Below are 69,991 nucleotides of genomic sequence, written 5' to 3'. Positions count from 1 at the left end.
TGTCGTCTATACTATTTGACAGTATCTATAATCTCTCGATTAACCGTCCGTGAAGCGACTTCTACTAGCGTACTTTCATCTCGTTGGCGACATCTTTATGCCTACATCACTCATCTCAATTTCACAAAATATGCACTAAGTAACATAGATGAAATCATTTACAGGGATCGATGTTACATAGATATAGTCAATCATGTCTTGAATTCACATAGAGGCAGTCGATAAAAGAGTTAAGGTTGGACTTTTTATAGATGTGACATGTCTTGGTTTCTTTGACATGCTTTGAATGCAGAAGTGATTGTAGTGCGCAGCTTAGTAATATTCCAAAGCTTACGAAACTCGATCTTAGAGATTGTAGTAATAGTCGAACTCAAGTTTAGTCCCTTTCCCAAATGCCATTTTGCATAGCGACCAGCTTCAACTATTGCGCCTCTCATTTGACTACTATTCAGCTTCCCATATGTATAAGGTAATGATTCATTTTTTTCTTTTTTTGATGTTTCTTTAGCACTTATCAAATATCAATTCACGTGATTTTAATTTGTAGGTGAATCTTGAGTTGTTGAATAATTCGTGGCTTCAATTCATTAATATAAAATATCTAGAATTGGTGCTTGATACGACGACCATTCGTGACTGCTATTATGTTTCACGATATGTTTGTCGTTTGGTTGAAGCGTGTGATTCATTAGAAAAACTTGTGATAAAGGTAAGCATTAATTTAGGTATATACTATATGCTATTGCTAATGCAATAGTCATTATATTTGACCATGTTATAATATTCCTTTGTAGTTTGTACCCTGGAAGATGTTGGACAATACTGGGGAGTTTCAATTCAATGCAATAACATATGACCTTCGTCCTAGGTGTGATTTGTCTCAAAAGTATTTGGAAATTTCGGGATATTAGGGTTCTTCGTCGGAGAAGGAATTGATATTTTACGTCATCAATAATGCTACATGTCTTACTCAGATTTGAATTGTATGATAAAATATACGTTTATCTCTTTTAATTTTTATATTATTTTTTATTTTAATTGAGATAGGAACTCTAATATATTTTATATAAAGAAAAAGAAAAGAAAAAGTATAAATATATACTTTTAAAATACTTAATAAATAGATGAGTTAAGAATATACAATTATTTTTTATTTGAGATTCGAGTGTATTTTTTCAAAAATTAAAAATCAAACAAATTATTATTTAATATGAAAACAATTGAATGAATCCACTTTTCTAATTTTATATTGTTTTAATATATCATATGCCAACGAATTGATTAAGAAAAATATAAAGAATCATAAACTACTATACGATATCAAATACTAGTGTTAAATATGTAGCTTTAAAATGTTAAAAATAAGAGTTAAGGACATGTAATTATATTTTGATTGCACTGGCATAAAATTTTAGAGCGAAAAAAATTAGTATCAAACTTATAACTCTGATCATTTAAAGTTAAATAAATATTAGATCAACAAATTTTTAATACTTCTAATGATTTGTTATTAAATTATTTAAACTAAAATTTATAAAACTAATTTGTAAAGAAATTCAATATTATTTATTTGCTAATAAAATTATACTACTCCATATTTTAAAATTTTCTTTAAATAAATGCAATAAAAGGGCAATAGATAAAAAAAATTATCCAGTCATATTTTAAAAGATTGTATATATGATTCACGTGTTTATTAAATGCATGCATAATCTACATTTATATCCTTAAATACTAGGTTATAGGTGTAATAAATAAACAAATTAATATAGGGGTAGTAAAGTAAACACATAAAATAAAATTTTAATTAAAAATACCATATAATATACAATTCCCATTTTAACCTTATGGCATTGCCATTATGTCTCAAAATCATTTTCCATAAGATAAGGGTAAGATAATTAGTTAGGATTTCTCCGTACTTAGTGGAATTGATTTGTGATTAATAGCAATAATGATATTGGTTGCTTATTAATGAGATTAATGTGGCTATTCTGTTAAAGTGTTTTTTTTAAAGACTAAATCTTAACATGTAGTAGAATATTATTTTGTTTATCCATTCGCAAAGTTATTTAACAGTATTATATAATATTAAAAAAATAAAATGAGCAGTGTATATAATTAATGGGACATTTAGATTATAAATTATTTACTAATTATTTTTGGTGAGTCACATTACAACATGATTTGAATGGTTGCAAGATATGTGAGATATTTGTTATTGATTTAATATCTAAAATGGTGTAATTTCCTCACTTAAGATAAGAAAATATCATTGGTGAGATAGAATGATTGCGCAATGTGGTCGAGTCCTTGCCGAAATTAAAGCAATAAGAGAATATTTTAAGAATTTTGTAATAAAATATAAACTACAAATAAAAAAGTGAATCAAGATTCTAATTTTGTAAGATTGACGAAAATATTTCTGGAAAATGAATGAATTATTGAAGCATTGGATTGATTTGATTTCAAGTGAATGAATATTGACATATATCTTTACAGAATATAGCATCCACTTTGTAATAATAGCTTGGATTGAAATGTTTAAAATGTGTGTTAGGCTTGAGCTATTTTTATTTTAGTTTTGGATATGAATCTTTGTTGGGTACTTGGGTTTGTGGGCTTAGAAATTTAACCATGTTTCGACCCCTTACTTGAATTTATTATATTTATATATTTTGTTGAACATGTGGGGTGGTGGCGCAGTTGGCTTGCGCGTAGGTCTCATAGCTGTGTTTGAGTGATCCTGAACTCGAGAGTTCGAGCCTCTCTCACCCCATTTTTATCGTCATCCAAAACAAAAAAATTCTCCGGATTCGAAAATCCTAGATTCCTTAATTGAAAGTTGAGATAGAGAATAAATAGAAACTGTGAATTAAAGGGGAGGAAACGGAAAGAGGTCTGAGAGCATAGAGAGGGAGTGATACTGATCTACTGTTGCAGATCGGAGAGGAAGGTCGACGATGAGGATGGGTTGCATGAAACGCAACTTATTTGATAATGTATTTCTCCTAAATTTAATAGATCTATTTGTTCGATTCAATCATGCGAATAAAATATTGATTTAAAAAAAGATGAAGATGATTAGAAGATAATTGCGTTAAAATATAGGATTTCAATTAGAAACAAATGTAACCAGCGGTGCAATTAGTAATGTCTAATTTGTTTAAAATTTCAAATTTTTGCTAAAAAGAAGAAAAGGGATATTTTTGTTTTGGATAGACCAAAGGAAAACCGTATTAATCTTAAATGGGATGGAATATAAAAATATTATAAATTTATCTACATATCCAAACAAAATTCAAATAGCTAATCAAATTGTGACAAATGTCTCCTAATCATTGGTAGACAGTAGTGAAGAGAGGAACAACCTCAATCTCCAATAGACATGGTCGACCAACTCTAGCTATCAAGTATCAGGTCATTTACAAAAATATTTAATTCACATTTCGTCGTTTTTTATGATTAATCGGTTTAACTGATTAGTTTTAACCGTTGATTGGAGTTATACGTAGCTCAATGATAGTAAATGTTTTTAATTTTTAACTTTATTATTATTTCATTTGTCCCACCATAAGAATTACACTTTGTTGTTTTGGTTCGTCCCATAATAAGAGTCACATTTCGTTTTTACCATAAATGTAAGTAGGTCACACATTCCACTACATCACTTCACTCATATTTTATTATAAAAAATGAGTTTATTCATATAACATCGTTTAATATTAAGTAGTTTGTGTGAATCGTTTTGCAAAAAAATATCATCACAATGAGATAGAGGAAAATTATCCTTTCTCAAACTCGAAATTGATCAAATATAGCTCATATATCCCAAAACAAATTTCTGATTACATCTTGCCTAAAACTCAATAACATACTCTAGTCAATAATTGTCTTACTTTGACTCAATTTGTATTTAAAGAAATGTAAAAAAAGTGTGTAATAAAATAATGGAACTCATGAAGTGAATCATATTTTAGTTTTAGAAAAATATGAGTGAATTGAATTAGTGAATTACGGTATCCATTTATCAAAATTACTAAAAGCTTAATGAGACAATTAATTTCAAATAGATGGAAAATAAAATATGAGACAATTATTGTAAACGGAGTGAGAAATAAATAATTTTGAAAGAATGAATCCATTCCTTAGGTGACAAATAAAATCACCTAAGACATATTAGCATGTGTCTCTCCATTAGTGAAGAGTGAGAAGGTATAATGCGACATTTTCAAACAAGAATTTATGCCAAAATATGGTATATGTGATGAAGTGGCATCCCATGATGGGTGGATGGGCATGCCTTGGCCATGACAATGATGATGACAACACGATGGCGTAGGAGCAAAGAGGCAACATGATTATAGCATCATAATGTGGAAGATGATATGCAATTGTGATTATGACAATTTCCCAACAAAACCTAATGTATGTCATATCATTTTTGTTAATGTTCAAGGGCAGCATCACGCATGCAAGCTATGATGACCGATTCATGTACATAAATGACCGATTTTGTTGCTCAACTTTTTATGTCAAGGGATTATATGAGTTTTAACTAGGCATGTTGTAAAAGATTTTGAACTTGTCTTGGATTACTAGCTTTTGTTTCCACGGATCCCTCCAAATTATATCGAATGCATATACCGTTATTTACATGTTCACTAGAAACAATGTTAGATAAAAAAAAACTCATGAGTTGAATGTAATACCAAATGCTGTCATCAGCATTAGAAGGTAGAGGCGATGCAACAATGATAGTTGGGTTCCTAATTTTGATATGAATGTGCCCTTAATAGTTAAACATATAAAAATATAAAAGAACACATGAAAGCTTTTTTGATATAATAAAGAAACGCTTAAATTACAAAGATAATGAGCAAGAGTTCAACAAACTAACCAATAAGCTCTAGCAAAAAAAAAAATACAAACCACACCTAAAAACATAGGCAAAAACAACATTCTATAAGCCCTTAAAATATTGGGGACATCACAATCAAACCAAAAGCACTAGAGAAAAATTAGCAAAAACACAATAACAAAGTAACACCATAAACTGCAAAACCATGCATGCAAAACCCAAACTAAAAGTTGGACTTTTTTCCTTTTATTTTCTATTACTATGTTTGACATTTTTTTTTCAAATAAATCTTTTTGCAAGAATTTTTCTTTAGTTATTTTTCTAATCTCAGCTGCCTACTAATCCTCTTCGCTAATAATTGCTCTTCATTCACGTCAATAAGGTAAGAGCCAAAAATGATTTCGGACAAATTCAACAAAAATAACAAAAGAGATGAATAAAAAAAATATTATGTGGGGCTTAAGTACCTCCACCAATTAGGGTGCGCCCGCCCCATGGGTGCAGGACTGCAGGTAGTTCGAGTTTGATATGTGCACTTCCTAGTGCGATGTGCATGACACCGGCCTCTAGCTCACATACTCGCGCGGACTCCCCATTGGGATCTGGGTCAGGGCCAATTACCTCCAAATTTGTTTCCAACAAATATTAGCTATAACTATATTTAATACTCCATCCGTCCCACAAGAATATGTACTCTTTCATTTTTAGTCTATCTCATAAGAATATGCACTTTCTAATTTTGGAAACTATTTTCTCTATAATAAGATGAGACACATTCTCCACTAATAATACTTTATTTACTTTTTCTCTCTGCTTCTTTCTTACTTTACTAATTTTGTATTAAAACTCGTGCTGATCGTGCATATTCTCTGAGGACGGAGGGAGTAGAAGCATAGTAACTTTTTATGTCAACGATATTTAGATGTCGCAAACAGAATGCGGCAAAGAGGTTGGAAAAGTAGGTTTATTGTCTCCCAAATTGAGCCGACGACTTCCAACTTTGTCTCCTCTTTGCATATTTCCAATCTCCCACACACATTCACCCATCTCTTTTGATTAACATTTCCATTGTCTCATTATTTATGATACTTATTATTGTGTAACTTATGTTAAACCTAACTTACAAATTACTTGTAACATAAATTGTTTTCATTTTTAAGATGTACGCATAATTTATTTTTCTTAAGTCCCAACGGATATTTGTAGTAATACCTACGGATTAGAAATTATTGGACTTAAAAAAAAGAAAAAAAATAAACATCAAACAAGGACATATGTTCCATAACTGAAAAATGCTATGACAATAATTTCTAAACAATGAGAGAAATATATCTAGAATCGAAATTTTATGGAGTGGGTATAGTTCAAGTTATAATTAATTAAATTTGGTACATACATGCCACGACTCAAGGTGAAGAGACGTGTATGCTATTTTTCCATGTAACGTTATGCTTTAAAATGATTAGTCCTTTAATAATCAAAAGTCTCAAATGCAATAAAAATATCTAATGTTTTTAGCAAAGGTGGCATCAATTATTATTCACCCGAAGAAAAAATTTCTCACTCTTCTAGACTTCTTCAACAAGTTTATATCATTTTATATATGCTCTTATACAAAATAACTCATTCGATGAATAAAAGTTAAAAAATTTGTAATCATCGCTCTCATTTACGTCACATGTTATTATGTTAACCTATTTTATTTTGTAGTATATTAATATCTTACGTACATCATTAATTGTACAAATTATATCAATTTTAATGTGCTAAAATTAAACTGATAGTATAAAACAAAATAAACTTATTTTGAGTCATAAATATAATAAGAATGATATTCATTGACGATATATAGGCACATACAATATACATGTAACATATTATTCGTGCTCATTAATTATTTTGTTCGAACTAAGGCCACCCGCAATGCGTTACGCGGGTGGCCCGTGTCTCGTTACGTCGTGACGGAACCGGGGCGGGACGCGTTGCAGCGTCTCGTCCCGTCCCCAGCCCACCGGATCGCCCGTCCCGCAGTGACCAATCGCGTGACGTCTCGCCACGCTCCGAGGCGACGTGGCGAGCTCCCAGGAGCTGCGTGACGCCCACTCGCCTGCCCGCGAGTGGGATACGTCACGCTGACGCAATAATTCGTTTTTTAAAAAAAATTCGAAATAAAAAAAAAATTAATTGTGAAAACGGTAATGTTACCGTTTTTATAGCCGTTTCTATTTTTTTTACTCTATAAATGCTCCTAATTCATCCTCATTTCACACACAACTACACATCTATTCTTCCCAAATCATCTCCATTTCCTCTCCAATTTTCATCTCAAATCATCTCTCTTTTATTCTTCCCCCAAATTTAATCGATCTCATGGATCCATATGAGTAAATGCGTCAAATAATGGAAGAATCACTTGAAGAAGATCGACGCCGGGAAGCGGAGGAAGCCGCGCCGCCCCAAAGACGCTCCCGAACTTACATCCATCGTAACCGGGAGGAAGCCGCCGCAAGGTTAGTCCGCGACTACTTCTGCGATAATCCGGTGTGGGGAGATACCTACTTCCGTCGCCGTTTCCGCATGCGGCGACCGTTATTTCTCCACATCGCGAATATATTGGCGGGCCGAGAAGAGTTCTTCCAAGAAAGGTTCGACGCCGTCGGCCGTCCCAGCCACACGACGCTGCAGAAATGTACTGCAGCAATCCGTCAGCTTGCGACTGGACAAACGACAGATGTGTTCGACGAATACCTCCACATTGGAGACAGCACTGGGAGAATGTGCTTGCTACAATTCTGCAAAGGCGTCCGGGCAGCCTTCACCGACGAATTTCTCCGGAAGCCAAGCACGACAGATTGCCAGTTCCTGCTCCGCCTTCACAAACAAGTGCATGGCTTCTCCGGGATGCTTGGCAGCGTCGACTGCATGCATTGGCAATGGAAGAATTACCCGGTGGCGTGGAGGGGGTCGTACACGAGCGGCCACAAAGGCACCCACCCCACCGTTATAGTCGAGGTCGTCGCTGTCTACCGGCTATGGATCTGGCATGCCTACTTCGAGGTCCCCGGCTCGAACAACGACATAAACGTGCTCCAGCAATTCGACCTTTTCGCCGAAGTGGCCAACCTTCGTGAAGACGTGCGCTAGGCCTGTGAACGCAAAGCAGACGCTTTTTGCGCAGAAGCAGGAGGCTGCTCGGAAGGATGTGGAGCGGGCGTTCGGGGTTCTCCAAGCGCGCTTCAACATTATCAAAGTTCTGGCTCGTTCGTTGTTCATGGAGAACATGGTCGACATCATGTATACGTGCATAATCTTGCACAGCATGATTGTCCAAGACGAAGGACCCGAGGCGGGAAATTGGTTCGACCCCGAAGCTCCCGGAAGCTCAACCGCCAGTAGTCCGCCTCGAAGTGGAGTACATCCGTGTATACAAGAATGATTGTCTATTCGGGCAAGGACACATGACTTTTCCGCCCTCGCCCAACTCCAAGATGATCTAATGGAGCACATTTAGGCAAACTTTGGCGGAGGAAATTAAATTATGTATTTTTAATTTTTTTAGGATTTTTAATTATATATATATTTTAATTTTTTACGAATTTTATGTTGTAATGTTATTTTATTTTTAATGAAGTGTGTTTTTATTAATTGAATTTGGTGGAAAAAAATAAAAAAATTAAATTGAATGAATAGTAATTTGAGGGACGATTAAGGGACGGAGGGTTGCAGGTTCCGTCCCTTACTTAAGGGATGGAGTAAAAAAGTACAGTGGGGCCCGCAAATAATGTTTTAAGAGATGGTTAAGGGACGGTATAGTGACAGCGTTGTGGATGACCTAAGTAGTTCAATTCTCATACCATTGTGACCATACGCGATAATTTCTTTCAAAAACAATTTCCCAAAAAGAATTGATATTGGTAACAATAATAAAGCCAGAGATTAAGGACATTAAAATAATTTCTAGAAATAAAAATAATAGTAATAGGGTTTTGGTAGTATTTTTTTGTAGTGGGTTACAGCATCTGACAGCATTTTTGTGGGCTCCATTACAAATCATATTTTGGTAATTATCATATTATACAGTAGATTATACTAATCATTTATAAAAATATAATATGCTATTTTTTGTAGAGTTAGCATATGCTTTTTAAAATGGGGGAATCATCATGTTGATAATTATGTTTTGTTTGGTACAAATATGATGACCGCTTTGAATAAATGTTTTTAAAGATTTTAATAATGTTGAGTGGTTATATCGTTTTAGAGCATCTCCAGTGGTCGGCGGACAAGCAATAGCCCAGCCATAGCCCAACCATGCCACATCAGCTGGACAAGCAACTGGACAAGCAATAGCTCAGCCATAGCCTTGCCACATCATCAGCACTAAAAACAAATAATTAAACAATCATACAAAATACGAAATTAAATTTACGACACATATACGGGAAAATTCTCTAATAATATTAAATTTTTAAAAATACATTAATTAAAAAAAAAAGTAAAAAAAATTACATTACTTAAAAAATTACATTACTTAAAAAAAGTAAAAAGTTGGCTCGTTGTTGAGATCCATTTCGCGTTGTTGATCTTGTACAGAAATTAAGATAGAGAGAGTACTCGTTAAAACAAGTGGTGCGAATGAAAATGTCGTACAAATCGCGTATATATAGTGTTTCGAAAATAAAATAAAAAAATTAGCTCGCCGGTTCCTCGCCGATCGGGAGGCTGCAATAGCGGCGAGCCGATCAGCGAGAGAATCGGCGAGCGCCCGGGAATCGGCGTGCCCTCGCCGAAATTCTCGCCGATTTGGCGCTCGCCGACCACTAGAGATGCTCTTAGTACTATATTTTAGTAGTTATAGCTAGGGATGTCAATCGGGCTGGTCCATCGGGTTTCGGGCCGGTCCTACTCGGGGTGCGGGTTAATCGGGTTGTGAATTCTTTCGGGTTGTAAAAGTTCAACCCTAACCCTAAAAGCTCGGATTTCGGACTAGCCCAACGGGTTAATCGGTTGCTACCGATAAGATTAACATGCGATCAATCCAATAAATAATGATGAAAATTAGTTATATTCATAAAATGTTAAATATTTAATTATGATAAATTTGAGATATATGGTCAAACTCAATCATAAACATGATCAAATACTAATATTTGAGATATTTCGTGAAATTTTAATGCATGTTTTAGAAATTTAAATATTTTTTAAGTGGATTTAAAGTTTTTAATTTATTTATCAATTATTATATTAATAAAAATTAAATATATAATTTATATATTTAATATAAAATTGAAAGTTATTTTTTAGTTATCTATATTATAAAATTAATCAATGAAGTGTCGAATTAGGAGTAAAAAATAGAATAATATAAATTTTATCGAGTTTTCGGACCAGTCCATCGGATTTTTGGGTCTAGCCCTAACGGGTCGCGGGTTAATCGGGTGCGGGCTAATCGAGTTTTAATTTTATCTGGTTAGAAATTTCCGGCCCTAACCCTATAAATTTGGCGGGCTATTCGGGTCAGCCCACAGATTGCGGGCTACATTGACATCCCTAGTTATAGTATTTGTTTTTATCAGTCTTTATATGCTACATATACCATTGAGCAAAGTGAATGATAAAAACTTTATTTGAACTAAAAAATGGGTAGTCCTAAATTATTATGAATGTTGTGTGGTAATTTTTCTAAGATAATTGAAACATTTTATTTCAGCATCATATTTACGAAAAGTGTATAGCAATTTAATTAAAAAGAGAAAGAAGATAAAGAATAAAAAATAATGTAGGAGAGATTAAAAAAGTCCAAGAATTATTCATAACATCTTTAAGTTCAGAGACCATTTATGTGCAATTCAAACCTCAAAGTTCAGCTACCATTAATATATTTCATTTTTTTATCATTTGAATATAATTGAATCATTTCACCTATAATAAAAATCAATATATTTAAATGATTTATTTTAATTTGTCAATTATTTTAACTTTTCTTCAGTTATCTACTTTCACTAACTTACTTTTTCATATTTTCTTTAATTCACTAAATAATAATTTCTTAAATTAAGTATGTCACAAGGTAAATGTTTTAGTTAAATATATGAAAGCGGATAGACATTTCACTTTCGAAGCACATATTTCTTTCTTCACATTATCTAAATATGCATGGAATCAAAACGAGACTTTATATTAATATTACGATTAAATTAGGTTATGCAATTATGAAAGGTGGTTATTATTTACTATGTTAAAGTTTGTGTTTTCCATAGTTGGGAAAATTGTATAATTTCACCTTTCCCTCAATTCCCACTTTTTTTTTCGAAATACACTTGTTAATTTATTAAAGCAAAGAGTCTAATTCTGTCTCCCACACCAAAATCAACTTTTCTCTCTCTATCAACCATGGAAGAACCATAGTTTTTCTCCCAATTTCTTCTGCAAATCTCAACTTCGAGCCTCTCTTCCGCTAATTTTCTGGTAAATTTCTTCCTTTCGAAGCGACGGAGTATACGAGCTGCTTGAATTTCTGGTGGGTTTTATCTTCTGCTAGCTATGGAACTATGTTACTACTTACTACACCACTATTTCTGGAGAAATTTTCTGGATTTTGTGTTATAGCGTGTCGCTAAATATGCTAATTTCCCCAATTTCGTGTCTATGTTGTGATTTTTTATTTTTTGCGGTTAGTTCATTTCCATGGAATGAGCTCTTAAATATATTTGAATCGTTTAATTGTGAAACTAGTAGTAAAATTTATTGTTAACAGTTGATAAGATAGCCTCTACCAGCTTTCGTTTTTCGATCTCTTTAAAGTGTTCAGTTTCATGCTTAATCTATGTTATGCATGAGGGTGTTGGCATGATTGTGGAGCTAAAATTTTCTTTAACGGTTTCATAGATTGAATTTTTAGAATGAGACTGTGAAAATACTACTATCATTTTAAGTAAATCCGAGCTTAGGTTATGCCAGGGTAGGATTTTGAGGTTTTGTGTTGCCTAATTGCAGTGTCCATTTGAGCTTGAATGAAACTAATTTTGATAAAGGCTTGCATTTAGTTTGGTTGCTGGATCCGTGTGATGCCTACCTAAACAATTTTGTTCTACAAGTTTTCAGATTATCTTTAAGCAGTTTGGTTTTCATAGCTTACCTGAGTTAAGAACTGGACAATAACCTAAATCTTGATGTCTGCACCTCTTCTCGGTGTTGGTGGGGACGAGTACCAAAGCAAAATTACCCTGATGGCTTCTCCAACCTCCTTAGAAAGTGTCTGCCAAAATGGATCAGAACTCAAGGAGCGTAACTACATGGGGATATCTGACTGTTCATCTGTTGATAGCTCGGCTATATCCAGCTCCAAAGACTACAGTTGCCGTGGTCTGAACTTAAAGGCCACAGAACTAAGGCTTGGCCCCCCGGGATCCCTGTCTCTGGGGAGGGGTTCAGAGGGTTGTCCTGAGAGTTCCACATCAGTCGATGAGAAGCTGCTGTTTCCTCTTCATCCCTCGAAGGCACTGGTTACAGGCAATAAACGAGTGTTTTCTGATGCTATGAATGGAACCTCGGAGGTAAATGGTGAAGCGTGATTCGACCTTTTTTTTTCTTTTCTCTTATTAGTATTGTAAATCCGAAACATGTCATGTAGGGGAAACATGTCCTCGCTTTGGAAGTTGATACTATGCTCTCTCCTAGACCTTCCTCGAACCCAAGTATCAAAGCCTCGGATGAAGTCTCTGCAGCCCAACAAACTAAGGTGAAAGAAGCAGTTTACAAAGCTGCTACAAATAACGATGCTAGTGCCCCTGCTACCAAGTAAGTCTTAATTATAAGCAATTAATGGTTCGTCTCTAATGGTATTTAGTGTCAAGTCACAGCTATTCACTAGATGCCTAACAGATGTTAGGAAAAGTACTGGATAATTTGGCTTTAAGATGATGAAATTTGTGATTTCATTTTCGCGATCTTACACTTGTCTCATGCCAGGGCACAAGTTGTTGGCTGGCCACCTGTCAGACAATTCAGAAAGAATACTCTGGCAACTACCTCAAAGAACAATGAAGAGGTAGATGGTAAGGCACCAAATGGTGCATCCTTTGTGAAAGTGAGTATGGATGGTGCTCCTTACCTAAGGAAGGTCGACCTCAGAACTTACTCTGCCTACCAGGGACTCTCATCTGCTCTGGAGAAGATGTTCAGCTGCTTTAGGATAGGTGAGTTATGTTGCTGCATCGGTCGATTCTTTACTAGTTAAAGATTTAAGTTCTTTCTAGAAGCAAAAGTCACTGCCATTGTATGATGCAGGACAGTATGGTTCCCATGGTGCTCCTGGGGCGGAGATGATGAGTGAGAGCAAAATGAAGGACTTGCTAAACGGATCTGAATATGTTCTAACTTACGAGGATAAAGATGGCGATTGGATGCTTGTTGGTGATGTTCCATGGGAGTAAGATCCAATGGCCTTGTTTCTATTCGTTTAATTGGCATTGATCTGCTAGTTTGATTAATACTTATATATTGATGATTATAATTTGATAGTCTGAACATTATTTCAAGACTGATTACCTTTAAATTAATTGCACAAGATGCATATTTGAAGTTGGCAAGTTATTTTGAATGAATTTCTGAAGTTTGCACTATGATGTTTTTTACTGCTTATACTCATTGCTGTCATAATCATAAATTGATAAAAATTGCAATGCCGACGTCATTTAAAGAAAAAATAAGAGTTGTGGTAATAAACTACCATTAGGACTTTAGTTTAGTACAATTGCTATAGAAGATACTGCAGAAAGTAGGTCTGAAATGCATTTTCCTTTTCGTTTTGTTTCTTATTGGAGCACTGCAGAGTTTAATTACTGGGTTTTCCTACAACCACGGTCAGGTAGGTTCAGCTAAGTAAGATTAGCTGAACATCGTTGATAGTTTTTCCATCAGGAGAGTGAAAACCTGTGATGTGATGTGGTGAACTTAACGAAGCTTAGGGAGTCATACCATGGATACTGTTCTTGATCATTGATTGGAGAAGCCTAATACATGATTCTGGTTGTTAGATTGTCTAGACCTAAGATACTGTTCTGGTTTTTTTTGCCTTAAGTTTCATGCTTTCCTTATTAATGACATGAAATATGTTTCCAAATATACTTACTAGTATCTTTTACTAATTTGTGTAATATGGCATCACTCTGCTTTGCTTACAGGATGTTTATTGACACATCTAAGAGGCTGAGGATCATGAAGAGTTCAGATGCAATTGGGCTAGGTGAGTTCATTTCTTGTTCATAGTTTGATAGAATCTTGCTCTGTTCTACTTTTCTCATATTCATCGATGTTTTCAAGATCAATTAGCCATCAATCAGAAATCCTGTTGTATTTCTAGATATTCATGCCAATTAGTGTGTATAACTATGAAAATCGGTAGTGGATGGTCCCTCGTGATGAAATTTTAAATATCCGTCAGTGTCTTTGACGAATTATTTTTAAATATCTAATGTATGTCCAAATTGTCTGTCAGAAATTTTCTGAGAAATTCACTTTGGGGGTGTCTTTATGTTGAATAGTTTGATCTGGTAGTTAGGTTCGTTTTTATAGGACACATTCGGTTTACTCATTTGCGTAGTGTTGATTGTCGAAGAAAACATAACCCTGTGGAAGAACTAAGTAATGTAATTGAACAAGTAGAAGCATTTTACTTAGTTGATGCTAAACATGATGTTTCAATGACATTGACGAACTTATGTGCAGCTCCAAGATCAAGGCAAGAAATGATGCTTGTCGTGCAATGATCTGTTCTGGTCCAGCAGTATGTGATGATATTCGACAAGTTTGTAACTCGTTGTAGGGTTGTTGTCAATGCACGGTGAGCCATACATATTGTTAGTTTTTGGACAGCAGATCGTCGGCAGGTGCTTTATCTCGTTGTTATGTTGCGTTGCTACAAAATTAAATGTGATGTGATACTTTACTTATTGTGTGGTGTAGAATGTAGATGTTTTCTTGTGTAAACTGCATCTCTTTTTGAACTTAATTATGTGTGCAATTAAAAAACTGTTGGTGTTAGTTAGTTAGTTCAAGATTAACTTATCCCGATATTGAATTGACTCCATATTAAGTTTGTTACAAGGAAAGACTAAGATTCGAAAGCCAAGACTAGTCCAATGTGACCTTTATCAATTCAATCGAAAAATACTAATAAGATTAAATATTAACTGATATGTATTTCAAATTCGGAATGGTGTAGTTATGTACTTATGTAATTTGAACTTGTGTATATTATGGTTAGTTATTGATGTAATTGAATTTTTTGAGATGATGTGAGGTTTCAACCATTTGTCAAGAGCTAAAGTTTTATTAATAGGAAATTAATTAGGGAAAACGGACTTGAAAGCCCACTAAATGCCACTTAATTTCAATATAACTCACTTACGAAACTAAGCAATTTATTACTAATACTAGTAGTGATTAGGCAATGGGAAATGATTTTTTAACATTGTAGTTTAGAGTTGGACCCATCACGCATGTGAGCTAAGGTTTAATTAATCAGGATTGTTTCCACATCAGTTGTACTAGCCATGACTTCTTCATATTCCTATTCTTCATAATATAGTGAACTTATATTTGTAATTCAATGAAAAGAAATACAGTATAAAATACTAAGAAAGTTTAAAACTGATAAGTTCTGACTGCACAGCACGTTGAGACTCCACGTGCCAGCCATTTTAGTTCAAATGAAAATTGAGATATTCAAGCAGCATCCAAAGCCATGCCACATTTCCAACAAATTTGCTCCTTAGAGCATCCACGGTGGGACATCTTTTGTCACGTTATAAGGACATCCCACTGCACTGTCACATTATAAGGATATCTCACTGCACAATGGCGGACATCCACAGTAATAAAAATTCACAAATTTAGCACATTAAACAATTTACGGAATTAAAATTTCGACACGAATACGGACGTAGAAAGTGCAATGATAATTTCATAAAAAAAATTAAAAAAAGTACATTTCAACAAAAAAAAGTCAAAACAAATTACATTCTAAATATCAACGACGACCCCTCCGCGTCCATATCGCTTCAATAATATCATTCTGGAGTCGAATATGGGCTTGTCGTTGGCGCATGTCGGCAAATGCACAGACTCTATCGGCCTCTTCATGGAGTATCCCCATACGTACATTGGAGGTGGCCACGTCGTGGCTTGGACCGGCAGCATCAACATCATCATCGACCCAATCAGTCAGTGCTGGACCTTCATCTTCGACAATCATGTTGTCCATGATAATACATGCGTACATGATATCAGCGATGCTGTCAATATACCACAGCCGTGATGGACCCTTCACTGCCGCCCATCGAGCTTTGAGCACACCAAATGCCCGCTCCACATCCTTGCGCTGCCTCCTGACGACCCGCAAAATAGACCTTCTTTTCTTCTGTGGGGCATTTGATCGTCTTCAAAAAGACGGGCCACATAGGGTATATCTCATCCGCCAAATAATAGCACATGTTGTGCTGGTTACCGTTGGCGACGAAACTGACGGCCGAACCAACACCCATAGACTGGTCGTTGAAAATGGGCGATGACTGGAGGACATTGATGTTGTTGTTCGACCCGGCTACTCCAAAATACGCATGTCAAATTCACAGTCGGTAGTCAGCTACCGCTTCAAGGATCATCGTGGGATTCTTGCCCTTGAAACCGGTAGTGTACACCCCTTTCCAGGCGGCGAGGCAGTTCTTCCACTCCCAATGCATACAATCTATGCTGCCCAACATTCCCGGAAACCCGTGCTGACTCCCGTGCATATCCATCAGAGCTTGGCAATCGTCGGGGGTAGGCTTCCGAAGATACCTATCCCCGAATATCTCCCTAACGCCCCCACAAAAATACTTCAGACAATCGCGGGCAGTCGTCTCGCCGATGTGGAGGTACTAATCGAACATGTCGGCGGCACCTCCGTATGCCAACTGCCTGATTGCGGCAGTGCACTTCTGTATGGGCGTGTGGCCGGGTTTACCAACCGCATCCTCCCTCATCCTGAAATACTCGTATTGACGCTCTAAAGCGCCCACGATACGCAGAAATAGCGGACAATGCATCCTAAAACGTCGCCGGAACATGTTCTCCCCAAACCGTGGCTCCAGAGCGAAGTAGTCCTCATACAACCAACGGTGTGCAGCGATGTGGTCCCGGGGTACTATAGTTCGACGATGGATGGGTCGAGATACCGCCGCTGCTGCTGCTGCTGCTGCAAGGACGCTTGTATCGCGCGATTTATCTCTCTGGACGTAACGGGCCGCATCTATTCTCTAATTCGCCAACGTACGTCATCAGAAATTCCACGACTACCTCCCGCACCACCACCACTACCACTAACCATTCAGGATGTATAAAAGAAACGTAGAGAGAGAAACTCGTTAAAACAAGTGGTGCGAATGAAATGAAGTTCAACGAGCCGTACATATAGAATTTTTTTAAAAATGAAAATTTGGGACGTCCGCCGAGAACCCGCAACGGCGGACGTCGTCGGAATGCCACGGAACTTCAGTGTCCGCGGCGGACGTCCGTATTCGTCTCTTCCAAGCGGACGTCCGCCTTTGTGGATGCTGGTACTAGTAGTACTAATATTTTAATTCACAACTCACAACTAATTAAGGGAAATTGACCATTAATTTGTCTTGACTTTTGTCCTTTTGTTTAACTCTAACTTTCGTTTTTTCTATGAAATTTCTTCTATCTCCCTCTTTATATATTTCGATGAAAGGTTACAGCAATGCTCGCTAGTTTATGTCCAAGAATGTAATAATCTTTAAATCCTATTTTTTTAGATAATTACATCTTAATAAGGTAATTATTGATTTTGTATAATTTTCAATAGATATGACATAAAGTTCTTAATTAATAATTTTATTATGATGTTTTCATATCTCCATTAATCAATAACCTCGTTATACATTATATACACCAACCTATTTCATTACAATAGACGCCTTAATTATAGGAATTTCCATATATATAATTTGACAGATTTTTTTTACTGGACAAATTCACCCATGTAATGCAACACTTTTAATAATATAATGCAAATCGTATTGTAAAAATCTAAGCCATCTAATTGAAGATCCCTTGATATCTTAATGATATGTTATTACTACAAGTGAAGAAAAACACTAGTATTCCACTATCAACAATTCCTTTTTAGTTCCACTCATTTCATATCTACGTTTTTCCAAAAATTTCACCTAAAAAAAAGGAATAGACTTAACTGGATTTTAATTAAATGGAATTTCAAGCTCTAATTAATGACAAAAATACCAACAAAACATGACAAGGGCAAAACCGTTAAATAAGCGGATAAGGGGTAGATTCGTAAATTCACGGTCCGTCAACCTCTCTCCCACTGCCAAAAATTGATGAAATCAAGGCTGTCAACAGCTGTCATCCATACCTCCAACCCCACATCTTAGGTTAGCAAAATCCCTAGCGATGAAGAAGACAGCTACAAACACTTCTTCCTCCTCTGCCGCCATTGCCCTAGCTCCTCCTCCTTGAATCAACTAATTCCACACACATTCGCATCAGCTGGATCCATGGATCCCTGCCCTTTCGTCAGATTGACGGTGGGGCATTTGGCGCTCAAGTTCCCCGTCGCTGCCAAGCCTGCTCGCGCCGCCGTCCACCCCTCCTCCTCGCCGTGTTTCTGCAAAATCAAGCTCAAAAACCTCCCCGTCCAGACCGCCGTCGTCTCCTACATTCCGCCGGAGAACAGCACCTTCCCCGACGCCACCTCTCAGGCTCCGGTGGCCACATTCCATCTCACGAAAGCAGATCTCGACAGGCTTACCGGCAAATCCTCTCTCTTCTCCACCTCGAAGACGCCGCAGCTCAAAATCTCGGTCTACTCCGGCCGCGGCGGCGCCACGTGCGGACTCAGCTCCGGGCGGTTGTTGGGGACAATCTCCGTGCCGCTGGATTTGGTAGCGGCGGAATCTAAGGCGGCGGTCTTCCACAACGGATGGATTAGTATGGGGAAGGAGACGAAGAAGGCTGCGCAGTTTCACCTCGACGTTCGGGCCGAGCCCGATCCGAGATTCGTGTTCCAGTTCGACGGATCTCCAGAATGCAGCCCTCAGGTTTTCCAAATTCGCGGCAATACTCGGCAGCCGGTCTTCACCTGCAAGTTCAGTTTACGCGCAGCTGACCGGAATCAACGCTGCAGGTGAATAATTTGTTCGCGAATATCATTCGAATTTAACTTTTCTCTGCCCTAATTATCGAAATTCTGTGATTGAATTGAATAATTTCAAATCTAGGGTTATGAAAAAGTTGTTTCTGATATTCAAATAGTTAGATTTCCGCCTTTGCCTGTAGAAAATCCCCCAATTCACGCATTCATCTCTAGAAATCCCTAATTCGATATGATTTTAGAATGAATATATGATTAAATTAACAGTAGATTATGGCGTTGATTGATAGGTCATTGCCGTTGGAGGCTAGTTGTAGTGGTGCAAGAGGTTGGTTGAGTTCGTTCGGCAGTGAAAGAGAAAGGCCTGGTAAAGAAAGAAAAGGATGGTCCATCACCGTCCACGATCTATCCGGTTCACCGGTAGCAGTCGCCTCGATGGTGACCCCTTTCGTCGCCTCCCCCGGTTCAGACCGCGTGAGCCGCTCCAACCCTGGCTGCTGGCTCATCCTACGCCCAGGGGACGGGACGCTGAAGCCGTGGGGCCGCCTCGAGGCGTGGCGTGAGCGAGGCTCCGCCGACGGGCTCGGCTACCGGTTCGAGCTGATTCCCGACTCGGCCTCCTCGGGCATCGTCCTAGCCGAGTCCAACCTCAGCTGCAGCAAGGGAGGGAAATTCGTGATAGATTTGAACGGAAACGGTTCCAATGCCTCGACGCCGAAAAGCACCGCGACGTCACCCAGCTGCAGCCCCCGGAGCAGCAGCGACTTCGGTTACGGGCTGTGGCCGTACTGTATGTACCGAGGGTTTGTGATGTCAGCCACCGTGGAAGGGGAGGGGGGAAGCGGGAAGAAGGCGGGGGCGCCTCCGCTGGTGGAGGTGGGGGTGCAGCAAGTGAGCTGCACGGAGGATGCGGCGGCGTTTGTGGCGCTGTCGGCGGCGTTGGACTTGAGCATGGATGCTTGCAGGCTTTTCTCTCAGAAGCTGCGGAAGGAGCTGTGCCCTCCGCCGCCGCAAGATATGCTGTTTTGACTGGTTATGGTGGAATTTGTTTAGGACTAACCAAGAAGAGTAGGAGAAATGTATAGAAAGGGGAGGTAAGGAAAGGAAGGCCCGCTGTGTTTTTTTGTTTAGTGTGAGGCTTTTTTTTTCATAATTTTTACCATTCTTGTTGGTGTTGTTTCTTCAAATTGTATGATAACTCATCATACAATGTTTTGTTAGTTTTAGTTAGGTTTATGATGTTCATCTTTGATGAATCTTGATTGTAGATTTTCATTTGTTGTGGGTCTATTTGGCTATGAGTTTTTGGTAGATGAGTTTATGGGTCTGTATTGTGAAAAACATTTGAGTTGGTTTTACTCAACTTGGGATTTGCAAGATTTCAATTCGATGGAAATCAGGCAAAACATTGTATTTTTGCAAGTTTTCATAAAGTTGGTGTATTTCTATTGTATCGTAGATATGAATGGTTTATAATAAATTTGCTAAAATTATGATATACTACTCCAGATTGTAACTTTTTACTAATTTTAAATGTCAAGCGTTTTGTGACTAAAGTACTCCACTATTCCTGAGCTTTGGATTCTTTTTTTTTTTTTGTATTCTCCGATTAAAATTAAATTACTGATGATGATGTGAGTCTATAGAGACAAAGTACACATGTTTACATAGTAGATATACTGTATTAAGCAACTTATATTGCAAGTGGAGAAGAATGCCCGTATTATTAGGTTTAGTGTGTTGAAAGTGAAAAATGGTGGGTCATGCATAATAAATTTATAAATATCTGCAAAATTTTTATTAGGTATAGTGTGTGAAAGTGAAAAATGGTGGGTCATGCATAACAAATTTGTAAATATCTGGAGTAAATGTAAACAAAAAATTGGTCTCAAACGAGTGTGTATATTAATATCTTTGAATACAACAAACAAAAATTTATGAGAGCAAATCTGGAATCTTACAATATAATTATATAAGGAACAGTGGTAGTATCCTATGTTATCCCGTGTTAGACACGATGATAGAATGGCGTGCATATTTTTGAAAACTGAGACCTTTTAACAATGCAAATAATGAATATACTATTAGAATCTTTTAATCCCAAATGGAAGATAGCTGTAATGCTTTAAACAATTATTAAATCCATACTTATCTGTCAACTATCGTGTTGTCCTTGCTTTACTTGAATCATTTACAAAACAGAATTACGTTGTTTTTTTCTGTCTGATGACTGATGCAAAGTGACATTCTTATTCAAATTGTTGTTGAATGCGGAATGCCATTTGTAGGATCGGAGGAAAATAGAATTCTTGTACAATGATAACACTACAAGGTTATTCGGTGTGCCAAATTATATCTCGTGATTAAATATGTACAGTAGTATGTTTGGGCCATGAGAATGAATCTCACCCCTCAATCTTAAATGAATAATCATGATAATCAGACATAGTCTATCCCTCCAACTAAATTAATTTCATAAATTAATCATAAATTATATCTTGATATTATTTTATTTAGAAAATTGAACCACACCTATATTTTTATGTTATTTTAGGAACTGATACTGAAAAATATAACGCGTAGCCTATTCGAATGATAGTACTATGTTTATATGTTCGAAACTTAAATAGGAGTAGCCAAGTAGTTGTTTGATAAATCTACTCAACCGAAAAAAATTCAAGCATGCATTGCAATAATTTATCCTAAACATTTTTTTTCCAAAAATGGCTTGTGCATTTTTTTTATTTTTCAAATATTTTTGTAAATCTAATCGTTTGCTATACTATCTTCGAACACATTTCAGAAAAAAATTCCAGCTAGTTTTAAGTCCATAAAATTTGGTTGCTTTATGTGACATCAACTCCATGTCTTTTTATGATTGGGCTTAACAAAGCCCAGTGGACACGGATTTTCAATTCAGTCCAGATTCATATTTTTAAAATTCTTTTTTAAGAAAAATTAAGATGTATTAAATGTACAAAAATGCTTAAAAGTTTCAATATTTCGAATCAAATAGGCATATAAGAATTAAGAAGTTTGGAATTTTCAAAGTGAAAACCAAATGCGTGAATGTGTGAGAGGAACAATATATAACGATTGAAGAGAAAAGAGGGCGAAAGAATTAACAAACGGTTAGGGTGGTTATCGGAGTGAAGATTAGGGTTTCGGCTGCTCTTTTTCTTTTCTTATTTACTTTACTTTTCAACCTTTTTTTTATTTCCTTTCTTATTTTTTTAAAACTCTTTTTACCAAACTATTTTATCAATTTGTTAGGCAATCTGCGTCAAAATTCATGACCATTGCCTATTAATTTACAAAATCTAAATACATAAATTTTGAGATTTTGTAGATTTTATTTATATAATCAAATTAAACTGAATGCACGTAGCATATAATCATCTACGTGGCCAAATATTTATGGGGTCGCCTGTAACATATACCGCGATTCACGTACACAAGAAGACAGTTGATGAGTACTTCCTTCGTCCCACTTTAGAAGTCCTGGTTTATTATTTTTGGATATCTCACTTTAGAAATTCCGATTGAAATATTCTATAAATGTTAATACGCGTACATTCCACTAACCTTTTTTCACTCACATTTTATTATAAAACTAACACAGTATATAAAAATAGGATTCACATTACACTATCTTTATCACCAACTTTTCTTTATATATTTCAAAATTTGTATCATACTTAAATGAGAAGCCTAAAATGGGATGATGGAAGTATTTGGTTCTATGGTCATACCCTAAAGGTAACACACAAGGCTTATGATTCCTCATACTCTTTTGGTGTTTCTCTCACCTTGGCATTTTAGCTTATTTTCACGCTTTTGTTAATTTTTCTAGATTTATACTAGAAATTAAGATTTAAACAGTTTTTTTTTATTATTTTGTCTGTTTATTAAAATTAGCACACTTTAAGATTTCTTTAGATAAAGTACTATAAATATCAAAATATTTTTTACTACTTATAAAACATCGGAATATTTTTGCTAGTAAAAAGATGGAGAAAAAGATATTGCAACTCTATTTTTGGGTTGTCATATCTTCCAACAATGTAAGCCGTCACATCTAAACACATGATAATCATAAACTCAAAATAAAATGACGAAAATTTTCATAATTTAAATTCCCATATTACATAAGTCAAAGTCACAAATTACATAATATAACTTCCTAAATTACTTAATTTTTTTTTTCCAAAATTACTGAATAACATCGCAATCTAAATTCCTAAATTTATCTCAAGGAGCTAGATTAGTTAATGACATTGGTGTTCACGGTAGGATATAAATGTCATCGAAGTTTTACCCAACTAATAGGAAAAAATATTTTTTTGATGGCCCGCGACGAGCCTCACACCGTGAAACAACCTTGAATAAGTAAAGCGGTACAACTTTTTGATCTATAGTTGGCGGTAATCGCAACGGGCCTCCCATAGCAATCCTACACTAGGATCGCGATTCCACCTCGCGCCCGGAGGCTCTGCATGTTCTATTGGATCATTATTCTAATTATCAAACAACCTATGAAAACTACACATAAAAATATACTAATAAGTATTTTTTGATTTGATTCTTCTAAATATTTCCTTGATTTTTGGCTCAAAATATATCTTCAAATTTTTAATTCAAATCGTTATAATGTTACCGAAGCTTCTCTATATCTTACATGTACACAATGTTAACGAGGAAGAAATACACACAAAACATGTAAAGACTATAATTGTGGGTGTAGTATTGTAGTTGCCAACTAATTCCTCGTTCATAAATACTTCACGTCTCTCTTTCTTATAAACTCTAACTAAACCAAGAAAACTATAAACTGGGCTTCTTCTTTTGGAAAATAAATTTTCTTATCCATTAATTTGTTAGGATCATTTGTCGGATTAAGTTGAGAAAGATCATATGTTGTAAGCTCAAAATACCATTCGCAAATAACGGTTAGTCCTTTACTTATTCAATAAGTTCATCGTATTTTTTTTCTAACAACTAGCTTAATATGTTTACTTTTTAAGAGTTTTATGGTTTATGCTATAATTAGATGTCTACATATCTTTAACTAATTATATGAATGCTTTTTAAATAAATAACAAACAATTTATCATATTTTATGCTTGTCGAACTCTTTATCGTTCCAAATTTATTCTGAAATTGATAAGTACTATACTAATTCATTCTTGTAGTCCGTAATTTATGTTTTAAATGGAGTATGTATGTATGTATTTAGAACTTTGAAATGTATGGTTTTTTTAGGTTCAAATCGAAAAGAAGAGTATGGAAATAGCTTAACCACAAAGCCAAATGTGAAGGATGAATACAAGGAACTCTTCGGACCAAGTCTTACATAGAAATATCCGACAAAGTCGAGAGCCATCTGATCAAATCAACAACTCATGACGAGGAGAATCTCATCGCCGATTCCACGTCATCAACTCCACCGCCATCAACTCCCATGTGAAGGAGTATGGTTTCCTGATTAATAATTAGTGCTAAAACATTCGTTTTCCATTCAATAATTGGTGCGATTTAGGTGTGTCGTTACTCATATAAGTCGCATAGTTGTTAATATTGATAAAACTGAGATTTTGAGTGGTACTTACCGTCAACATTGAGATTTATTTGGAAATTTCTCTAATAACTAATCATATAGTATCAATTGACCTGCGTGCATATTTGTACTTTTCTTTGGTGCAAAGTTAAATATGTTTTTAACTAAATTTGAATTAATAACTATGGTTTGAACTAAATTTGAATTAATATGTTGCAAAAACAAGAGCAATCTATTGAAAATGCCTTAATATCTGCAGTTGCAAAAGTGGAAATTGAGGTGGGAATGTGTTGAAATTAAAATAAATAAACTTGATTTTTGTAATAGAATTATCTAGATATGATGCAAATATCTAACGTTATAGAATTCTCTAAAATTAAGTAGATACTCCCTCCGTCCAAGAATAGGAGTCCCATTTCTATCCGGCGTGAGTTTTAAGAAATGTTAAAAAAAGTGAGTGAAAGAAAGTTAGTGGAATATGGGTCCCACTTGTATATATTAGTTTTAAATGATATGTGAGTGGAATGAGTTAGTGGAATGCGGGGTCTCTTTACCATTTATGGTAATTATGAACCGGGACTCCTATTCGTGGACGGACCAAAAAGGAAAAACGAGACTCCTATTCCTGGACGGATCCTATTTAATTCTAGAGAATTCTATAATATCTAGATATTTGCATCATATCTAGATAATTCTATTACAAAAATATCTAGATATTTTAGTAGAATTACTAGAATATAATAAAATATCTAGATTTTTATGGAAAAAAATTTAAATATTAAATATTAAATAATCTAGGAGAGAATTGTAGAATACGAAATGAATGTCTATAAATATGAGATATTTGTGCAAAATCTTATTTCAAAAATAAAATTTATCAAATGTAATGAGATTAAGTCATTAAAGGAGTAATAAATTTAATATTCTTGTTCATATTCTTATAATTAGTTAACAGTTCTATATTTGAAGTGTTAGTTTATAACCGAATGAATACTACTCTTAGTATTTTTAAATTCTATAATGAACTACATATTTAGCCCAATTAATAAATAAAGTACAAAAATTATGCAAAATTATTCACGTCTCAAAACAATGATCCTAAATTATTGCTTTAAAAATGAAATCAATAATATATTTTAATACTACATAACCTGGGGTTTTGAGACTTTGCAGAGCCGCTGCAAATCTCCATCTTCCTCGGCTGTAATTTCGCGATTCTTAAACTCCAACGAAGGTCTAATCTTCAGCTAATCTTTCATTTTTCTTATTGTTTTGTGGTGAATCCGGTTAATTGAAATTTGATGTACGATTAAAATGCTTCATATTGTTGCCGATATTGAATCTTTTTTAAATGTAAATCGGAGGGGAAATAGTTATAATTGAACGCAAATAGAAGTGTTTCATATATATTGCGTTAATTAGAAGTGCCACGAATGCTTCATGCTGCTCCTCGTCGTGGTTGAAATGCTTGATTGAGAATATATGCAGCTAAGCTGTTTGTCAAAATGTCAAATTGAATCGTATCATACATATATATAGCGTTAATTAGAAGACATAAATGGTTGATGTTGCTGCATTATGATTGAAGTTTTTGAAATGGTTGATTGTGAAGATATGCCCCTAAGAGCACCCACAACCGTGCTCTTGTCAGCGAGTACGGTTGTGGGCCCGACCCCACTTTTTCTGCCTGCTCTCTGGCAAGAGCACAACACCCACAGCTGTGCTCTTCCGCAAGGACGAGCACAATTCAATTTAAAATTCAATTAAACAAAAACATTTCCATAATATTAAAATTCATTAAAAAAAACCTAAATAATATTACAAATGACAAATAAAATAAAAACGACATAATTAAAATCCTAAAAATAAAAAGTACATAATTAAAATCCTAAAAATTAAAAATTACATAATTAAACTCCTAATAATTAAAAATTACAAAATTAAAAGCTAAAAATACCCCCGTGGAAGACTACTCATCCGGCGACACTACCCCCAATTGTCTTTGGAGGCCCAATATCATGGCCTCATGCGATCGAAGTTGCGAGAGGGTCATAGTTGACCTATCTGCCATATTGAGTTGGGCCAAGAGGGTCCACAACGAGTTGGTGGGGGGTGGAGGTGGCGCATATGGAACGGGAACGAGAGCGGGTTAGGGAGCATTGGCGATTGCAGCCGCGGCGCGACGGCGGTTGGCCGCCGCCTTCTTCTTTCCTTGCGGTCGGCGTTGGGAACCGCTCGGGCCGGCTTCGGGGCTACCTAAGTTAGCTCCGGCGAGTTGGCTAGCTACTTCTTCGGAGCCGGCGTCGGATAGGGATACCGACCTTGACCGTTTGGAGGAACCACTAGAGAAGAATGTTATGCCTCCCCTATACTTCGGGTGCGTCCGCGTCTCCTGCCAAACGTTGAGGTACTTGAACGGCTTGTAGTTCATGGATTGGTAGGTGCTCATTGCGGCAGTGATGATGTCGACCTCGCTCCGGCTGCTCCCCTCCGACCGCTCTTCCTGGAGGAAATAGCCATTGAACTTGCCAATTTCTTCGTTGGCTCGGTAGATGGCGTTGCGCACCATACTCTCGTTGCGCTCGATTGTTCCCGACAGCTGGTTTTCATTGTACTGGCGAGCGATGCGCCACCAAAAGTGATCGTCGGATTGGTTCGTGCCAACCACCGGATCTTCGGAGATTTCCAAGTACGCCGCGAACAATTTATCCATCTCCGCCGGAGTGTACGGTGTGCGGACACCGCGAGTAGGAGGAGTCGAAGTTTAGGAGGGGGCGGTCGGCCTAGGCTCGGGTGTCCACCCGTATTGCCCTTCAGGGGCATCTTGGTAGTCGATTGGGTATGGCCGGTAGCCACCCGGAACGCCCGAACTTTGGGTTTGCGGAGGAGCCGAATATTCCGTTTCCGGACTAGGAAACGGTTGTGAAGAGAACCATTCGGGGTTCCAACCGTGGGAGCCCGGGGGGTTATTGCCTTGGCCGGACATTGTTATGTTGTAGGAGTGGAAGAAAGATTGAGAATGGATATGAGAGAATGAAGATGAGAATGAATATATGAGGATGAAGATGAAAATTGTGTAGTGTGGTGTGAATTTTTGGGTGTGAAAGTGAGGGTATTTATAGATGAAAATGTGTATTTTGGGGGGAAAAATAAAAATAAAAATAAAAAGTGATAAAAAACAGATATATTTTTTTTGGGAAGTGGAAAAATATATATTTTTTATTTTTAATCGATTTTTTTTAATTAAAAGCCGATTTGTAATTAAATTTTTTTTTTCAAAGGCAACGGCTATGCCGTTGCCCAATCGCTACGCGCCACGTCAGCTGCTCGCTGGCACGGACGTGCTCGATGCATCGAGCAGCGCCGTGCCAGCGGCGCGAGCGCAGCGGCACGGACGGATGGACGTCGTCCGTCCACTGTTGCAGGTGCTATAAGATTAGGGGTAAGCAAAAAACCCGAAAACTAAATATCCGAACCGATTCAAACCGAAAATTTAAAATTCGGTTCGGTTTGTTTAATTTTTTTGGTTCGATTTGGTTTAGAATTTTGAAAATTTCAGTTTTTCTGTTCGGACGAAAAAAACGAATAACCAAATTGTATTTTAATATATATATATATATATATATACTAGGAGTATTTAAATATACTTAAAAATAAAACCCTAAAACTAACAAATCAACAATCGTGTTTGTGTTTCTGTGAAACTCCGCCTCCTCTTTCTCTCAAACCCCAAATCTCTCTACCTCTCCATCACCAAGTCGTCACCCCTCCAGCGGCCAGCTCCGGCCTGACGCCCCTCCACGCCGTCAGAGAGAGAGAGCTCCCCGCCCGTCGCCCCTCAGTCCTCACGCTTCACGCCGTCGCCCCCCACAACTTCACGCCTACGTCTTCACGGCTCCAGCTCCAGGTAAAACACTACCCAAACCTTCAATTGCACAATTTTGTGACCAATCTGCCTCTCTCTCTCTCTCTCTACTTTGACACAGATGCAGTTCCAGCTCCCTATCCATCATTTAAAATAACCAATTCTATATGGATTTAGTTTCTCCAAATAGACACCAAAATTTAGTTAGATTTCAGTTTAATCATGAGTTTGTATTGCTTTTTGTTGTAAATTTGTATGATTTTTTCCTGTTTTTCGGTTTAATCGTGAGTTTATATTGCTTTAAAAGTTGTAATTTTGTATGCTTTTTTTTTCTCCTGTTTTCGGTTTTTCGTATAATTTCGTTTTTTTCGATTTAGTTCGGTTTTCGGTTCGGTTTCAATTTTAGCCTAAATTCGGTTTTTTGGGTTCGGTTCGGTTTGGGAAAAAACCGAACTGAAACCCGAATGCTCACGCTAAGATATTTGTTAAAATGTCAAATTGAATATATATATATATATATATATATATATATATATATATATATATATATATATATATATATATATAGCGTTAATTTAAATTGCCAGAAATGCTTCATGTAGCTGCATTATGATTGAAGTTTCTTAATCATGATTGAAATGCTTTATTGTAATGATAGCTGTTTGTCAAAATGTCTGATGATGCCACACCACGAACCACTCACATTTTGTACAAATTTGCGACTACTATGGTTTCAGGAATGGCTGGGAAAGCAGTAAAATCTGTTGCAAAAGCAGTTGGAGAATACCAGTTCCCATGGAGAGAGAAGTTGACAAACTACAGAGATGAGCTGTCAAAGGGTGTGTGGGGTTACTGGGAGCTTGGTGCTTGGAAGCCTCTAGCTATCAGTGCACGCCGCCGAGCTCGGATCCGCAAAGAGGTCCTCCTTGCTGGAGGTGATTGGGAATTTGATCCGGAAAGGAAGGAGATGAAGACGAAGAGGAAAGGGCACAAGGTTGATAGGTTGGCTGCTGAGAAGCGAGCCAATACTGCTCGACTGATGGAAGAGATGCCCAAGATGTTGGATGATTACAAGAAGAGAAGGTGGGAGAAGAAGATGAAAGCAGAAGAGGATGCTGCTAAGAAGGCGTTGAACGAGTAGCTAAAAGCTTATTAGCCCTTTCGATTCATGGTATTAAAAGCTGGATTCCTTCTTGTTCGGTTTCACCTTGATGCTTTGTTAATGATGCCTTGTTGAGCTCTTAGGTCGTGCTTTTTAGATATTTGTTTCCTCTTCGGCCTCTGCTAAAACTGAGATGCTGATGAATTGTTATGTCATATGCGAAAAAGGCGTTGAACTAGTAGCTAACAGCTCCCGCCCTTTCATTTCATGTTATTAAAAACTGGATTCCTTCTTGTTCAGTATCTTCTTGAAATTCATGATTGCTTTGTCAGTTAGTTGCATATGTTGTTGAAGAACTTCCATTTTGAACGTTTTTGTTATGATGCTTCGATGAGCTCTTACATAACTTCTTCCTCTTCGGGAGTGAAATCATTCTTGATATTGAACGTCTTCCTGATCTCCTCCGGAGTCTTTCCCTTAATCATGTCAGCAACTGTTTGGCAAGTCAGATCCAGAAGGCTCTTGATGTTCAGGTAGTTAGCAGACTGTAATTGTTTAAATTAGAAACTGACACACATATGTATAAAGATAATTGTTAATGAACTAATTCAAGATCTGTTCAAGTAATAGAGTAGATCCTATGAAGAGAAAGATACAAACAAAGTTTTGACAGAGCAGAATGTGTAAGCCAAATCAGTCTAGAAACTTGCAAAGACTTTTGTTCATAAATGAACTGAAAGAAAAAAGTGGAGCTAGTATTGTCATCGAACCAACAGTTGGATGAGTGTCTCGCCTTTTTTCGTTCGAGTCTTTGGACAGAGTTTCAAATCAACATCTCTGGTTATATAAATCTCATCTCCGTCTTCATCCATGTATTTCAACTTGAAAGTACCCATCTCCAGATTTAGACTCATCGTCACTTCTTCACTAAGCTTTGCCAATCCTAATAATGATAGAGATGACTCAAATTTTATTGAATCTTCTTTATACTTCACCTTTATAATCACCTTGTCTGCACTTCCTGTGTTTATTTGTGTCATATTATCTACTGTATGAAGATTGTCGATTGATGGCAACATGTCTTGCTCTGAATCTGCAGCACTTTCTTCTTCACAAAGGGAACGATTTGTCTTGTGTTCTATCCTATTTGGCCACCTCCAAATGCCATGTTCCCTGCACGCGCGCTTTATTGTTGACCTTCCAACTGTAAGAACAAGTTAATTCTCATTCGTGTCAGTAGATAATATACATTTAGTTTCAGAGAAGATTGAACCATAGTTTATGTATACTCACCACCGAGCTCTTTTGCAACATCTTTTAGCTTCTTCCCAAAATGTGATTCGAGAACCTCAGCGCTAAGATTGAGGGAGGATTTTCTCTTCTCTCTTTCTCGTGTACTGAAATGTGAGTTATCAACGGGGCATTCTTTGGCGAGTTGTTCTTCTTCGGCATGGTGGTACACATTTTGTTGTTGTTCTTCATTGCATTCTTCTGCGTGTTGTTCTTCTTCGATATGATGATACTCATTCGGTTGTTGTACTTCAGTGTGATGGCACCCCTTTTGATTATACTGCACACTTTTAAATATGACTGGATACACACACGCAGGCTCTAATTCAGAGGAATCAAGTTTGTTTGCATCAGAAAATTCAATAACTTCAACCACCAGTTCTTCTCCAAGTTGCTTTCCACATGCCAGCTTAAATGATCTTAATCCATGCTTTAGTATTGGCAATAGAAGGCTCAAGAAGGACCCAACATACATATGTGTTGCAGGACCTTGGTAGAGAAAGAACTCCATAACATAAACAAGATTACCGCTATCTGAACTTTGCAAACAAATTGCAAAACAAACTTCACGTCGATCCCTCATGTCATAGTGTGACATGGTGTGGTCAACTATGCTAAATTCACTTAAATTTGGACAAAAACATGATTTGTTTTCTGATGCCAATACCATCCCAATCATTCCTTTTCTGGCTTGAACATGAATCCGATGACCTTTTCTGGCTCGAACATGAATCCGGTGAACTGGCTCTGTAACCATAGATTTCATGTAATAATTAGAAGACAATGTCAGCTCCATGCAACTCCTATTACTATTAGTAGTACTACCACAATCTCCCGTAGGGACCCAAACGTTTGCCATATAGAGTTGGGGAATGACGCAGCGGGTTAGGAAAAGGATATTACGGACTTCTCTCAAAGCTTTTTCCCCGCCATTGAAAATCTGATTCAAATAAAACAAATTAACTTGAATAAAGACATGCATACAAGCATGTTGCTGACAGATTTGCAAATTGCAAAGCTAAAATTATATTAAAGCATACATTGACAGGTTCATTTGCTAAGAATCCCGAGTGGTAGTCTATGTGAGTCGAGCATAGTTTGGTTGCCTGCGTTGACAGATACATTGTTTTCACAACAATTTTAGTATATAACAAGTCAAAAATCGCAAGAGATGGTACCTCCATTAGCTTTCTGATGACGGGAAGGTCAGAATGATAAAATCCTAGGAACTCCAGCACACCCACAATCTTGTGATTTCCTATACCTTCATTCTCAAATACGGGTAAAGCCAAGTATCCACGATTGAAAGAAAGCATAGCAAAGTTTCTTATTGGAAATTCTTCTCTAGTGTAGTAGGAGAGATCAGGGCTTATTTCAAGATGTTTGAATCTGAAGACACGTCCAGGGGGTCCGAGTTCATCTTGTTTGGCTTCGTTGTCAACAAAATAGTAATTTTCCATACATTGTTTCCTAAAGGAAGCTACACCCTTTGCAAGACAGCCAACAGCATAAGGTTGATCTGAAGTTTTCAGACAACACCTATCATTCTCCATTTTGGGCACCCAAAATTGGACTATCCAATTATTGTGTTTCCAAGATTTTGTTGCTATTTTCTCCATTAAACCTTCCATCTTCTCCTTGACCACAAACGAGTAACTTTCAACATGTACGCTTTGTTCAGCTGGCAAGGAAAAAACTAATCCTTTGTCGGTACCCGCAGAGGAAGGTTTTAGGCAACATGAGTCGACCGTCTTCAAATATGTTGTCATGTCTAACTCCAAAAGGTTTTGCTTGTAAGACTTGATCAAACTGAAACTATCAATTGACTCGCATTCAATGGCATCAGGGCTTACATATTCCTCTAGAAGTGATTTTCCAGATACAAACACTACACTCACACTCTTGAGATTGATCTCCAGTATCCTTGAGAGCAAGTTTAGAGAATGATCGTCGCGTGTACACTTTGGTCGAAGAAAAAATTGAATGACGTAGTACAAATTATTGTCATTGCTATGATGAGAAACTGTAATACAATGGGACATCCTAGCCCGCTGGACATAGTGAGCCATCGAATTTTCAGATATAGTGAGACCACATACAGTTGAATGGAAACTGTGAAGATCTATTTGAAGCTTGTGAAATTCACAAGCTTCAAGATAATCAAGCATATTACCATCAATATCAAACCACGAATTGAATATCTTAGTTTGAGAATCTATGAAGGATACCATCTCCATGCAGCATAAGTTGGTGGAGATGTTAACACATTGCTTGTTACAAGGGATCCAAACTTGTGCCAGATGTATTCGCGGGATTGTCGCCATTGCCAATTCAAGTACCTCTGATATTTCACTTCCAGGCTGCCTCTGCATATATTAAGGTTACAGTCGCTGAAATAGTTCATTTTTAATTGAACACTATTATGTTTACCATTTCTTTTGTAATAGCAATGGATTTGTGATTGGATCTCAATCCTGCGAACTGATGAATTAAAATGTTATAAATGACAATAAAGCGCAACTCAGTTGGCAAGTAAGAAGATATCATCTTATAATTAAAAGTACCTGCAGTGCTCCATCCAGCAGAGATGGTAAATGATTCATCATTTGAAGAGAATCATATCTTTGAAAGATCTCCAACACACCGTAGTATTGATATGTGTGGGAATCAAATAGAGGCAGTGCCATGTAAGCTCTCACACCGCAGCGAGCAGCTTCATCCCGGATCGGAAATTCATGGGTGGAGTATAGTCTCAGATCAGGTGTGGATTCGGGTAGCATGTTCCGATACACCCGTCCCACACCTCCAAGCTGCTGCTCGTCATCTCCACCGGCGACATACTGCTGATCGATACATAGCTTCCTCAGCCTACATAATCCCTTGTGTAGACTTCCAACATAAAAAGGGAGGTGTGAACAAGAGAGGTAGTGATGGCTCCCTTCCACTTTCACGACTCTCCAAAATTGCATCAAATAATTGGAGTGCACCATCCTATTGCTTGGCGATGCAATGAATCTGAACAGAGATATGATTCTTTTGAATTGGCTTAACATTTTCTCATACAAAACCCATCCTCTTTCATATTCCTCATGAATCAAAGCCTCCTCACCCAAATTCTGCTTGAAATCTGTTATTGAAGAATACTGGCCAATCCATCCGTCTCCCCCGCTTAAGATTGGAAACACACCTCTGCGTTCAGCCTCCATCTCAAACTCAATGATTGAGGGAAATTGTTTTGCTGCGATTAATTCTACCAACGAAGGTGACTTAATTTAACTTTGGTGGTGTCTTTGCAACATCAATAATTCAGACTATAAAGTACTCCTTCTTAAAGATGATAATCGCGAGAAGGTGGATCATATTGGCGAAAAGGTTGTAAGTATGAGTAGGGAAGATGCTTTGTATATTGATTGTGTATTACAGCCCTCAATATATAGAGATGACTTTTCCTGAACTATGGAAAATACAATAAATGTGATCAATCTATTTTAGGCTATTATGTGATTGAATCAATCACTCATTCCCTAATCTTCTCTCTTGGTAGGAATATCTCTGAATATCTTCCTTGATATGTTTGACACTCCCCCTCAAGTTGAGAAACAGTATCCTCGATACTCAACTTGCCCAAAATCTCTTTGAAGGCCTTTGGATGGACTGCTTTGGTCAAGATGTCTGCCAGCTGTTCTTCGGATCGTACAAACGAGAACTCAATGGTGGCAGCCTCGAGATTTTCCTTGATGAAGTGTCGATCGACTTCCACATGTTTAGTTCTATCGTGTTGGACCGGATTCTCTGAGATACTGATCGCTGCTTTATTGTCGCAGAATAATTGGCTCTTCCATGTAGGTGGGTAGCCAATTTCTGTTAACAGCCTCCTTAACCACATGATTTCCATAAGTCCACTCCTAATTCCCCTGAACTCTGCCTCGGCACTTGATAAGGCCACCACTTTCTGCCGCCGCCTCCATTCGCCGCCATCTCCCTGTCGCCAGTGAGGTCTCCCCTTGTTGTATTACCTTCTGACCATACTCTTGCAACCGTCGCCGATGCCGCGGCTTTCTCCTCTGTCGCCGATTGGTCTCTGTCGCCGCCTCCATTCGCCGCAATTGGGCCGATGCCGCCCACCGATTGTCACGGCTGTCGCCGCTCTTCAGCTTCCTCCGCCGTTAATTCGGTGTCCATTCCTTTGTTGGCGGGCCTTCTTCATCTCCTCCCACCACTCCGGGAACCCGTGGAGGTGAAAGCACGTTTCTTTTGTGTGCTTCTTCCCCCACAGTGAGAACACACAAGCTTGCTTTTGTCCTCATCTCGTCGGTAGGGTTTCGATGGTGGCGGCTGGTTCTGGGTGGAATATGTACGGCTTCGGTCGAGGGTTGCTAGTCCGACCCCTACTCCGGAATCCTTGGCTTCTGAGTTCATGAGTTCTTCGTCGACAACCTCTCGTCTGACTATTCCATAGGCTTTTCTAGCGGTTGGGATGAGATCCATATTTAGGATCTCTCGCTTGATCTTGTCATATCTGTCGTCGAGCGCCCATATGAATTGGTACAATCGGTGTCGTTGGATGATCTGGTTGTATTTCTCGATTGAGGACGGGGTGTCCATCGGATTCGGGTCTCTGCTGTCGATAGATATCCACATGTCCTGTAATTTTTGCCATAGATTTTCCAACGATAAATTTCCTTCTCTCATCCGGTATGCTTGTCGGTGCAGGTCTGAGATTTGGAATGGATCGGCGCCGCTTCCGTACGTAACAACCAAGTTTTCCCAGAGATCTTGGGCTGTTTCGTATTGGGAAACCTCGTTTACGAGGCTGGCGTCGATGTTGTTGATGATCCAGTTGCAGTAGCAGTGATCTCTATCTATCCACCTTAAGTAGGTCGGGTCGGTTGGTGAAGGGGGGTCTGACACTCCAGAAATGTGAGACATCAGACCCTTCCCCCGATCGCCCTCTGCATCAATTTCGCCCATAGGGGGTAGTTTTCCCTGTTGAGCTTGGTTTGTATGTGTACATCTCCCAACGACTCTGGTTGGGGTTCAGTTTGAAACGACTGTTTTGGAGATTTTTGAGACATACTTATTCTCATAAATTCTGCAAATTGTTCTGCAGAAAGGGTGATTGGTTGGCTGGTAAGTTGGGAGTTATTAGATTCGGATTTTGACATCCTGTATGTTGGTTGCTTTTGCAGGGTTCAAAAAGGTCGGGAAAGGTACTCGAGACTATGATGAGATTGCTCTGAGTCTCAAGCCCGAATCGTCCTGCTCTGATACCATGATAGAAATCCATGGGTTCCATCCTAAAACCAATTGGTGATAGGAGAAGTGGCCCATGTGATTTATATACTAGTTTCAGTTTTCTTTTAACACAGATGTGAGGCAGTTATATGTTATTTTTCTAGTTTCAATTGCCAACACCCTCCCTCAAACCCTTCAAGGTGAACTTGGAGGTGTTGGACTTTTTTTTCTGATCGATTGGACAACTGGCCTAATTTTTTTCCCGATCGGTTGGACCACTAGCCCAAATTTTAAGCCCAAATATACTGTTGGGTCAGTCATTTTTTCAGTTTTAGCCCAGATATACTGTTGGGTCAGTTAAATTTTACCCACAGTCGGTGACCCGCTCTGATACCATCTTAAAGATGATAATTAAGAGAGGTGGATCATATTGGCTAAAAGGTTGTAAGTATGAGTAGGGAAGATGCTTTGTATATTGATTGAATGATTTACAATGTATTACAACCCTCAATATATAGAGATGACTTTTCCTTAACTATGGAAAATACCATAAATGTGATCAATCTATTTTAGGCTATTATGTGATTGAATCAATCACTCATTCCCTAATCTTCTCTCTTGGTATGAATATCTCCGAATATCTTCCTTGATATGTTTGACACTCCTAGTAAAAGTTTTGAATTGTGGTTTGTATTTTTGCAAGTTTTCATAAAGTTGGTGTATTTCTGTGGTAACGTATAGTATATATCAATAATTTAAAATAAATATGCTAAAATTATGATCTATATAGTGTGTGAAAATTGAAAAATGGTGGGTCATGCATAATAAATGTGTAAATATCTGGAGAAAATGTGAATTAAAAATTAATCTCAAACGAGTGTATGTTATACTACTAATTTATTCGAATACTCCAAACAAAAATTTATTAGAGTAAATCTGAAATAGTAGCAATACAATAGGATTAATAAGGGACCGTAGTAAGTATCCTAGTATGCTAACGTGTCGATGATGGATTGGCGTTCATTTTTTGTTTAAACTGAGCTTGTTTAACTATGCAAATAATGAATCAGACAATTCGACACTGTTAATTACAAATGGAAGATATCTGTAATGCTTTAAATAATTGGGTGGGAGTTGAACTTTTAAATCCATACTTATCAGTCAACTATCATATTGTCCTTGCTTTAATTGAATCATTTACAAAATTGAATTACATTGTTTTTCTTTGTCTGATACAAAGTGACATTCATATTGAATTTGCTGTTAAATACTACTTTGTAGGACCGGAGGAAATTAAATGGTTACCAAATATAATTCATGTATACGTTCATAACACTGTATTGTTATTGTCATTTCAAGAATTGATACTGACAAAATATAATGTGGAGCCTATTCCAATGTTATATACATCTTCCGTCTCACAAGAATATGCATTCTTTTCTTTTTAGTCTGTCCCACAAGAATATATACTTTCTATTTTAGAAACTCTTTTCTTTTTAATGAGATGGAACATATTCCCTACTAACAATACTTTAATTACTTTTTCTCTCTACCTCTCTCTTATTTTACCAATTTTGCATTAAAACCCTTACGAATTCAAAATGCATATCTTTGGGGACGGAGGGAATATATTAATAAATCTACCGACCCGAAAATATTCTTTGCACTAATTTATCCTAGGAAAATTTTCCGGAAATTGGCCTTGTGTATTTTTTTATTTTCTCTAAATATTCTGTAAACCTAAGCTTTTATATTCGTTAATTTTTGGCAGCTATTTATTCCATATAATTTCGTTCCTTTATAGGCCAGACAGAGTACAACAACTCCGTGTCTTTTTAGCATTGGGCTTTATGAAGCCCAATAATTTTTTTTTTTTAAATCATAGTATTATTAAATTTAATACTACTACTATACAAAATGTTTAAAACATTTTATATTTGAAAGTTTATGCAAGATTTGAGAGAGCAATATCTTGTTATTGTGGTCTCCACATCTTGGGAAAATGAGTTGCGGAAAAGACATTGAACCAAACGTGTACACTGCCACAACAAATATTTTACATTTACAAATCAAGAGAGATGATCAAAGTATAACTAATATTAAATGCATAACTAGAGAGCAAATCTTAGCTATTAGATTAAAACGATCTAGCTCACTATATGAGCGTTTTAGGTCACAATATGAATTTGAAAATAAGGAGTGAACCAAAACACAATTATAGTGAAGTATTTACTCCGTGAATGATTTAGTTCATTGTAATAGCGTTTCGGTTCACTCCTTCGTGTAATGAACTAAATCACTCTTATAGTGAATTAAATTCATGTTATCTAATTATACATTTATTAAGCGGTGGTTTCCCTAGATAACTACTCATCAAATCAATACTCATTGAATTTCAATAGTATATATATTCCTATATGTTGTTTGTCAATTTCTTGCATTGAGTATTTATTTGTATGAAAAAATAGTGCTACATATAGAATGCAAATGTTTAAACTGGAAATTTTGTACACGATTAAAAATTCGGAAGAAATTATAATTAAAGAGGACTATGTTGTAAACTGGTGATGGAAACACGAATTAACACAAAGCCATTTAATAGCTCATGAATCTCCTCAGAGAATCTATTCTAAAGTCTACTACTCGACCAGATCTTGAATTAGTTCATTGAAGATTCTCTTCACACATATGTGGATTCCAAAAGTGTTCTCCCTCTGTTGAATTTCAGGATATAAATTGCTATCAACTCAAAAGAAATTGGAAACCACAAAAAAACCAGATATTGCTCTCTCAAATTTTGCATAAACTTTAAAAGGAAAAATTAACAAAACCTTTGTATATCAATACATATAGTCAACTGTAGATCAGATATAGCCAACCGCATATATTTCCAAGTGCAATCCTCAGCTAAAACTCTGAAAACAAAATACTGATAAAACAGACTAACAGAGCAGAATGTGTGAGCCAAATCAGTCTAGAAACTTACAAAGACGTTTGTTCATAAATGAATTGAAAGAAAAAAGTGGAGCTAGTATTGTCATCGAACCAACAGTTGGATGAGTGTCTCGCCTTTTGTTGTTCGAGCTTTTGGACAGAGTTGCAAATCAACATCTCTGGTTATTAAGATCTCATCTCCATCTTCATCCATGTATTTCAACTTGAAACTACCCATCTCCAGATTTAGACTCATCGCCACTTCTTCACTAAGCTTTGCCAATCCTAATGATGATAGAGACAACTCAAATTTTATTAAATCTTCTTTATACTTCACCTTTATAATCACCTTGTCTGCACTTCCTGTGTTTATTTGTGTCATATTATCTACTGTATGAAGATTGTCGGTTGATGGCAACATGTCTTGCTCTGAATCTGCAGCACTTTCTTCTTCAAAAAGGGAACGATTTGTCTTGTGTTCTATCCTATTTGGCCACCTCCGAATGCCATGTTCCCTGCACGCACGCTTTATTGTTGACCTTCCAACTGTAAGATCAAGTTAATTCTCATTCATGTCAGTAGATAATATACATTTAGTTTCAGAGAATACTGAACCATAGTTTATGTATACTCACCACCGAGCTCTTTTGCAACATCTTTTAGCTTCTTCCCAAAATGAGATTCGAGAACCTCAGCGCTAAGATTGAGGGAGGATTTTCTCTTCTCTCTTTCTCGTGTACTGAAATGTGAGTTATCAACGGGGCATTCTTTGGCGAGTTGTTCTTCTTCGGCATGGTGGTACACATTTTGTTGTTGTTCTTCATTGCATTCTTCTGCGTGTTGTTCTTCTTCGATATGATGATACTCATTCGGTTGTTGTACTTCAGTGTGATGGCACCCCTTTTGATTATACTGCACACTTTTAAATATGACTGGATACACACACGCAGGCTCTAATTCAGAGGAATCAAGTTTGTTTGCATCAGAAAATTCAATAACTTCAACCACCAGTTCTTCTCCAAGTTGCTTTCCACATGCCAGCTTAAATGATCTTAATCCATGCTTTAGTATTGGCAATAGAAGGCTCAAGAAGGACCCAACATACATATGTGTTGCAGGACCTTGGTAGAGAAAGAACTCCATAACATAAACAAGATTACCGCTATCTGAACTTTGCAAACAAATTGCAAAACAAACTTCACGTCGATCCCTCATGTCATAGTGTGACATGGTGTGGTCAACTATGCTAAATTCACTTAAATTTGGACAAAAACATGATTTGTTTTCTGATGCCAATACCATCCCAATCATTCCTTTTCTGGCTTGAACATGAATCCGATGACCTTTTCTGGCTCGAACATGAATCCGGTGAACTGGCTCTGTAACCATAGATTTCATGTAATAATTAGAAGACAATGTCAGCTCCATGCAACTCCTATTACTATTAGTAGTACTACCACAATCTCCCGTAGGGACCCAAACGTTTGCCATATAGAGTTGGGGAATGACGCAGCGGGTTAGGAAAAGGATATTACGGACTTCTCTCAAAGCTTTTTCCCCGCCATTGAAAATCTGATTCAAATAAAACAAATTAACTCGAATAAAGACATGCATACAAGAATGTTGCTGACAGATTTGCAAATTGCAAAGCTAATATTATATTAAAGCATACATTGACAGGTTCATTTGCTAAGAATCCCGAGTGGTAGTCTATGTGAGTCGAGCATAGTTTGGTTGCCTGCGTTGGATACATAGTTTTCACAACAATTTTAGTATATAACAAGTCAAAAATGGCAAGAGATGGTACCTCCATTAGCTTTCTGATGACGGGAAGGTCAGAATGATAAAATCGAACTCCAGCACACCCACAATCTTGTGATTTCCTATACCTTCATTCTCAAATACGGGTAAAGCCAAGTATCCACGATTGAAAGAAAGCATAGCAAAGTTTCTTATTGGAAATTCTTCTCTAGTGTAGTAGGAGAGATCAGGGCTTATTTCAAGATGTTTGAATCTGAAGACACGTCCAGGGGGTCCGAGTTCATCTTGTTTGGCTTCGTTGTCAACAAAATAGTAATTTTCCATTCATTGTTTCCTAAAGGAAGCTACACCCTTTGCAAGACAGCCAACAGCATAAGGTTGATCTGAAGTTTTCAGACAACACCTATCATTCTCCATTTTGGGCACCCAAAATTGGACTATCCAATTATTGTGTTTCCAAGATTTTGTTGCTATTTTCTCCATTAAACCTTCCATCTTCTCCTTGACCACAAACGAGTAACTTTCAACATGTACGCTTTGTTCAGCTGGCAAGGAAAAAACTAATCCTTTGTCGGTACCCGCAGAGGAAGGTTTTAGGCAACATGAGTCGACCGTCTTCAAATATGTTGTCATGTCTAACTCCAAAAGGTTTTGCTTGTAAGACTTGATCAAACTGAAACTATCAATTGACTCGCATTCAATTGCATCAGGCCTTACATATTCCTCTAGAAGTGATTTTCCAGATACAAACACTACACTCACACTCTTGAGATTGATCTCCAGTATCCTTGAGAGCAAGTTTAGAGAATGATCGTCGCGTGTACACTTTGGTCGAAGAAAAAATTGAATGACATAGTACAAATTATTGTCATTGCTATGATGAGAAACTGTAATACAATGGGACATCCTAGCCCGCTGGACATAGTGAGCCATCGAATTTTCAGATATAGTGAGACCACATACAGTTGAATGGAAACTGTGAAGATCTATTTGAAGCTTGTGAAATTCACAAGCTTCAAGATAATCAAGCATATTACCATCAATATCAAACCACGAATTGAATATCTTAGTTTGAGAATCTATGAAGGATACCATCTCCATGCAGCATAAGTTGGTGGAGATGTTAACACATTGCTTGTTACAAGGGATCCAAACTTGTGCCAGATGTATTCGCGGGATTGTCGCCATTGCCAATTCAAGTACCTCTGATATTTCACTTCCAGGCTGCCTCTGCATATATTAAGGTTACAGTCGCTGAAATAGTTCATTTTTAATTGAACACTATTATGTTTACCATTTCTTTTGTAATAGCAATGGATTTGTGATTGGATCTCAATCCTGCGAACTGATGAATTAAAATGTTATAAATGACAATAAAGCGCAACTCAGTTGGCAAGTAAGCAGATATCATCTTATAATTAAAAGTACCTGCAGTGCTCCATCCAGCAGAGATAGTAAATCATCCATCTTATGGATATGATTATATCTTTGAAATATCTCCAACACACCGTAGTATTCATATGTGTGGGAATCAAATAGAGGCAGTGCCATGTAAGCTCTGACACCGCAGCTAGCAGCTTCATCCCGCATCGGAAATTCATGGGTGGAGTATAGTCTCAGATCAGGTGTGGATTCGGGTAGCATGTTCCGATACACCCGTCCCACACCTCCAAGCTGCTGCTCGTCATCTCCACCGGCGACATACTGCTGATCGATACATAGCTTCCTCAGCCTACATAATCCCTTGTGTAGACTTCCAACATAAAAAGGGAGGTGTGAACAAGAGAGGTAGTGATGGCTCCCTTCCACTTTCACGACTCTCCAAAATTGCATCAAATAATTGGAGTGCACCATCCTATTGCTTGGCGATGCAATGAATCTGAACAGAGATATGATTCTTTTGAATTGGCTTAACATTTTCTCATACAAAACCCATCCTCTTTCATATTCCTCATGAATCAAAGCCTCCTCACCCAAATTCTGCTTGAAATCTGTTATTGAAGAATACTGGCCAATCCATCCGTCTCCCCCGCTTAAGATTGGAAACACACCTCTGCGTTCAGCCTCCATCTCAAACTCAATGATTGAGGGAAATTGTTTTGCTGCGATTAATTCTACCAACGAAGGTGACTTAATTTAACTTTGGTGGTGTCTTTGCAACATCAATAATTTAGACTATAAAGTACTCCTTCTTAAAGATGATAATCGAGAGAAGGTGGATCTTATTGGCGAAAAGGTTGCAAGTAAGAGTAGGGAAGATGCTTTGTATATTGATCGTGTATTACAGCCCTCAATATATAGAGATGACTTTTCCTTAACTATGTAAAATGCCTGATCAATCTATTTTAGGCTATTATGTGATTGAATCAATCACTCATTCCCTAATCTTCTCTCTTGGTAGGAATATCTCCGAATATCTTCTATGTTTAACACTCCTAGTAAAAGTTTTGAATTGTGGTTTGTATTTTTGCAAGTTTTCAAAAAGTTGGTGTATTTCTGTGGTAACGTATAGTATATATCAATAATTTAAAATAAATATGCTAAAATTATGAGCTATATAGTGTGTGAAAATTGAAAAATGGTGGGTCATGCATAATAAATGTGTAAATATCTGGAGAAAATGTGAATAAAAAATTGATCTCAAACGAGTGTATGTTGGAGTACTAATTTATTCGAATACTCCAAACAAAAATTTATTAGAGTAAATCTGAAATAGTAGCAATACAATAGGATTAATAAGGGACCGTGTTAAGTATCCTAGTATGCTAACGTGTCGATGATGGATTGGCGTTCATATTTTTTTTAAACTGAGCTTGTTTAAATATGCAAATAATGAATCAGACAATTCGACACTGTTAATTACAAATGGAAGATATCTGTAATGCTTTAAATAATTGGGTGGGAGTTGAACTTTTAAATCCATACTTATCAGTCAACTATCATATTGTCCTTGCTTTAATTGAATCATTTACAAAATTGAATTACATTGTTTTTCTTTGTCTGATACAAAGTGACATTCATATTGAATTTGCTGTTAAATACTACTTTGTAGGACCGGAGGAAATTAAATGGTTCCCAAATATAATTCATGTATACGTTCATAACACTGTATTGTTATTGTCATTTCAAGAATTGATACTGACAAAATATAATGTGGAGCCTATTCCAATGTTATATACCTCTTCCGTCCCACAAGAATATGCACTCTTTTCTTTTTAGTCTGTCTCACAAGAATATGCACTTTCTATTTTAGAAACTCTTTTCTTTTTAATAAGGTGGAACATATTCCCTACTAACAATACTTTAATTACTTTTTCTCTCTATCTCTATCTTATTTTACTAATTTTGCATTAAAACCCTTACGAATACAAAATGCATATCTTTGGGGACGGAGGGAATATATTAATAAATCTACCGACCCGAAAATATTCTTTGCACTAATTTATCCTAGGAAAATTTTCCGGAAATTGGCCTTGTGTATTTTTTTATTTTCTCTAAATATTCTGTTAACCTAAGCTTTTATATTCGTTAACTTTTGGCAGTTATTTATTCCATATAATTTCGTTCCTTTATGGGCCAGACAGAGTACAACAACTCCGTGTCTTTTTAGCATTGGGCTTTATGAAGCCCAATAAATTTCTTTTTTTTAAATCATAGTATTAGTAAATTTAATACTACTACTATACAAAATGTTTAAAACATTTTATATTTGAAAGTTTATGCAAGATTTGAGAGAGCAATATCTTGTTATTGTGGTCTCCACATCTTGGGAAAATGAGTTGCGGAAAAGACATTGAACCAAACGTGTACACTGCCACAACAAATATTTTACATTTACAAATTAAGAGAGATGATCAAAGTATAACTAATATTAAGTGCATAACTTGAGAGCAAATCTTAGCTATTAGATTAAAATGATCTAGCTCACTATATGAGCGTTTTAGGTCACAATATGAATTTGAAAATAAGGAGTGAACCAAAACACAATTATAGTGAAGTATTTACTCCGTGAATGATTTAGTTCATTGTAATAGCGTTTCGGTTCACTCGTTCGTGTAATGAACTAAATCACTCTTATAGTATATTAAATTCATGTTATCTAATTATACATTTATTAAGTGGTGGTTTCCCTAGATCACTACTCATCAAATCAATACTCATTGAATTTCAATAGTATATATATTCCTATCTGTTGTTTGTCAATTTCTTGCATTGAGTATTTATTTGTATGAAAAAATAGTGCTACATATAGAATGCAAATGTTTAAACTGGAAATTTTGTACACGATTAAAAATTCGGAAGAAATTATAATTAAAGAGGACTATGTTGTAAACTGGTGATGGAAACACGAATTAACACAAAGCCATTTAATAGCTCATGAATCTCCTCAGAGAATCTATTCTAAAGTCTACTACTCGACCAGATCTTGAATTAGTTCATTGAAGATTCTCTTCACACATATGTGGATTCCAAATCTTCATATAAAGTGTTCTCCCTCTGTTGAATTTCAGGATATAAATTGCTATCAACTCAAAAGAAATTGGAAACCACAAAAAAACCAGATATTGCTCTCTCAAATTTTGCATAAACTTTAAAAGGAAAAATTAACAAAACCTTTGTATATCAATACATATAGTCAACTGTAGATCACATATAGCCAACAGCATATATTTCCAAGTGCAATCCTAAGCTAAAACTCTGAAAACAAAATACTGATAAAACAGACTAACAGAGTCCCAAATCTCCATCATCGTATTTTACACAGATTAATCACAACAAAATCGCAACAAAAAATCATGAAAGTGCGATCTAGAAATAATAAGATCCTTTTAATTATGAACAATGCAGCATGTATATAGCATAGGAGGAAGAACATTAATTTGAACAGAGAAAGAACATTTATTTGAAGATTAGAAACTGACACATATGTATGAAGATAATCGTTAATGAACTAATTCAAGATCTGTTCGAGTAATAGAGTAGATCCTATGAAGAGAAAGATACAAACAAAGGTTTGACAGAGCGGAATGTGTAAGCCAAATCAGTCCAGAAACTTACAAACACGTTTGTTCATAAATGAATTGAAAGAAAAAAGTGGAGCTAGCATTGTCATCGAACCAACAGTTGGATGAGTGTATCGCCTTTTTTCGTTCGAGTCTTTGGACAGAGTTGCAAATCAGCATCTCTGGTTATTAAGATCTCATCTCCATCTTCATCCATGTATTTCAACTTGAAACTACCCATCTCCAGATTTAGACTCGTCGCCACTTCTTCACTAAGATTTGCCAATCCTAATAATGAAAGAGATGACTCTAATCTTATAAAATATTCTTTATACTTCACCTTTACGATCACCCTTCCTGTGTTTATTTGTGTCACGTTATCCAATGAATGAAAGTTATCGGTTGATGGCAACATGTCTTGTTCTAAATCTGCAGCACTTTGTTCTTCAATAATGGATGGATTTTTCTTGTGATCTATCCTATTTGGCCACCTCCGAATGCCATGTTCCCGGCATGCGCGCTTTATTGTTGACCTTCCAGCTGTAAGAACAAGTTGATTCTCATTCATGTCAGTAGATAGTATACATTTAGTTTCAGAGAAGATTAAACCATAGCTTATATATACTCACCATCGAGCTCTTTTGCAACATCTTTTAGCTTCTTCCCAAAATGTGACTTGAGAACCTCAGCGCTAAGATTGAGGGAGGATTTTCTCTTCACTCTTTTTCGTGTACTGGAATGTGAGTTATCAACGGGGGATTCTTTGGCGTGTTGTTCTTCTTCAGCATGATGGTACACATTTTGTTGTTGTTCTTCATTGCATTCTTCTGCGTGTTGTTCTTGATCTTCGATATGATGATACTCATTCAGTTGTTGTACTTCAGTGTGATGGCACCCCTTTCGATTGTACTGCACACTTTTAAATATGACTGGATACACACGTGCAGGCTCTGAGTCAGAGAAATCAAGTTTGTTTGCATCAGAAAATTCAATAACTTCAACCACCAGTTCTTCTCCTAGTTGCTTTCCACATGCCAGCTTAAATGATCTTAATTTCTGCTTTAGTATTGGCAATAGAAGGCTCAAGAAGGACCCAACAGACATATGTGTTGCAGGACTTTGGTAGAGAAAGAACTCCATAACATAAACAAGGTTACCGCTATCTGAACTTTGCAAACAAATTGCAAAACAAACTTCATGTCGATCCCTCATGTCATAGTGTGACATGGGGTGGTCAACTATGCTAAACTCACTTAAATTTGGACAAAAACATGATTTGTTTTCAGATGCCAATACCACCCCAATCATCCCTTTTCTGGCTTCAACATGAATCCGGTGAACTGAATCTGAATCTGAATCTGAATCTGGATCTGAATCAGTAGAGAATGTCAGCTCCATGCAATTCTTGTTACTAGTAGTACTACCACAATCTCCCGTAGAGACCCAAACGTTTGTCATATAGAGTTGGGGAAAGATGTTGTTTAGGAAAAGCATATTACGGATTTCTCCCAAAGCTTTTTCCACGCCATTGAAAATCTGATTCAAATAAAACAAATTAACTCGAATAAAGACATGCATACAAGCATGTTGGTGACAGATTTGCAAAACTATATTAAAGCATACATTGACAGGTTTATTTGCTAAGAATCCCGAGTGGTAGTCTATGTGAGTCGAGCATAGGTCGGTATCCTGCATTGACAGGTACATTGTTTTCACAACGATTTTATATAATAACAAGTCAAAAATGGCAAGAGATTGTACCTTCAATAGTTCTTCGATGATTGGAAGGTCAGAATGATAAAATCCTAGGAACTCTAGCACGCCCACAATCTTGTGATCTCCTATACATTCGTTCTCAAATACGGGCAAAACCAAGTATCCACGATTGCAACAAAGCATAGCAAAGTTCCTTATTGGAAATTCTTCTTTAGTGTAGTAGGAGAGGTCAGGGGTAATTTCAGGATGTTTGAATTTGAAGACACGTCCAGGGGGTCCGAGTTCATCTTGTTTGGCTTTATCGTCAACAAAATAGTAATTTTCCATACATTGTTTCCTAAAGGAAGCTACACCCTTTGCAAGACAGCCAACAGCATAAGGTTGATCTGAAGTTTTCAGACAACACCTATCATTCTCCATTTTGGGCGCCCAAAATTGGACTATCCAATTATTGTGTTTCCAAGATTCTGTTGCTATTTTCTCCATTAAACCTTCCATCTTCTCCTTGACCAACAACGAGTAACTTTCAACATGCACTTTGCATACGCTTTGTTCCGCTGGCAAGCAAAAAACTAATCCTTTGTCGGTACCCGCAGAGGAAGGTTTTAGGCGACATGAATCGACCGTCTTCAAGTATGTTGTCATGTCCAACTCCAAAAGGTTTTGCTTGTAAGACTTGATCAAACAGAAACTATCAATTGACTCGCATTCAATTGCATCAGGCCTTACATATTCCTCTAGAAGTGATTTTCCAGATACAAACACTACACTCACACTCTTGAGATTGATCTTCAGTATCCTTGACAGCAAGTTTAGAGAATGATCGTCGCGTGTACACTTTGGTCGAAGAAAAAATTGAATGACGTAGTCCAAATTATTGTCATTGCTCTGATGAGAAACTGCAATACAATGGGACATCCTAGCCCGTTGGACATAGTGAGCCATCGAATTTTCAGATATAGTGAGACCACGTACAGTTGAATGGCGACTGTGAAGATCTATTTGAAGCTTGTGAAATTCACAAGCTTCAAGATACTCATGCATATCATCATCAATATCAATCCACGAATTGAATATCTTAGTTTGAGAATCTATGAAGGATACCATCTCCATGCAGCATAAGTTGGTGGAGACGTCGCCACATTGCTTGTTACAAGGGATCCAAACTTGTGCCAGATGTATTCGCGGGATTGTCTCCATAGCCAATTCAAGTACCTTTGATATTTCACTTCCAGGCTGCGTCTGCATATATTAAGGTTACGAAATGAGGAACTACATTCATTGAAATAGTTCATTTTTAATCGAACACTACTATGTTTACCATTTCTTTTGTAATAGCAATGGATTTGTGATTGGATCTCAACCCTGCGACCTGATGAATAAACATGTTATAAATGACGATAAAGCGCAACTCAGTTGGCAAGTAAAAAGATAATATCTTATAATTAAAGGTACCTGCAGTGCTCCATCCAGCAGAGATAGTAAATCATTCATCTTATTATATCTTTGAAAGATCTCCAACACACCGTAGTATTTATGTGTGTGGGAATCAAATAGAGGCAGTGCCATGTAATCTCTGACACCGCAGCTAGCAGCTTCATCCCGCATCGGAAATTCATGGGTGGAGTATAGTCTCAGATCCGGTGTGGATTCGGGTAACCGGTTCCGATGCACCCGTCCCACGACTCCAAGCTGCTGCTTGTCATCTCCTCCGGCAACATACTGCTGATCGATACATAGGTTCCTCAGCCTACATAATCTCGTGTGTAGACTTCCAACATAAAAAGGGAGGTGTGAACAAGAGAGGTAGTGATGGTTCCCTTCCTCTTTCACGACTCTCCAAAATTGCATCATATAATTGGAGAGCACCATCCTATTGCTTGGCGATGCAATGAATCTGAACAGAGATATGATTCTTGATAGAAATCCATGGGTTCCATCATCCATCTCATACAAAACCCATCCTCTTTCTTTTTCCTCATGTATCAAAGCCTCCTCACCCAAATTCTGCTTGAAATTTGTTATTGAAGAATACCGGTGAGACCATCCGTCTCCTCCTCTTAAGATTGGAAACACATCTATGAGTTCATCATCCATCTCAAACTCCATGATTGAGGGAAAGTGTTTTGCTGGGATTAATTCTACCAAGGAAGGTGACTTTGACTTCGGTGGTGTCTTTGCAACATCAGTTTAGCTATAAAATAGTATGAACCAATAAAATAACGATCGTATTATTTGTTGTTAACAATACTTTTATTTACAAATTATTTTTTTTACCAGGGGTCTCATTATATGCTACGTATGCATTAACTCATCACGCGCCCTATTAAATATTCCCTCCCATCCTACTTTAATAGTCTCGATTTTTCAATTTAGTTTATCCTACTTTAAATGTCTCAATTAGAATATTTCATAAATGATACTAGGCGTCACATTCCACTAACTTCATTCATATATAAAAGTGAGACACATATTCTACTTTTCTTTTTTAATAATTTTTCTTTTATATTTCTTAAAATTCGTGTCAAATTCAAATGAGACACATAAAGTGGGATGTAGGGAGTAGTTTTCCCTCCTTCATATAATATTCATGCTTTTCTTTTTAGATCATAAATTAAAGATTGGGTAATTAGTGTAATTAAATTAATATTATTTTAGGTGTAATAAGAAAAATACTTAATTAACACTAATATCTTAATTAAATAATCTAATTCTTATCTATACATATATAAAAGTTGAGTTTTGGGGGCATTTTGGGAATTAAAACTTTTGGTTTGAGATTATAATGTGCCATTATAAATATTTAAATGAAATTATAATGTGTACGGTTTTTATTCTTGTTATAAACAAAATAATGTTTATATTTTAACATTTTTAACATTCTTCTCATTACGTTTAACATTTGTATGCAAAATGTGAAATTAACATATTAAATTAAATTAAATTACTTACAATCTCATCTCCAACTTCATCCATGTATTTCAACTTGAAACTACCTATCTCCAGATTTAGACTCATCGCCACTTCTTCACTAAGCTTTGCCAATCCTAATAATGATAGAGACAACTCAAATTTTATTATATCTTCTTTATACTTCACCTTTATAATCACCTTGTCTGCGCTTCCTGTGTTTATTTGTGTCATATTATCTAATGTATGAAGATTGTCGGTTGATGGCAACATGTCTTGCTCTGAATCTGCAGCACTTTCTTCTTCAAAAAGGGAACGATTTGTCTTGTGTTCTATCCTATTTGGCCACCTCCGAATGCCATGTTCCCTGCACGCACGCTTTATTGTTGACCTTCCAACTGTAAGATCAAGTTAATTCTCATTCATGTCAGTAGATAATATACATTTAGTTTCAGAGAAGATTGAACCATAGATTATATATACTCACCACCGAGCTCTTTTGCAACCTCTGTAAAAATATTTATGTGACCTATGTATCTATTGATTTAAAATTAAAGTTCAAGTTCATAGTATTAAAATCAAAAAAAGGGATTCTAATATTAAAGACGACACCGTAATGGATCGGTTTCGATTAAAGAATTAGAATCGGGTGTATTGATAACCATGTTCTCCTACCTCTAATTATAATGTTATAATATAATATCTATATTATATACAAAAAGAATAAATATATGTATGTATAAATGAATTGATTATATATGTGTGTTGTCGTACATGCATGCATTAAGTTGACTATAATTATGACAGTTAATTATGGATTAACTGTAATATATGCATAAGTATTGCATGTATATGAATGTATATAGACGTGCATATGTATGTGTAATGTGAGGAATCAGTTTCTAATCAGTTTCAAAACTGATTCTACCGAATCGGTGTGTCGATTTCCATATTAGATCAGTAATGGAAAGACACCTCCGTTGGTCCCTTCACGAAGAGTCACTTCTCGCCTATATAAAGAGATGGTCTGTGCATGAAATAGACACACCAACAAATGCTTACTGACACAGTCGGCATTATACACACACACATATATTTATACATAGATATATATACAAAGGTGGTCTTGATTCTTGATCCATTGAAGGAATCAAATAGAATGCTTGAGGTCAAGGAGAGGAGAAACATCAATAGCAGCTTAAAGGGGAAACATCAAATAGTGGATCCAACCCTACATCAAATTAATAAGCATGGATGGAGGTTGGTGATCTATCTCCACTTTATAGTATAAATGTTATGGTTGAATTAATTCAAATCTAGAATTAGATTTCATTATCGAAATCATTAAAGTTGAAATTTGGCTAACAATTGGTATCAGAGCCAATCTAGATTTGGTTAATTCACCATTTATGTGTTTTCAAAATCAAAATTTGAATGATCTTAAATTTTGATTTCGGTTAAATTTGCTTCCGCTATGTGATGGGTAATTGTTTTATGAAATGATAAAACAATATAAGGTTTTTCTACTCTTAAAGATTTCAATATTTAAATAATATATGACTTGTTAATCACCAAAGTGGTCTTGGTATATTGCGTTTAATTATTGAGCATGATGAATGTTAATTAATTGATCATGATTAAAGAGATGCTATAAATGACATTAAAGTTTGATTGATCAATTATATTATTATCTATATACTTGGAGATCACCCAAAGGTGGATCATTGTATATATTTAATAATACGAAAAGGATTAATCATGTCTACTATGTGTCTTATGTAGTATGTATACCCACAGGCAACATGCTTATTTGATATATGTATGATTTGATTAATTATTAAAGTAAATTTTTTAGCATCGTTGTTATTTAAGGTATTACTGTTTATGAATCTGTATTAAAGTCTCAAGCACTAATAGATAAGCATGTATAAATGTTGCAGCCTCAGCGAATTTGTATGCATCGGCAAACTCTGTCATTAAGTTCAATGTGCAAAATTATGGTGAATGGTCAGAACAGATCCGGTTTTCACTGGGTGTAATGACGTTGGACCATGCCATATTAACAGAAGATGAACCCTCAGCTATAACGGATGAGAGCTCCGAAACTGAAAAGTCTCAATATGAGACTTGGGAGCGATCTAACCGGTTGAGCCTGAATCTTATGAGGATGACGATGACAGAAAATTTTAAGCCATCAATGCCCAAGACAGAAAGTGCAAGGGAATTCATTGAGAAAACTAAAGAGTGTTCACAATCTGAATTGGCTGATAAGTCAATTGTTGGAAGTTTGATGAGTGAACTTACTACAAAGAAGTTTGACTGGTCTCGGCCAATTCACGATCATGTGACAAACATGTCTAACTTGGCGGCAAAGCTAACGACCTTGGGAATGGAGGTTCATGAGCAATTTGTGGTCCAGTTTATCATGAACTCCCTACATATTGAATTTAGCCAGTTCCAGGTGAATTATAACACCATTAACGAGAAATGGGACTTTAAAGAATTAAAGGCTATGTTGGTTCAAGAGGAAGGAAGATTAAAGAAGATGAATGGACAAGTTGCGAATCTCATAGGTCATGGAGAAGCCAGCACCAGTAAAGGAAAATCAAGTAGGAATGATAAAAAGAAGGATAAATCTTTTCTGAAAGGACCGGAGAAGAAAATTCAAAAGGAAAGGAAGTGTTTCTTTTGCAAGGAAACGGGACACTTCAAGAAAGATTGTCCTAAAAGGAAGGCCTGGTTTGATAAGAAAGGTAAACATAATAGTCTTGTTTCCTTTGAGTTAAATCTTATTGAAGTGTCTAATAATACTTGGTGGTTAGATTCTGGTGCTACTACTCACGTGTCTCATATTAAAAAGGGATTCGGTTCGATCCAACCTATAAAAGGGGTTGAACAATATTTGTTCATGGGAAATAGGATGAAAGCACTGATTGAAGGCATTGGGACCTACAGATTGATCTTGGACACAGGATGTCATATAGATCTTAAAGATTGTCTTTATGTACCTGAATGTGCTAGAAATCTTGTTTCTGTAAGTAGATTGGATGATTTAGGTTTTAAAGTTAAGATTGTAAATGGTGTATTCTCTTTGTACCGAAACGATTACTTTTATGGTAGTGGTACTTTGTTTGATTCACTTTATAGATTTAATCTTGATGAAAAGTTTGAATCCTTATTTAATGTTGAAAGTCGAGGCATTAAGCGTAATGCGTCAAGTGAAAGTTCAGCTTTCTTGTGGCATCAAAGATTAGGACATATTTCCAAATAAAGGATTATGAGGTTGGTAAAGAATGAAATTCTTCTTCAATTGGACTTTAGTGACCTAAATATGTGTATAGATTGCATTAAAGGAAAGCAAACTAAACACATTATAAAGAAATCAGCCACGAAAAGCACTCAGCTTCTTGAGTTAATACATACTGATATATGTGGTCCTTTTGATGCTCCTTCGTGGGATGGTCGGAAATACTTTATCACATTTATTGACGATTACTCATGTTATGGATATATATCTACTGCAAGAAAAATCTGAGTCAGTGAATGTGTTAAAGATATTCATTGACGAGGTGGAGAGGCAGTTAGATAGGAAGGTTAAAGTGGTGAGATCGGATAGAGGTGGTGAGTTCTATGGAAAGTATAATGAGACTGGACAATGTCCGGAACCCATTTGCAAAGTTACTCGAAAGTAGAGGCATTTGTGCACAGTACACAATGCCCGGTACTCCGCAACAGAATGGTGTAGTGGAAAGGCGGAATCGTACATTAATGGAAATGGTTAGAAGCATGTTAAGTGGTTATACTTTACCCCTTTCATTGTGGATTTATGCTTTAAAGACTGCGACATATATGCTTAATCGGGTTCCCAGTAAGGCAGTTCCTAAGACACCTTTTGAACTGTGGACGGGAAGGAAACCTAGCTTAAGGCATATTCGTATTTGGGGTTGCCCAGCAGAAGTAATGTTGTATAATCCACATGAAAAGAAACTTGATTCAAGGACCGTCAGTGGATTTTTCATTGGCTATCCGGATAAATCAAAAGGGTATACCTTCTATTGTCCTAACCATAGTACGAGAATATTTGAGACGGGAAATGCTAGGTTCATTGAAAACGGGGAAATTTGTGGGAGTAGTGAACCTAGAAAGGTGGATATTCAAGAAATCCACGATAAGGTTCATCCACATGTTATTGCACAAAATGTTGTTGATCCTATTGTCTCACAGACAAATAACACAATAGAACAACATGATAATATGCAAAACTCACTAACCGAAAATGAAGTAGATGAATCTATCACAATTCAAGAAGAGAATAGTGAACCACAAACTTTGAGGCGATCAGTAAGGGAAAGAAGATCTGCTATTTCAAATGACTATGTGGTTTATGCCGTTGAAAGTGAATGTGACTTAAGCCTTGATGAAGACCCAATCTCATTCCGACAAGCCATGGAAAGTGAAAATTCTGAAAAGTGGTTGATTGCCGCAAAAGATGAAATGAAATCTATGGGTGATAATAAAGTTTGGGACTTAGTAGAATTGCCTAAAGGTTTTAAACCATTGGTTCTAAATGGATTTTTAAAACAAAACGTGATTCAAAAGGTAACATCGAAAGATACAAGGCTCGCCTTGTTGCTAAAGGTTTCACCCAAAAGGATGGCATTGACTATAAAGAAACCTTCTCTCCGGTTTCAAAGAAGGATTCTTTAAGAATTGTTTTGGCTTTGGTGGCTCATTATGATCTCGAGCTACACCAAATGGATGTGAAAACCACTTTTCTAAATGGAGAACTTGAAGAGGAAGTTTATATGAACCAACCAGAAGGATTCTTGGCAACAGGACAAGAACAGTTAGTATGTAAGCTGAGGAAGTCAATATATGGACTAAAACAAGCTGCTAGACAATGGTATATAAAGTTTAATGATATCATTGTATCATATGGTTTTGTAGAAATCATTGTTGATCGATGTATCTATGTTAAAATCAGTGGGAGCAAGTTTATAATTTTAGTCTTATATGTTGATGACATCTTGGTTGCTGCAAATGACATGGGTATGTTACATGATGTAAAGAAATATCTCTCTAAGAACTTTGAAATGAAAGATACGGGAGATGCATCTTATGTGATCGGAATAGAAATATTTCGAGATAGGTCACAAGGATTATTAAGTTTATCTCAGAAAGGATATATAAATAAGTTCTTACAGAGATATAGAATGGAAGAGTGCTCTGTAGGGATTGCTCCAATTCAGAAGGGAGACAAGTTTAGTAAAATGCAATGTCCTAAAAATGAATTGGAGCGTAAGGAAATGGAAAGAATTCCATATGCATCAGTGGTTGGGAGTTTGAACTATGTTCAAACATGTACGCGGCCGGATATCACCTTTGCGGTTGGTATGTTGGGTCGATATCAAAGTAATCCCGGAATGGATCACTGGAAGGCTGCAAAGAAAGTCCTCAGGTACTTGCAAGGCACCAAAGAGCACATGCTTACGTATAGAAGATCCGATCATCTAGAGGTCATTGGATATTCAGATTCAGACTATGCCAGGTGCATTGATAGTAGGAAATCAACGTTTGGCTATTTGTTCCTTTTAGCCAATGGAGCAGTATCATGGAAAAGTGGAAAGCAGTCTGTCATTGCTACTTCTACTATGGAGGCCGAATTTGTGGCATGCTTTGAGGCCACTGTTCACGGATTGTGGTTGCGGAACTTTATTTCGAGGCTTAGAATTGTCGACTCTATAGCTAGGCCGCTGAAAATTTATTGTGATAATTCCACGGTTGCTTCTTTTCAAAGAATGATAAGTACTCGAAAGGGGCTAAGCATATGGAGTTAAAATACTTATCTGTTAAAGAAGAAGTACAGAAACAAAGAGTGTTCTTTGAGCATATTAGGACGGATATGATGGTAGCGGATCCGTTAACTAAAGGACTACCACCCAAAATGTTTATTGGCCATGTAGAGCGTATGGGTATCATAGATAAAGCCTTGCTATTTTAGTTGTATTATGCCTGTAAAGTGTAAGACATTTGAATTCAATAAAAGTTATGTTTCTGTTTATTGAATATTTTATCATTATAGTTTGTATATAATTATGGTTGTGGATAACATATGATAAATTGAGAATAAATGTTCATCTCAATGAAAGGACAATGTGAAGTTGGAATTGGTGTGTGATGCATGGAAGGGATCACGTCGCTTAATGATGTGTGACCGCCATGATTCGATCAATTCTTATTTTATCATGGTATTTAAAGTATATTTTGAACTTGATGTAAAGTGCGCATTATGGTTATTAAATCATCAAGACAATACAAAGGTCAAGTGAGAGAATGTAAGAATATTTATGTGACCTATGTATCTATTGATATAAAATTAAAGTTCAAGTTCATAATATTAAAAGCTAAAAAAGGGATTCTAATATTAAAGACGACACCGTAATGGATCGGTTTCGATTAAAGAATTAGAATCGGGTGTATTGATAACCCTCTTCTCCTACCTCTAATTATAATGTTATAATATAATATTTATATTATATACAAAAAGAATAAATATATGTATGTATAAATGAATTGTCGTACATGCATGCATTAAGTTGACTATAATTATGACAGTTAATTATGGATTAACTGTAATATATGCATAAGTATTGCATGTATAAGAACGTATATAGACGTGCATATGTGTAATGTGAGGAATCAGTTTCTAATCAGTTTCAAAACTGATTCTACCAAATCGGTGTGTCGATTTCCATATTAGATCAATAATGGAAAGACACCTCCGTTGGTCCCTTCACGAAGAGTCACTTCTCGCCTATATAAAGAGATGGTATGTGCATGAAATAGACACACCAACAAATGCTTACTGACACAGTCGGCATTATACATACACACATATATTTATACATAGATATATATACAAAGGTGGTCTTGATTCTTGATCCATTGACGGAATCAAATAGAAGGCTTGAGGTCAAGGAGAGGAGAAACATCAATAACAGCTTAAAGGGGAAACATCAAATAGTGGATCCAACCCTACATCAAATTAAAAAGCATGGATGGAGGTTGGTGATCTATCTCCACTTTATAGTATAAATGTTATGGTTGAATTAATTCAAATCTTGAATTAGATTTCATTATCGTTAAAGTTGAAATTTGGCTAACAACATCTTTTAGCTTCTTCCCAAAATGTGATTCGAGAACCTCAGCGCTAAGATTGAGGGAGGATTTTCTCTTCTCTCTTTCTCGTGTACTGAAATGTGAGTTATCAACGGGGCATTCTTTGGCGAGTTGTTCTTCTTCGGCATGGTGGTACACATTTTGTTGTTGTTCTTCATTGCATTCTTCTGCGTGTTGTTCTTCTTCGATATGATGATACTCATTCGGTTGTTGTACTTCAGTGTGATGGCACCCCTTTTGATTATACTGCACACTTTTAAATATGACTGGATACACACACGCAGGCTCTAATTCAGAGGAATCAAGTTTGTTTGAATCAGAAAATTCAATAACTTCAACCACCAGTTCTTCTCCAAGTTGCTTTCCACATGCCATCTTAAATGATCTTAATCCATGCTTTAGTATTGGCAATAGAAGGCTCAAGAAGGACCCAACATACATATGTGTTGCAGGACCTTGGTAGAGAAAGAACTCCATAACATAAACAAGGTTACCGCTATCTGAACTTTGCAAACAAATTGCAAAACAAACTTCACGTCGATCCCTCATGTCATAGTGTGACATGGGGTGGTCAACTATGCTAAATTCACTTAAATTTGGACAAAAACATGATTTGTTTTCAGATGCCAATGCCATCCCAATCATCCCTTTTCTAGCTTGAACATGAATCCCGTGAACTGAATATGTAGCCATAGGTTCCATCATATAATTAGTAGAGAATGTCAGCTCCATGCAATTCCTGTTACTATTAGTAGTACTACCACAATCTCCCGTAGGAACCCAAACGTTTGCCATATAGAGTTGGGGAATGACGCGGTGGTTTAGGAAAAGGATATTACGGATTTCTCTCAAACCTTTTTCCACGCCATTGAAAATCTGATTCAAATAAAACAAATTAACTTGAATAAAGACATGCATACAAGCATGTTGGTGACAGACAGATTTGCAAAGCTAAAATTATATTAAAGCATACATTGACAGGTTTATTTGCTAAGAATCCCGAGTGGTAGTCTATGTGAGTCGAGCATAGTTTGGTTGCCTGCGTTGACAGATACATTGTTTTCACAACAATTTTAGTATATAACAAGTCAAAAATGGCAAGAGATGGTACCTCCATTAGTTCTTCGATGATTGGAAGGTCAGAATTATAAAATCCTATGAACTCTAGCACACCCACAATCTTGTGATTTCCTATACCTTCATCCTCAAATACGGGTAAAGCCAAGTATCCACGATTGAAAGAAAGCACAACAAAGTTTCTTATCGGAAATTCTTCAGTAGTGTAGTAGAAGAGGTCAGGGCTAATTTCAGGATGTTTGAATGTGAAGACACGTCCAGGGGGTCCGAGTTCATCTTGTTTGGCTTTGTTGTCAACAAAATAGTAATTTTCCATACATTGTTTCCTAAAGGAAGCTACACCCTTTGCAAGACAGCCAACAGCATAAGGTTGATCTGAAGTTTTCAGACAACACCTATCATTCTCCATTTTGGGCGCCCAAAATTGGACTATCCAATTATTGTGTTTCCAAGATTCTGTTGCTATTTTCTCCATTAAACCTTCCATCTTCTCCTTGACCAACAACGAGTAACTTTCAACATGCACTTTGCATACGCTTTGTTCCGCTGGCAAGCAAAAAACTAATCCTTTGTCGGTACCCGCAGAGGAAGGTTTTAGGCGACATGAATCGACCGTCTTCAAGTATGTTGTCATGTCCAACTCCAAAAGGTTTTGCTTGTAAGACTTGATCAAACAGAAACTATCAATTGACTCGCATTCAATTGCATCAAGCCTTACATATTCCTCTAGAAGTGATTTTCCTGATACAAACATTACACTCACACTCTTGAGATTGATCTTCAGTAGCCTTAACAGCAAGTGTAGAGAATGATCATCGCGTGTATACTTTGGTCGAAGAAAAAATTGAATGACGTAGTACAAGTTATTGTCGTTGCTCCGATGAGAAACTGTAATACAATGGGACATCCTAGCCCGTTGGACATAGTGGGCCATCGAATTTTCAGATATAGTGAGACCACATACAGTTGAATGGAAACTGTGAAGATCTATTTGAAGCTTGTGAAATTCACAAGCTTCAAGATAGTCATGCATATCATAATCAATATGAGACCACGAATTGAATATCTTAGTTTGAGAATGCATGAAGGATACCATCTCCATGCAGCATAAGTTGGTGGAGATGTTAACACATTGCTTCTTACAAGGGATCCAAACTTGTGCCAGATGTATTCGCGGGATTGTATCCATAGCCAATTCAAGTACCTCTGATATTTCACTTCCAGGATGCCTCTGCTAATACTGAGGTTATGAAAATGAGAAACTACACAGGCTGAAATAGTTCATTTTTAATCGAACACGACTATGTTTACCTTTTCTTTTGTAATAGCAATGGATTTGTGATTGGACCTCAACCCTGCGTACTGATGAATTATCATGTTATAAAAGACGATAAAGCGCAACTCAGTTGGCAAGTAAAAAGATAATATCTTATAATTAAAGGTACCTGCAGTGCTCCATCCAGCATAGATAGTAAATCATTCATCTTATGGATAAGATTATATCTTTGAAAGATCTCCAACACACCGTAGTATTCATATGTGTGGGAATCAAATAGAGGCAGTGCCATGTAATCTCTGAAGCCGCAGCGAGCAGCTTCATCCCGCATCGGAAATTCATGGGTGGAGTATAGTCTCAGATCCGGTGTGGATTCGGGTAGCATCTTCCGATGAACCCGTCCCACGCCTCCAAGCTGCTGCTCGTCATCTCCTCCGGCGACATACTGCTGATCGATACATAGCTTCCTCAGCCTACATAATCCCTTGTGTAGACTTCCAACATAAAAAGGGAGGTGTGAACAAGAGAGGTAGTGATGGCTCCCTTCCACTTTCACGACTCTCCAAAATTGCATCAAACAAGGGAGGTCCAACAACCCATTGCTTGAAGATGCAATGGATCTGAACAGAGATATGATTCTTTTGAATTGGCTTAACATTTTCTCATACAAAACCCATCCTCCTACTAATTCCTCATGTATCAAAGCCTCCTCACCCAAATTCTGCTTGAAATCTGTTACTGAAGAATACAGGTCAAACTGTTCGTCTCCTCCGTTTAAGATTGACAACACACCTCTGAGTTCATCATCCATCTCAAACTCAATGATTGAGGGAAAGTGTTTTGCTGCGATTAATTCTACCAAGGAAGGTGACTTAATTTGACTTTGGTGGTGTCTTTGCAACATCAGTAATTCAGCTATAAAATAGTAGTATGAACCAATAAACTAACGATTGTATTATTTGTTGTTAACAATACTTTTATTTACAAATTATTTTTGACTGGGGTCTCAGTTTCTCAGTTTATATGGTACATATGCATTAACTCATCACACTCCTATCAAATACTCCCTCCCATCCTACTTCAACGGTCTCAATTTTTCATTTTAGTTATCCCACTTTAAAAGTTTCAATTAAAATATTTATATTAGATGTCACATTCCACTAACTTCATTTCACTCACATTTTATATAAAACTAATACTCCGTATATAAAAGTGAGACACATTCTACTATCATTCGTTCAGCCTTCGGTGATGAATTCCTTCGGGTACCCACCACCGATGATTGCCAAAGGTTACTTCATCTTCACGAATCAGTTCATGGCTTTCCCGGCATGATTGGCAGCATTGACTGCATGCATTGGAGGTGGAAGAATTGTCCGACTGGTTGGAGGGGGCAACACTTAAGCAGTCACAAAGGCGGCGGCCCAACACTTATCCTTGAGGCGGTCGCCGACTACCGCCTATGGATTTGGCATGCATATTTCGGCGTTGCCGGATCCAACAACGACTTGAACGTGCTCTATTCTTCACCACTCTTCAATGATGTGATGAATGGTGTAGCACCGGCGATCGACTTCACCGTCAACGGAAATGCATACCACATGGGTTACTATCTCGCCGATGGTATCTACCCAAGGTGGTCGACTTTCGTGAAGAAGCTCAGCAACCCGCACGACCCGAGACGGTTTCTTTTTGCTCAGCGTCAAGAGTCCGCGCGGAAAGACGTCGAAAGCCTTCGGGGTCCTTCAAGCCCAATTCAACATTGTGAAGGTCCCGGCTCGGCTGTGGTACGTCAATAATATCGCTGACATCATGTTCACGTGTATTATCTTACACAACATGATTATAGCCGACGAAGGACCGAGGGCGGCTAGCTTCTACGACGAGGATGAAGCCGGAAGCTCAACCGCGAGGTCTCCCCCACGCCGAGGTGTGCATACGACGGTGGGCCAGAAGATCGAGACAAGACACACAATGTGCGATACCCGAACTCACATTGAGCTACAAGAAGACCTAATCAAACACATGTGGGTGAAATTCGGCAACGCGTAGTGGTTTTTTTAATTTTAGGATTTTACTTATGTAATTTTTAAGCTTTTAATTATGTCTTTTTAAATTTATTTGTAATGTTATTTCAGTTTTTTAATGAATTTTCATATTATAGAAATGTTTTTGTTTAATTGAATTTTAAATTGTTTTTATTTAATTGAATTTTAAATTGAATTGTACTCGTACTTGCGGAAGAGCAGTGTTGCCTAGACAGAGAGCAGGTAGAAAAAGTGGGGCTGAGCCCACAACCGTGCCGCTGGCAAGAGCACGGTTGTGGATGCTCTAAGAGCATGCGCAGCGGTGGTGGAATGTTGCTCGTCCGTCCTTGCCGCTGGCAAGGACGCGCTCCGCCGCCGCTGCGCTCTTGCCGCTGGCACGGACGTGCTCTTAGCTAAGAGCACGGCCGTGCCAGCGGCAAGAGCACAAGGCGACGACGTGGCATGCTCTGATTGGCCCGTTGATTTATCATTTATTATTATTATTTTTTAAAAAAATTGAAAAAATCTGAAAATTTCAAAATTAATTAAAAAAATATTGTCTCACTTCCTAATAAAATATATCCATTTTTTTCACACTTAATTTTTTTTCCATCATTTTTACCCCAAAATTCATACTTTCATCTATAAATACTCTCATTTCAAACACAAAAAAATGACACTATACTAAACAACTCTCTCAATCTCAATTTTTAGGATTTTAATTATGTATTTTTTAATTTTTAGGAGTTTAATTATGTAATTTTTAATTTTTAGGAGTTTAATTATGTAATTTTTAATTTTTAGGATTTTAATTATGTAATTTTAATTTTTAAGATTTTAATTATGTATTTTTTAATTTTATTTGTAATTTGTAATATTTATTGTGGTTTTTAAATGGATTTTAATATTATGGAAATGTTTTTGTTTAATTGAATTTTATATTAATTGTGCTCGTCCTTGCGGAAGAGCACAGTTGTGGGTGTTGTGCTCTTGCCAGAGAGCAGGCATGAATAGTATCGCCCGGGCCCACAGCACGGTCGTGGATGCTCTTAGCCTTTTTATTTGATAAAAGATGCTTTCTCTAACTTCTGCTTTGCTCGGTGGGAATTGCGGAAGAAACGAAACAGGACGACGCCGTTTGATGCACTGTGGTGGCTGAAGTGTGTTTTTTCTGTGAATCACAGACATTACTCTCTCACTCCAAAAAACAGCTGAGAGAGAGAGAGAGATGAAGTTGGTAGGGTGGTGGCTGATGCTCGTTGGCACTCTCCGATTAGTTTCAGTGTGGTTTGGATTCTTCGATATATGGGCTCTTCGCCTCGCCGTTTACTCCAAAACCACCAGTTTGCTTCCTTCCTTGCCTTTTTTTAATTCCACTTTCTTCCATTCATCATTCATTAATGCGATCGATGAAATGATTGTTCAATTGAAATTCATAGCACTCAATATTGTTTGTTATCCACTAAGATTGGATTCGATTCGATTTGATTTGATTCAATGTGATTAAAGTAGAGATGAGGTTCTCGTGAGATTCCTCTTATGTTATACATGTTCATAATTAAGAGAATCGTGCTGTTTCTAGATTGTAATAGTATTTTATTGTGAATAAATCTGTGTAAAATACAATGGTGGAGATTTGGGACTCTGTTCTATCAGCATTTTGTTTTTTGAATTTAAGCTGAGGTTGCTCTTGGAACTGTATGATGTTGGTTAATACTATCTGATTTAGAGTTATGTATCTGATTAACCAGGCTTTATTAATATTTTCTTTTAAAGTTTATTCTAAATTTGAGAGAGCAATATCTGGTTTTTGTGGTTTCCTTTTCTTTAGAGTTGATTGAAATTTTGTAACCTGAAATATAAACAGAGGGAGCACATTTCTTCTGAAGATTTCAAATCCACGCACATATGTTTAATGATAATCATCAATGAACTAAGTCAAGATCTGGTTGAGAAATAGTAGATTGTAGAATAGATCCTAATCTATGAAGAGATTCCTGAGACACCAAATGGTTTAGTTTCAATTCGTGTTTCCATCACCACTTCACAAGTTAACTTTGTGCCCACAAACGGTTTACACTTACTTGTCTATGTAGCGAAAATAGGTTAGTTCTCCTAAACCATGGCCTTTCATTTTCGCGTGGCTTTATTGTCTCCAAAATTCAAGTTTTCCTACATTTATCTTTTCCTATGTATATGTTTTCTCTACCATGGTTGGCATTTAAAACAAGATTCTGTTGCTTTATTTTCCTACAACTGTGTCTTGATCATCTCTTATCATAACTTTGACCATCTTTTCTATGGCCTTGTAGTGACAGAAGTTCATGGCCGCACTTTTGGAGTTTGGACACTCTTGACTTGCACTCTTTGCTATCTCTGTGCGTTCAACCTTGATAACAAGCCTCTGTATTTGGCCACATTCCTATCCTTCATCTATGCGTTCGGCCATTTCCTGTCAGAGTATCTGATTTACCACACAATGGCTATTGGAAATTTGACTACTGTTGGCATCTTTGCTGGTAATGCTCCCTGTTCATAAGTTGATGTACATACCATTAACCGAAAATCAAGATTTATCATCACTCTTGTATAGAGACCATGCCATTGCTATCCTATTGTGTTTGTTTATATTTAGTTCCATATGAAAATTGAAATGAAAATCCGGAACATGCCTATAACACGGGACACTCTAAGAAGTATTTTGGATTTATTTAAAATGGCAAAACCAGAGGCATGATGCTACATATGTGATTAGGATATGCAGTTGTTGCTGTTATCAACTCGTCTTTCATTCTTATTTGGAACACAATTGCCTACTCCTATTCATCTTATATGAGGATTCTTATAACTTTTAGTTACATTATAAGATATCTATTACTCCCTCCGTTTTTTAAAAATAGCAACTATTTCCATTTTGGGTTGTTCTTTACAAATAGAAACTTTAGACTATTTCTATTTTAGGACATAGACCTCACAATCCACTAAGGGTGCGTTCAGTACTATGGAATTGAGGCTTGGAATTGGAGCCTCCAATTCCAAATCCGTTGTTCGATATCACAAAAATATTAGGATTTGGAATTGAATTGCAATTCCAAATTTTCCAATTCCACAATTTGAATTCCATACCAAAAAGTAGAAAATTGTAATTCCAAAATCCAAATCTCATAAAATTCACTATATATCCACAAAACACGCTTCACACACTGCACACTACACACACTACACATATTTCGCACACTACACACATTTCACACACCACACACTTCACACGTTTCACACACTTCACACTTCACACGTTTCACACACTAGACACACTACACATATTTCACACACTTCACATATTTCATGCACTACACACATTTCACACACTTCATACACTTCACACACTACACACACTTTACACACTACACACTTTTCACCCACTACACATATTTCACCCACTACACACACTACACACACTACGCACATTTCACACATTTCCCACACTACACACTACACACATTTCACACACTAGACATATTTCACACACTACACACACTACACATACTTCACACACTAAACATATTTCACACATTATACATATTACACACATTTCACATACTACACACAATTCACACACTACAAAAACTGCTCACATTTCACACATTTCAAGCATCCTATATTTTTGAAATTTTTTTTCAGCTTTTAGATATTTTTTTTCAATCCAAACCGAACCAAATTGAAAAACTAAAATTTTTCTAAAGTTTAAACTGAATCAAACCGAAAAACTGAAAAACTGAACTAATTTGAAATTTTAGTCTGTGTGAAGTGTGTGTAGTGTGTATTTCGTATAAAATTTGTAAGTCTGTAATGTGTGTACAATGTGTATAGTGTATATAATGTGTTTATTTTGTGTGCAATGTATGTATTTTGTGTGTATAGTGTGTGTAGTGTGTGAAATGTGTGAAGTGTGTGTAGTGCGTGAAGTGTGTGTATATTTACCAAACATTTCAATTCAATTTCATGTCAATTTTTCATTTTACCAAACATAGGATTTGGAATTGAGTTATAATTCAATTCCTTCCAATTCAATTCCATAGAATTCCAATTCCAATTCAAATTCAATTCCAATTCCGTGTACCGAATGGATCCTAACTCTACTTTCACTACTTTTTTCTCTTCATCTCTCTTACTTTACTGATTTTTCTTTTCATCTCTCTTACTTTACTAATTTTTCTCACTTACTTTACCAATTGTGCATTAAAACGCATGTCGTTTCAAATGTTTCTATTTTTTTTAAATCCGTAGGGAGTACTATCTTTGGGGTTTCAGCATTGTTAGACGTAGAACTGTTGATATTCCAGTCCCACTTTCTGGGTGTCACCAACATCACTGGCACATTCATGTATTTCCAAGTCCAATTTGTCCATTTTACAATGCAAGTAAGATATTGACGTCTGTTTACACAACGACTGAACTCATTATGTTCTCTTTCTTCAGGAACATCGATTGTTTTGATGTTGTTGCAGTGGAATTCACATCAACCAGCCAAGGCTAAGCCTCAGTGAGATAGATAGATCATTCATTCTTCAATGCTTCGTGTGGGCAAAGGTAATCTAATTATTCTTTCGGAAACATTGCATACCATTTGTAGTGATATTCGTCATCCTATCTGCTCTTCTTTTTTGTACTTTGTCCATGAATCTCTGCACCAATCAGCTCCTTACTGTATCTGATTTTCTGTTGATTAATCTAAGGAAATTTTATTTAATTAATGTTCTTGAAGCACACCCTCCAAAATTTTTATTTAATCCGTTAATATAGTCGGAATATTTTTGTTCGTGGGAAATAACAAACTCTAGTTAAAGTTCGTTATAGTATTTGTTAAATTGAAAGTTATTGGGAAAACTTTAACTTTTTTAAAATTTATGATATTAGGAGCCCATATCGAATGGGTAATCAATGTGAAGTATGTAATCATTGGATATTAAATAGGAGTACTGTAGTGAACTTTTTATAGTTTCTGGATGTAGAAAGAATATTTTATAGCTAGCTACGAAATATAACTACTCAATTGAAACAGTGACAATGATATGCTACACTATACTTCAAAAATTTAAGAAGAAATTCATGCAATACTATAAAGTTGCGTCGAAAATCGGAATTCACATGCTTCCATATTTAATATCTCATCTTAGCTTTACCAAACGATTTGTTAAATAATTAGACCACACTATTATTAGCTTTGTCCAAAAACTGACATACAAATACTATACAACATAGTTGCAATACAGTGAGATTTAATGAGTTTTGATTTGTAAATGTAAAATATTTGTTGTAGCAGTATACACGTTTGGTTCAATGTCTTTTCCATAACTCATTTTCCCAAGATGTGGAGTGGCTCCCCATATCTCTTTTATTTATTGGTGGAATAAAACCTAAACAGCTTTTTTGTTTGGTTTTTTGGAGTTGAGACTCAAAATCTTGTACTCCTCCACTACTATATTTTGGATTTGGAGATTGAAAATCTTGTAAAATACGAAAAGCAGAACCTACAGAAATCTACAGTGCTCTGCTCTAGTAATTAATTCTCTTTTTTTGCTTTGGAATTGTCAAACCCTGTTACCTCACTTTCTTTTTTCCTTTTTTTGAGTGAAATATGCTCATAGTCATACATCACTTTCCTTAACAAAATTGACAAAATACAAATAATTATGTTGAGTAGCTATTGCACCATGTACCCTACAATGGTTGTAGGCTTGTAGTATTGAGTGTATAAAATATACACACAATATTGTACTACTCCTTAGTTACATTTACACAAAAATATATACTTTCAAAAATTGTACTCCAATAGTTGTAATTATAATGGGAGTATTCAAATACTCCATTACAATAAAATTTCTGTTTCTTAATATAGGGGTACTCATTATTAGAAGACTGTGTGGTCTGTGGATATTTATCCAAGATATTTTACATAGTACTCCTTCCGTCCCGCACTACTCGCACTTATTTCCTTTTTGGGCGTCCAAAGTTACTTGCACTCTTTCCATTTTTAGTAAAAATTTTCACCTACAACCGTAATTTTTGACTTTCCTATACACTCATTCCTTAATCTCCGTGCCGAAAAGGAAAGGGGCGAGTAGCCCGGGACGGAGGGAGTATAAATTAATTGAAACATTTTCCAATCACTAATTTGAATACAAGTACTTTCAATAAATAAAATCATGAGTAGTATCTAGTAATAAAGCAGACTCATATAGCTCCCCTAAAATACAGCATATACTTATATGTGAATTCAATCAAAGACAGTATTGAGCTACACATACCAATGATGACAAAACAATTATAAATAGCATACAAAAAATTTCACTTATCACCAAACCAAAACACAACATTCCCTCTGTACACAAGGATTACACTTCACAGGGTGAACAGAAAAGAAATTATCATGGCAAAAAAAATCAATATTTAATGTGGTATGAGAAAAAAACCTAAGGGTTAAAGATGAAATTCCCACATTTACACTTCCAACACATTGGCTTGTATCCTGAGACACCATCCCCCCTTGAATATTCAACTGTATTTGCTGCAATTTCCCAAATATTTGTGAATCCAAGAATTTCTTAGCTGGAGCAATTGGAACTTGCACTGCCTCACACTTCCCACAATTCCTGCATCTGTTTTCACATCTTGGTGGCCTTGATCCTATTACACCCCTCATCATCCTTGCACCAATTTCTTCATTTTTCACCTGCATTATCCATCAAGAAATCAAAACTATTAGAGCTAAATGCAAAACGTCCCCTCAAAATGATACATTTTCCATTTTCTTTCTTTATTAATTACACTAAATAACAATATATATATATAAATCTTACTATGTCAGCATTGGGAATTGTCTACCTGATTAAACATGCAAAGAGGAAAAAAAATTAGTAAAAACTTTTTTCTTGATTTTGTATGATATAAGTGAAGCATGTGAATATGTAATAACTATACATATATATATAAATATACCATAAGCAATGAAGATGAAGAGAAATGCATAAGCAAGTAGGATTATTGGGATGGAATTCATGCAGGCCATTTTTTATGGAGAGAGAAGCTCTAGAGAGAAGAAGAAGCCATGGTTTTGTAATTGTAAAAAAAAGGGAGTTGAGAAGAAGAGTGGAAAAGGGAAAGACGATTTGTGTGAGATATGTTCCTCGATTAATGAGCCCCAGATTGTGTGAGAATGAGATGAGAGAGAGTGGGTGTGTGTGTGTGTCTGTGTTATTGCAGTGCAGTGGGAGGAGAGAGAGAAAGTGAATGGATATGTACATGTAATGGAACAAAGAAAGGGTTGAGCAACCATAGCTTTATTATATTTGGAGCTTTTTGAAATTACTCCCTCCGTCCCATTTTTAGCAGTGGACTTCACGTTCCACTAACTCATTCCTACTTACATTTTAATTATAAAACTAATATATAAAAGTGAGACTCACATTCCACTAACTTTTTCAACTCATTTTTCATTACATTTCTTAAAACCCGTGCCGGTCAAAGTGTCCCAAATTATGTGGGACAGAGGGAGTATATTTTTGTGATGTACGGATTAGGGTGAGTATTTACGGTGTATGTTTTAGGAAATTGAAATTGAGATGGTCATTGTGCTTGGTTTGATTTGGGGAATTAGCTAGGTTCTAGAGTTAATGGACATGACTTGAATTACTCTCAGTTAGAGTATTTAAATAGCCTCAAATTGTTAAAAAAAAATCAACTTTTTGTCTATTAAAATCAAAATTAGACAAGATAAATCATAAGACTCAAATTTGTTAGCAAGTACTACTTACTATCTCAAAACCATTTTTTGATAAAATTATAACATCTGTAATATTCATATGCGGACATCTCCGCATATGAGTTAAACGTTGCGAAGAAAATAACACTGAAAAACATTGATAATATATATATTTTGCGATATGACTAGACTTTTTGCCGTGAGATAATTGTGAACAAATCAAAACCTTACAAGTAAATGTCACATATTTGACCATTTAC

General features: G+C 36.5%; 8 protein-coding genes and 1 long non-coding RNA gene across 25 annotated transcripts; 5 read left to right on the top strand and 4 right to left on the bottom strand.

Annotated features, from left to right (window-relative positions):
• The first annotated feature begins 11,192 nt into the window (after positions 1-11,192).
• LOC121765719 (auxin-responsive protein IAA9-like) lies at positions 11,193-14,905 on the top strand. Of its 2 annotated transcripts, none has more exons than XM_042161930.1 (7): positions 11,193-11,381; positions 11,966-12,417; positions 12,495-12,661; positions 12,833-13,059; positions 13,151-13,292; positions 14,047-14,108; positions 14,591-14,905. In XM_042161930.1, exons 2-7 carry the CDS (start codon positions 12,034-12,036, stop codon positions 14,629-14,631), a joined length of 1,023 nt encoding a protein of 340 aa, XP_042017864.1. In that variant the 5' UTR covers positions 11,193-11,381; positions 11,966-12,033; the 3' UTR covers positions 14,632-14,905. The 2 variants fall into 2 exon arrangements, with proteins under 2 accessions (XP_042017864.1, XP_042017865.1); XM_042161931.1 differs by having other exon boundaries at positions 11,959-12,417.
• A 3,380-nt stretch (positions 14,906-18,285) lies between these two features.
• LOC121765540 lies at positions 18,286-20,495 on the top strand. The gene is made up of 2 exons (XM_042161730.1): positions 18,286-19,070; positions 19,328-20,495. Exons 1-2 carry the CDS (start codon positions 18,442-18,444, stop codon positions 20,064-20,066), a joined length of 1,368 nt encoding a protein of 455 aa, XP_042017664.1. The 5' UTR covers positions 18,286-18,441; the 3' UTR covers positions 20,067-20,495.
• A 7,765-nt stretch (positions 20,496-28,260) lies between these two features.
• LOC121765277 lies at positions 28,261-29,896 on the top strand. Its single transcript, XM_042161364.1, has 2 exons — positions 28,261-28,501; positions 29,197-29,896. The coding sequence occupies exon 2, from the start codon at positions 29,199-29,201 to the stop codon at positions 29,598-29,600; it is 402 nt and encodes a 133-aa protein (XP_042017298.1). The 5' UTR covers positions 28,261-28,501; positions 29,197-29,198; the 3' UTR covers positions 29,601-29,896.
• Positions 29,897-29,956: 60 nt separating this feature from the next.
• LOC121765279 lies at positions 29,957-31,009 on the top strand. Its single transcript, XR_006042807.1, has 3 exons — positions 29,957-30,094; positions 30,661-30,767; positions 30,883-31,009. It is a non-coding gene; the product is annotated as an uncharacterized LOC121765279 (long non-coding RNA).
• On the bottom strand, positions 30,143-34,254 carry LOC121765276 (protein NLP6-like). Of its 2 annotated transcripts, XM_042161363.1 has the most exons (7): positions 33,416-34,254; positions 33,282-33,332; positions 32,030-33,217; positions 31,892-31,957; positions 31,677-31,791; positions 30,855-31,598; positions 30,143-30,765 (listed from the first exon to the last, which is right to left on the bottom strand). In XM_042161363.1, the coding sequence occupies exons 1-7, from the start codon at positions 34,055-34,057 to the stop codon at positions 30,323-30,325; spliced, it is 3,249 nt and encodes a 1,082-aa protein (XP_042017297.1). In that variant the 5' UTR covers positions 34,058-34,254; the 3' UTR covers positions 30,143-30,322. The 2 variants fall into 2 exon arrangements, with proteins under 2 accessions (XP_042017297.1, XP_042017296.1); XM_042161362.1 differs by having other exon boundaries at positions 30,855-31,791.
• Positions 34,255-38,858: 4,604 nt separating this feature from the next.
• LOC121765015 (protein NLP6-like) lies at positions 38,859-43,191 on the bottom strand. Of its 14 annotated transcripts, none has more exons than XR_006042693.1 (6): positions 42,210-43,190; positions 42,076-42,126; positions 40,693-42,011; positions 40,478-40,592; positions 39,656-40,399; positions 38,859-39,566 (listed from the first exon to the last, which is right to left on the bottom strand). XR_006042693.1 is itself a non-coding variant. In XM_042161053.1 (4 exons), exons 1-4 carry the CDS (start codon positions 40,831-40,833, stop codon positions 39,124-39,126), a joined length of 1,443 nt encoding a protein of 480 aa, XP_042016987.1. In that variant the 5' UTR covers positions 40,834-43,143; the 3' UTR covers positions 38,859-39,123. The 14 variants fall into 14 exon arrangements, 7 of the variants coding, with proteins under 7 accessions (XP_042016987.1, XP_042016985.1, XP_042016984.1 ...); XR_006042692.1 differs by having other exon boundaries at positions 39,656-40,592; positions 40,693-40,758; positions 40,828-42,011; XR_006042694.1 differs by having other exon boundaries at positions 39,656-40,592; positions 40,693-40,730; positions 40,828-42,011.
• A 2,521-nt stretch (positions 43,192-45,712) lies between these two features.
• On the bottom strand, positions 45,713-49,681 carry LOC121765014 (protein NLP7-like). The gene is made up of 6 exons (XM_042161048.1): positions 48,956-49,681; positions 48,822-48,872; positions 47,546-48,742; positions 47,408-47,473; positions 46,414-47,320; positions 45,713-46,324 (listed from the first exon to the last, which is right to left on the bottom strand). Exons 1-6 carry the CDS (start codon positions 49,607-49,609, stop codon positions 45,891-45,893), a joined length of 3,309 nt encoding a protein of 1,102 aa, XP_042016982.1. The 5' UTR covers positions 49,610-49,681; the 3' UTR covers positions 45,713-45,890.
• A 753-nt stretch (positions 49,682-50,434) lies between these two features.
• Positions 50,435-60,807, bottom strand: LOC121765656. The gene is made up of 7 exons (XM_042161855.1): positions 60,112-60,807; positions 59,978-60,028; positions 58,701-59,897; positions 58,563-58,628; positions 57,578-58,465; positions 50,898-50,916; positions 50,435-50,808 (listed from the first exon to the last, which is right to left on the bottom strand). The coding sequence occupies exons 1-7, from the start codon at positions 60,751-60,753 to the stop codon at positions 50,435-50,437; spliced, it is 3,237 nt and encodes a 1,078-aa protein (XP_042017789.1). The 5' UTR covers positions 60,754-60,807.
• Positions 60,808-63,054: 2,247 nt separating this feature from the next.
• On the top strand, positions 63,055-69,137 carry LOC121763778 (ergosterol biosynthetic protein 28-like). 2 transcript variants are annotated; one of them, XM_042159858.1, is made up of 4 exons: positions 63,055-63,312; positions 64,282-64,488; positions 66,449-66,559; positions 69,034-69,137. In XM_042159858.1, exons 1-3 carry the CDS (start codon positions 63,198-63,200, stop codon positions 66,514-66,516), a joined length of 390 nt encoding a protein of 129 aa, XP_042015792.1. In that variant the 5' UTR covers positions 63,055-63,197; the 3' UTR covers positions 66,517-66,559; positions 69,034-69,137. The 2 variants fall into 2 exon arrangements, with proteins under 2 accessions (XP_042015792.1, XP_042015791.1); XM_042159857.1 differs by lacking the exon at positions 69,034-69,137 and having other exon boundaries at positions 63,056-63,312; positions 66,449-66,723.
• Positions 69,138-69,991: the final 854 nt, after the last annotated feature.

The sequence above is a fragment of the Salvia splendens genome, chromosome 14 (assembly GCF_004379255.2).
Source record: "Salvia splendens isolate huo1 chromosome 14, SspV2, whole genome shotgun sequence".
Taxonomy (NCBI): domain Eukaryota; kingdom Viridiplantae; phylum Streptophyta; class Magnoliopsida; order Lamiales; family Lamiaceae; genus Salvia; species Salvia splendens.
Note: the sequence above shows the minus strand (reverse complement) of the source record. Positions and strands in the feature narration are given on the sequence as shown.

Bases quoted from the DNA above. Each gene is read 5' to 3' on its own strand.
- LOC121765277 (XM_042161364.1), top strand. From the start codon at position 29,199: ATGGCTGGGAAAGCAGTAAAATCTGTTGCAAAAGCAGTTGGAGAATAC.
- LOC121765719 (XM_042161930.1), top strand. From the start codon at position 12,034: ATGTCTGCACCTCTTCTCGGTGTTGGTGGGGACGAGTACCAAAGCAAA. The intron at 12,418-12,494 runs GTAAATGGTGAA...CATGTCATGTAG, and splicing joins CTATGAATGGAACCTCGGAG to GGGAAACATGTCCTCGCTTT. The intron at 14,109-14,590 runs GTGAGTTCATTT...ACTTATGTGCAG, and splicing joins TTCAGATGCAATTGGGCTAG to CTCCAAGATCAAGGCAAGAA.
- LOC121763778 (XM_042159858.1), top strand. From the start codon at position 63,198: ATGAAGTTGGTAGGGTGGTGGCTGATGCTCGTTGGCACTCTCCGATTA. The intron at 63,313-64,281 runs GTTTGCTTCCTT...ATGGCCTTGTAG, and splicing joins CGTTTACTCCAAAACCACCA to TGACAGAAGTTCATGGCCGC. The intron at 64,489-66,448 runs GTAATGCTCCCT...CTCTTTCTTCAG, and splicing joins TACTGTTGGCATCTTTGCTG to GAACATCGATTGTTTTGATG.
- LOC121765540 (XM_042161730.1), top strand. From the start codon at position 18,442: ATGGATCCCTGCCCTTTCGTCAGATTGACGGTGGGGCATTTGGCGCTC. The intron at 19,071-19,327 runs GTGAATAATTTG...GTTGATTGATAG, and splicing joins GACCGGAATCAACGCTGCAG to GTCATTGCCGTTGGAGGCTA.
- LOC121765656 (XM_042161855.1), bottom strand. From the start codon at position 60,753: ATGGATGATGAACTCAGAGGTGTGTTGTCAATCTTAAACGGAGGAGAC. The intron at 60,029-60,111 runs GTACCTTTAATT...ATAATTCATCAG, and splicing joins TGCTGGATGGAGCACTGCAG to TACGCAGGGTTGAGGTCCAA. The intron at 58,629-58,700 runs GTACCATCTCTT...CTGTCAACGCAG, and splicing joins TCATCGAAGAACTAATGGAG to GCAACCAAACTATGCTCGAC.
- LOC121765014 (XM_042161048.1), bottom strand. From the start codon at position 49,609: ATGGAGTTTGAGATGGATGATGAACTCATAGATGTGTTTCCAATCTTA. The intron at 48,873-48,955 runs GTACCTTTAATT...TTTATTCATCAG, and splicing joins TGCTGGATGGAGCACTGCAG to GTCGCAGGGTTGAGATCCAA. The intron at 46,325-46,413 runs GTGAGTATATAT...TTGTTCTTACAG, and splicing joins TGTTGCAAAAGAGCTCGATG to CTGGAAGGTCAACAATAAAG.
- LOC121765276 (XM_042161362.1), bottom strand. From the start codon at position 34,057: ATGGAGGCTGAACGCAGAGGTGTGTTTCCAATCTTAAGCGGGGGAGAC. The intron at 33,333-33,415 runs GTACTTTTAATT...TTAATTCATCAG, and splicing joins TGCTGGATGGAGCACTGCAG to TTCGCAGGATTGAGATCCAA. The intron at 31,958-32,029 runs GTACCATCTCTT...CTGTCAACGCAG, and splicing joins TCATCAGAAAGCTAATGGAG to GCAACCAAACTATGCTCGAC.
- LOC121765015 (XM_042161049.1), bottom strand. From the start codon at position 40,833: ATGGAGGTACCATCTCTTGCCATTTTTGACTTGTTATATACTAAAATT. The intron at 40,593-40,692 runs GTATGCTTTAAT...TATTTGAATCAG, and splicing joins TAGCAAATGAACCTGTCAAT to ATTTTCAATGGCGGGGAAAA. The intron at 39,567-39,655 runs GTGAGTATACAT...TTGATCTTACAG, and splicing joins TGTTGCAAAAGAGCTCGGTG to TTGGAAGGTCAACAATAAAG.